This window comes from Lactuca sativa, chromosome 5, assembly GCF_002870075.4.
Source record: "Lactuca sativa cultivar Salinas chromosome 5, Lsat_Salinas_v11, whole genome shotgun sequence".
Taxonomy (NCBI): domain Eukaryota; kingdom Viridiplantae; phylum Streptophyta; class Magnoliopsida; order Asterales; family Asteraceae; genus Lactuca; species Lactuca sativa.
Window position 1 is genome coordinate 37,054,141 of NC_056627.2, and position 72,089 is coordinate 37,126,229.

At 36.9% G+C, this 72,089-nt stretch overlaps 3 protein-coding genes across 3 annotated transcripts; 1 reads left to right on the top strand and 2 right to left on the bottom strand.

Annotated features, from left to right (window-relative positions):
- The first annotated feature begins 31,588 nt into the window (after positions 1 to 31,588).
- Positions 31,589 to 34,460, top strand: LOC111900690 (triose phosphate/phosphate translocator, non-green plastid, chloroplastic). Its single transcript, XM_023896569.3, has 9 exons — positions 31,589 to 32,067; positions 32,671 to 32,793; positions 32,894 to 33,046; positions 33,175 to 33,260; positions 33,425 to 33,509; positions 33,573 to 33,692; positions 33,780 to 33,848; positions 33,944 to 34,073; positions 34,172 to 34,460. The coding sequence occupies exons 1-9, from the start codon at positions 31,684 to 31,686 to the stop codon at positions 34,246 to 34,248; spliced, it is 1,227 nt and encodes a 408-aa protein (XP_023752337.1). The 5' UTR covers positions 31,589 to 31,683; the 3' UTR covers positions 34,249 to 34,460.
- LOC111900724 (transcription factor MYB98) lies at positions 34,300 to 36,408 on the bottom strand. The gene is made up of 3 exons (XM_023896603.3): positions 35,957 to 36,408; positions 35,318 to 35,444; positions 34,300 to 34,972 (listed from the first exon to the last, which is right to left on the bottom strand). The coding sequence occupies exons 1-3, from the start codon at positions 36,406 to 36,408 to the stop codon at positions 34,514 to 34,516; spliced, it is 1,038 nt and encodes a 345-aa protein (XP_023752371.1). The 3' UTR covers positions 34,300 to 34,513.
- An 8,850-nt stretch (positions 36,409 to 45,258) lies between these two features.
- LOC111900692 (probable boron transporter 2) lies at positions 45,259 to 50,637 on the bottom strand. Its single transcript, XM_023896570.3, has 12 exons — positions 49,241 to 50,637; positions 49,037 to 49,119; positions 48,762 to 48,954; positions 48,546 to 48,684; positions 48,303 to 48,468; positions 48,064 to 48,230; positions 47,810 to 47,983; positions 47,630 to 47,725; positions 46,652 to 46,789; positions 46,254 to 46,573; positions 45,854 to 46,124; positions 45,259 to 45,754 (listed from the first exon to the last, which is right to left on the bottom strand). Exons 1-12 carry the CDS (start codon positions 49,342 to 49,344, stop codon positions 45,422 to 45,424), a joined length of 2,184 nt encoding a protein of 727 aa, XP_023752338.1. The 5' UTR covers positions 49,345 to 50,637; the 3' UTR covers positions 45,259 to 45,421.
- Between the last annotated feature and the right edge of the window lie 21,452 nt (positions 50,638 to 72,089).

Genomic DNA, 72,089 nt, shown 5'->3' on the forward strand with positions numbered 1-72,089 from the left:
ATCATCCGAACCTACAAGGAGTTTCGTCACTCTGATCCTAGAGAGCTCACTCCTGAGATGATCAAATCCATCCACGAAGCTAACAAGCCTGCTCCAAGGGGAAAGAAGAATGAAAAAGGCAAAGACAAGCAGGTTGGCAAGGGAGCGAAAGGCCCTTCTCCCAAGAAACGTAAAACCACCAAGGCTGCTCAATCCCCTCCAATGAAGAAGAGAAAAACCCAACCCAGGCGAAAGCTGATACTCGCTTCCTCCTCAAGCGAATCTGAGGAAGACAATTCAGACTCTGACGAGTCTCCTCGTGGTAACACTCCTCCACGATCGCCTACCCCAGAAGTACATTTTTCCAGTTCACCTATCTCTTCTCCACCAATCACCATTCCTATTTCCATTCCCCCCATAACCTCCACCACTCAAATACCACCTACCTCTATCCCAGTACCCCCTCCTATTTTTACAGAAGCTACCATAACAATAGCTGAAGTAAGAACCAACGTATCTGATACGGGGGCTCCTACTTCACAACCCGAACCCACTCCCACTACCGAACATACTTCACAACCCGAACCTACTTTCACTACCGAGCCTCCCCCTCTCCTCCCCCCTCATCTCCTGCTCAGGCAGTAGAGGACGAAGAACCATTTCTTGCTGGGGAGGACATGCCATTTGATTCGGTCTATTACAGTCCATATCAGGTGCAGAGTGACGACGATGATGATGCTCCCGTCACCAAGAAGCATCTCAAGGAGCTTCACGAGAAGATCGATTCACTCATTGCCTCCTCTTCTTCATCACAGTCTACCGTTTCTGAAGCTGCCATTCAGAAGATTGTTGATGCTTTTTCCAAGGCTCATGAAGTTTCTCTAAGCTCAGCTACTGCCGCAATTGATGCATCCACCAAAGCCTATGCTGCTGCGACCGAAAAAGTCGAAAAACTATTTACTGATGCTTCCTCTCTGTTGCAGTCTTTACAGGATACTGTCGAAGCCTCTAAAATGAAGCTTGACCCCATCATCAACAAGCTGGCTACCTCAGTTGCCTCTGAACTGACGTCCTTCGCCACTCTCCGTCAAACTCTCACCGACGACAACTCCACTTTTAAGACGACCATTGAGGAGCGCCTCACCAAGCTTCATGAAGATCTAGTTGCTGAGAACTCCCTCATGGATGCTCTTGCTAGAAAGACCACTGCTCTTAAGGTCAAGAGTCTTCAACTCTCCAATTCTCAAAAGGAGATTGAGTCTCTTCGATCTGAAAGAGAGGTGATTTCATCATGTGTTTCGGATGTCCACGCAGCCATTTCAAACATCCTGGAAGCACATGATCCGATACTAAACTACTCTGTGAGGCGAACTCTCGCAGAAAAGCTTGCTCCTGCTCTTTCTCTCCTGAGCAAACTTGAAGGGCTCCTTGACTTCGTGTCCATTCCGAAACAAGGGGGATAGAATGTATCTCAACCGCCTCCTACTTCTACAGCAACCAATACAACCGAACCTCCTCCAATAGGCCAAGCCTCAGGTTCGGGTGTAAAAGACAAAGGGAAACAAATTGCTGAAGATAGTGACGACGACAAAGAGACGATTGCTGATCTCTTGAAAAAGCAAGGTTGAGACAAGGATGCTGATATCAATGCTCGGGTTGCTAGAGAGGCTGAAGAAGCTGAAAGAAAGATGAAAGAAGCTCACGACCTTGTTGAGAGTAGGAAAACTCTTTTTCCTCCGTGGACTCTTGAGAAGTTGCTGAAAGAAGCAATTGAAACACCAAGCATCTTGTGGCTCGAACCAGTGATCTCTCTAGATCGCGTCAATTCTGTCGATTCTCAGTTCGACATGCCACTAACCCGAAAGGCCTTCATCTTCCATGCCTTTGACAACGTTGCAGATATCCCTCATCCTCATCCTAAGGTTGACAGGGATCTTGTCGATTTCTATCTGAGAGCTGCCCAACCACAATATCAAACATGGAGCGCTCAGAAGATTATCAACGTTCGGGTCCTCAAGCCGTATCGGGAAGGAAACTTCACCAACGTTCGGTTTAAGGTGCTGAGAGGTTCTGCCAAGACCGAACATGCAATTTCGCTTGCCGATCTTCCCAACTTGAATCCACACAACTGGATAATTTTGCACAACATCCTTCTTACAAATGAAGCAGAATATGGTCCGATCATTGACCACTTCAAGAGGATGCTTGTCTGCTACATCATGGAAGTTGCCAAGATGGATCAGGAGATAGCTAGTGTCTTCAAGAAAAAGCCTACTATTTCTCCTGTTGGCTCAGCAAGTGATCTGAACATGATGCAGATGGGGAAGATAGACCCGAAGAGAAATTATGTTATGTTTACCAGAAACGAAGGCCAAAAATGCCTGTTCGCTTTGGCAGACAAACATCTCTACACCACTGCATGGCTGGAACATGTCTTAGGGATTATTCATCGTTGCAAGCAAAACTCAGCAGATGACAAGAAGTACTTTGATGATATGATCCAGTGGTACATTTGCTTTAGACAGACAATCCTCGCTCTTATCCCTCGTCTGTTTGATACCACCAAGAAGGTTCCGGCAGCTGGACCCAGCAAGAAGAAGTGATAGTCTCGCTCTAATTGACGCAAAGGGGGAGATTGTTAGGTCCAATTAGTGTTGCGTCTTTGGGCTCGTTAGCTTGTCCACTTTTGTCTCCGGTATGGGACTGTCCATCCGTGAGTTCTTTGTAGGGTTATTATATATAGATGCTTGCATGCATTCTTTAACGTAAGATTTGATAGAGATTTTTATAAGCATTTACGTTCTTATCTTTTATAAACCTAGAATCCTCTACAACGGAAGTTCTTCATCGAGCTCTGCTAAGGATTGAGTTAATAGAATCATTCGGCTCATTCAGATCCATTCTTGTGTTTTTGTTATACTGTTATTACTTTCTTGATTTGTCTGTTAAAAGATCTAATCGATCAAGAGTTTTATAAACTCATCATCATTGATTTTGCTCTTCTTTTCCTCTTTCTTCCTCAACATGCAATCAGCTGCGAAATGATTCACACAATTGCAGTAATGACAATCAATTCCAGAGTCACCTTTTAGTTTCTTCTCTGCTTTCGCATCTTTCTGCTTTTCTTCAACCTTCTTAAATTTCTTCTTCTCCTCACCTCTAGCTTTTATGAAACCACTCTTCGCATCAGTTTGCTTTCCTTTTGGATTGAAAGACTTTTTGAAAATTTTCTTAACTCTGTTGTTCGAATAAAATGCAACACCTTCATCATCTGAATTCATTAAGAAACCTTCATTGTCTGATTCTTCCTTCTCACCAGCATCAATTTCAGTAACCTTCGAGACTAAAGCCAATGGACCTCCTAGACTCTGTTTCGATTCTTCAAACATTTATGTAACTTCGCTTTCATGCGTTTTCAGCTGATTGTAGAGATAATTCAAGGTGGAAGTATCAAAACTTTGTTGATTCTTTATCATCATACTCACACTACGCCATTCCTTGCAAAGACCCATGATGAATGTCAGATTGAATTTCATGAGAGATCTTGTGATTCCATACCTGCTGCAACGATAAACAAGCTCATTCAGACGATCATAGTAGTTTTCAATTGTTTCCGCATCCTTTTGTCTGAATTCCTTAAGCTCAACAAGACACTGCTTAACAGAATTGATCTTTGTCTTCTCACTGCCTTGATACTTCTCTTTCAGTGTGAACCAAATCTCCTTGGCTGTTTTACAACTACGAATGTAATTGTAAACCACAGGAGGCAGAGCACCTCTTAGCTCCCTCATACATCTTTTCGCATTCTTCTTCAGGAGATTCTATTATTCAGTAACATCGATTGAAGAAGTAGATGCTCCAATTGATTGAACATTTACAGGAGGTAGAGTTGTTCCATTGATACAATTCCAGAGCTCTTCATCAATTCCATTTAAGTAATCCTCCATCCTATCAGCCCACTGATCATAGTACTCAGGGATTAACATTGGAATTTTGGTTGAAGAACCAAGCAAGTGAGAGAAAGAAGTCATGGTATTCATGTTGAAGTTCGCCATTGATGAACACGAGATTTTTTCAGAAAAACTTGATGAATTTGTGAATTGATCAAATGAATTGATCACCGATTGCAAATCGATCACTCGACTAAAAAATTCAAATGCAGAATCGATTCAAATCTGAAGATCAAGAGAGATTTTCAGAACCAAAATGCACGGAAATTTTTTGAGTAAAATCACTACTCAAAAAGCAAATGATTCTAAAACGAAAATCGGATCAATGCAGTTTGAATCCTGCTCTGATACCAATTGATATGAATTATAATCGAGATTTAGAAAGCAATCATGATTATATGAATGAAAAGTAAGAACACAAGGAGTAAATATTAATCAGATCTTATATTGATGAAGAAACTGATTACAAACTTAAGCAAAGTAATATGTGAATGACTAGTGAATCACTCATTGAATTATTCGTCCTCTATACTTCTAACCTTGGTCCCTATTTATAGGAAACATGAGTGTACAAAAAAATACTAAGTCCTTAACAATATGCTTCGCACAAATGATGACTTAGTAAAATAATTAACATGCGAAACAAACAACAGACACTTCGACTTTTACAATTTCTAGACTCTACATGTATAACACTCTAAAAATCGGCTTGCCCTCACTTATACTTAGTGTAACCGATTTTGGTGTGTATCATGATCCTTATATAGTGTGTTACATCTAGGGTTACTCCATGTAAACCCTAATGTGACATGACTCTTCATTTCCATGACCCATGGGTTTGTAACTCCCATGGACTATCCATGGAGCATCCTATGGGTTTAACCAAACTTGATAATCCATGGAGCCTTTTAGCCAACTATACAAGTTATGGATGATTTACATAATCAACCCATATATTTAATTAGTCATCTTTTTGATCACTTAATTAATTCCAAATTAATTCTTGATCAATACTAGTTAAATAATACTATTAATATATTAGAACTTATAATATATTAATAAACCACAAGTGTTATTTCTCTCATTAAGTCTACCAAATGCATGATGCCATGCAACCCAAATGGACCATGTCGGGTCGGGTCAAGTATATACCAAATATAGTTATGGACTTAGACACCTTATCTGTCACACCCCCAAATCAAGGATGGCGGAAACGTCCGGGGGGTGGAGGACTTCATGTATAGTATTACAACAATGTGTATAACAGTGCTCAAAGTAAATACAACCTTCATAAATATAATTGAAAAAGTTACACCAAAGTATATGTTTACATGATTCAAATCAATTACATTATGATACAAAATGAACTGTTTGACGATTTATCGTCCCATCCTCAAAACGTTGTTGATTTCCTGATACACCGAATTCTTGAGAATACAAGTAGTTTTGAAAAGTGTCAACACAAAGGTTGGTGAGTTCATAAGCTTTTGACAGTAAGAGTTTGAAAATCGATCTTTGTAAAGAGATGTATGTTACCAAGAAAAATCCAATATTTTCCTTATAAAAGTTATGTGGTCCTAAATACCATGACCGAAAATGAACAAGTATTCGTCATACTTAAAGATAAAAAATTGGTTTCAAATTGTCATAAAACCCTTTCTGATTTGAGAAAACTCCCGTAATGAATGGTGTGTAGTCTTAAATGCCAAGACTGAAAATATACAGCAATATCTGTAATTATTGATATAAAAAGTGATTTTAAATCGACATAAAACCTTTTTTAATATGAAGGCGTACAAGTATTTTTCCATAATTAAAGTAATTTCAGTGAGCTAAATCGACATAACTCGCTAATTTAAAGTTAGAACCCATAAATCTTATGTTTTGTTAATACCACATGTGAACTATCATAACCATACTTGACTTAGACGGCCTCGTAATGCGACGTTCTTCAGGCGTCGCCGTTAAATGACACTTGTCACCACAGACCTGCCGGTCTAGCTGTTGCAAGCAGCTTAGGTGTGGGTTTGTCAAACCCAATATAGATCTATACACAACTATCACGTTCTTCCTACAAGAGACTCTGGTTACAATTTACAGGACTTTTTGAATTGGTTACTTTGGAAGTAACCCGAAGCGAATGACTCACAAATTTATTCATTAACAGATTTACGTGAACTAAACTGAAAACCTTTGGTAAATAAGTTTGAGAAGTAAATGATACATAAACTATACCTATTATAGTTTATCCAAAACGTTTGTAATGTATAATAACTCTTTTATGAAAATGCATTAGTGTTATAAACCCATAATTTATGCTTATTATATGCATTAGTGTTATAAACCCATATTTAGAACTTATTGTTATACACTTTGCTCAACATAATACAAAGTGTTATGAAAGTTATAAGTTGTTAACAAGTTTTTAACCTTTCTACATCGTTTTAGAAAAGTAATAGAAAAATCATACGAAGTCGAAAACTAAATCCGTAAAGTCTGAGAGTTCCTAGAATGTGTCTAGTTTACTCATAATTTTTATCATGATTTTTAATGATCTCCAACTTGGGTGAAAAAGTCCATAATCACAGACTAGTCCGAATTGGTGTTTGAAATGATAGGCAGTTTTGTAAAAATCACCATAAATTGTAGAAAAATCGTATAGAGATGTGCAAGTAGTCATTTTAACGCTAAGAACTGGAACTACTTGCACTTAAAACAGTTTTGAAAACTAAAATGTTAAAGTTGTCCAAAATAGTCCGTGAATGGAGTCCAACGTTTCTGATGAAAGCTGTTAGAAAAGTTTAGTTATATTCTTGGTGTTTTCACTTGTATTCCCCCCCTAAAAAACTTAAGAAAACCTGAAAATGTAGGGGTATGAACTCACCTTATATGATTTTAGTGAGTGAATGTTGAAGAAGTGAAGTGTTCAACTCAAGAACACTTGAAGAATTGCTTTGAAGATTCAAGAATCTAACACAATAATGATGGAGTTAATGTAAGGAATCAATAATTTGAATAAAAGGAATGTAATAATCATAAGGAGAGTGATGATACTTACTAAATGAAGATGGAAAGCTTGAAAAATGACTTTGAAATCTCGAAATTGTATGAGAGAAAAAGAGAGAAAAGATGTGTTTGATCTTTGGATGAAAATGAAGAAATATGAGTGAAGTGAGGGAAATGAAGAGAGATAAGAGTGTTCTCCAGCTCCTTTGGACGTGAGTTTGCTGGGAAAAATGAGTGGGGTAAGGCCTTGAGGTGACTAGGAGTAGGGAGGAGTACAAGGATTGGTCAAATGAATGGGCATGGGGTGGTGGTTTGTGTCAAATATTATGGCAAGATTCACACTCCACCTCAAGATCTCACTTAAAAGATTTTATTCTCAAATAAATATTTCCATAAAATATGCCCAAATTATGAATATGTAGGGTATTATATTGTTAAAATATGATTTCTGGAGAAAATATCGCATTAAAATGATTAAAAACGGACTTAAAATGGAGAATTAGTCAAAAACTGGGTGAAATGTGTGAAAATCCGAAGTTCTGGGCGAGGTCTCGGCTCAACAGTCAAGAACCGAAGTGGCTTAGTCGCCTGGGTGCGGTCCGAGGAGGAGGGAAGCTTAGCCGCGGATGAAGAAAGGAGGCGCTCCGGTCCGAAGTCAGGAGAACCAGAAGCGAACCTCGGATACGGGCTGCTCCATGCGGCTGCGGTCGGTGGCTGCGGCTTGCTGGCTGCGGCTGCGGCTAGGTGACCGCGGATCCTCAAGAAGACTCCGGTTCAAGGAGGGTTTTGGCCCCTATAGAGAGGCTTCGGCCCTAAGAGGCTAATTTCCAAGGATTTTCCCTTCTTTGAGTGATTCCTTATCAAGCCAAGTATCGGGATGCCCCAAGTGATTATAAAAATTTCAAGAGAGGTTTCAGAAGAGATTTTACAATCTTGGAGAGATTTCTCATACAAAGAGAGATTTGGGAGAGATTTCACATTCTTGGAGAGATTTCACATACTTGGAGAGATTTCTCATACAAAGAGAGATGTGGGAGAGATTTCACATTCTTGGAGAGATTTCTCATACAAAGAGAGATTTGGGAGAGATTTCGCATTCTTGGAGAGATTTGGGAGAGATTTCACATACTTGGAGAGATTTCTCATACAAAGAGAGATTTGGGAGAGATTTGACATACGTGGAGAGATTTGGGAGAGATTCTCGATAAAGAGAGATAGAGTGAAAACAATTGAGGGAGGTTTCGTGTGACATTTGTGAGTGTTTGGCTCCGCAACGCAAGGTCCATAAGCCCCATTAGGTCATGTTTAAGGATCTTACACACTCCCAATAAGTATGCAACATTGTTTTATCGGTTTGGTTTGGTACTTTCCACAATTTTAGGTTAAGGAAATCTAGATGTACGAACTTTCGATTTATGGTCTCTCATTAGAATAGCGGGTTGTTTAGTAATTACATAACGTAAACCCTAGTACCCATGGGCTAATTGAGTCGACCGGTTTGACTTGTGGACTTTAGTTGACTTTGACTTGACCAGAAATTGACGGTTTTCACATTATCCAACACCTCTTTAGCCTAATATTTTACATCCGATTTTGACACATTCTCTCTGGAGTTTTGAAGCACTTTGAAGGCCAAGAACCATCAAGAACATCCTCTTTTCATCTCTTGATTCTTTTCAAATGTTGGGTACAATCTTCACTAACTTTGTTTTCTTGAGTTTAGCCATGATTGGCTAGACTAATTGTGGTTGACTTTGGTGGAATCCTTTGACTAATTGTTGAATGTTGAAGATTCCATGAACTTGTGTTTGAATCTTTATGAAAATGTTTTGTGTTTTAACATCTTATCACTACTTGTATGTTTTTATTCACGAGTTTAAATGTGTTTGTGGTGATTAGTTGGCTAATTTCTTGATTAAGTAAATGATCTTCAAATTAGCAAGCAACAAGTGATTTTTGTGTTAGCTTTACTTCACACAATCATAAAAACATTTTCTCCAACATGGTAGGGGAAGCTTTTGACTCCTCTTGGATTTGGTGACTTTTTGGTTCTTAATGCTAGTTGACTTTCACTAATTACATGCTTAATGGAAATTGTGACTTTGAATAAGGAAATTGTTATGAGCTTCTCTAACCATTTTAACAACTAAGAAAAGTCCAGGTAATCTCAATCTTCTTGGATTACTATAGCCAAATTAAGGATTTTAAATAATTATTGCACCATTGGATTCTAATGATATGTTCATCAAAATTCAAAGTGAGGAAACTTTAAGTCAACCATCTTTCCTTTATTGATTTTACATCAAACTCTTGTTTTTTTTATTGAAATTGTCTATTTAAATCTTAGTTTAGTTTTAGTTTATTTCAAGTATTTCAAAAGACCAAACCCCTATTTTTATTTTTATTATTATTTAACAAGTATTTTTACAAATAGATTTTCATTGAGTAACAAATTGAGCCAGTCTCCATGGATTCGACCCATTTACCACTATATACTATTTTAGTGTGAAAGATTTAGGGTTATTAATTTTATTGGCCTCGACAACCACCAATCATGCATAACAATACTTGGGTATTGTCAGATTTACCTCCTGGTTGCAAGGCATTGGGAAGTAAGTGGATCCTCAAAAGAAAAATGAATGTGGATGACACAACTGATAAGTATAAAGCCAGATTGGTTATTCAAGGCTTTAGGCAAAAAGAAGGCATTAACTTCTTTGATACTTATGCTCCTATTTCTAGAATTTCCACTATTCGATTATTATTAGCTCTTGCAGCTTTACATAATCTTGTGATTCACCAAATGGAGGTGAAAACTGCATTCTTGAATGGTGACTTAAGATGAGGAAATTTACATGAAACAACCTAAAGGGTTTGTTATGCCGGGAAATGAAGACAAAGTGTGCAAGTTGAAGAAATCATTATATGGTTTGAAACAAGCACCAAAACAATGGCATCAAAAGTTTGATGATGCTGTCTTGTCTAATGGTTTTGCGTTAAACCAAGTTGACAAGTGTGTATATAGCAAATTTGATACTTCTGGTAAAGGAGTCATGATTTGTTTATATGTAGATGATATGTTGATTTTTGGTACTAATTTAAAAGAAGTTGATAAAACCATTAAATTCTTATCATCAAGTTTTGATATGAAAGATATGGGGGATGTTGATGTAATTCTTGGTGTAAGAATTAGAAACAATGGTATTTCAATTTCTCAATCTCATTATATTGAGAAGATATTGAAAAAGTTTAACTTTGAGAATTGTTCTCCTGTTAGCACTCCTATAGATCCTAGTCTTAAGCTTCTACCTAATAAAGGATCTCCGGTGTCTCAACTTGATTACTCAAGGGCTATTGGTTGTCTAATGTATGCCATGATTAGTACTAGGCCTGATATAGCATATGTCGTGGGAAGGCTCAGTAGATATACTAGTAATCCTAGTTCACATCATTGGCAAGCAGCGAGTAGAGTATTCAAGTACTTGAAAGGGACTTAAATTATGGTTTAACTTATAGTGGATATCAGTGACAATCCGAAATTTTCCATCCAATTCAGTCTAACACTTCATTAAAAGTCAAACTCATTGTTGTTATCTTTTAGCACAATTAGGAGTTTATTTGAGTGTTATGAGCCTTGTGCACTTAAGGAATAAGTGTCGAGGTTTATCTGCTGAAGCTATAGCTCAAAGAACAAGTCTGGAACATCTTGACCAGGAGTTCATGGCCACCACATGGGAGTTTACGGTCGTAAACTCCATGTGGGCCGAAAACTCGTCCTATAAGGTCAAGTTCTGGCCATTTTGTTCATTCCTTTCCTCCTCTTGGCCCAAATCCTCTCAACTATCATCCCGATATTCGCCCCCAATCTTCAAATCTCGTAAGTTTATTGTCTTAACTAGTTGATATCTTACATGAACTAGTAATCTTACATGATTTCATCCGTGAAATCATTCCATTTTGTAGATCTTCAAGTTTCACCAAGAACACCAAGAACACACACTAATGTTCTTGGCCAAAACCGACCATTCAAGCTCCTAGATTGTTAGGTCCATTTTAGTGTTGTGTCCTTTGGGCTCGTTAGCTAGTCCAAGTTTTGTCTCCGGTATGGGCCTGTCCATCCGTGAGTTTTGTTTAGGGTTTATTATATATAGATGCTTGCATGCATTCTTAACATAAGATTGATAGAGATTTGATAGCGTACAAGTTCTTATCTTTTGTAACCCTAGAATCCTCTACAACGGAAGTTCTTCATCGAGCTCTACTGAGGATTGAGTTAATCAAATCATTCGACACATTCAGATCCATATTTGTGTTTATTACGTTACTGTTTCTGTTTTATTTATTTACCTGTTACAAAGATCTAATCGATCAAAGAGTTTTCCAACTCAACAATTGGTATCAGAGCAGGAGGCTGTGTAATTCATACACATCTCTTCTATGAAAGAAGCGATTAGGGTTATTCCGCATTAACTGATATTTATTGAGCCGTCACTCCATTATTGACGTATCTCAGCATTTATTCGTTTTGCCCTAATATTAAATATTACAAGTCTGATCTTTCAAATAGGTTAAAATGATCAAGCATTGATGATTCTCAATCTAATCCTATCAACATCTCAAACAGTATTGGATCAACAAAGAAGATTCCTATTCTATACACCCAGGATTACGAAGTTTGGGCTCATCATTTTGAAGACTATGTCATCGGATCTGAAGATAATGGGTATCTTATTTGAGAAGCCATTGTGTCTGGACCCTTTGCTCACTCAGGAACATCAAAGATCATTAAAACTCAGAAAGAATATAATGATCTGTTAAAAGATGTTAAATACGTTGCTTAAGATGAAAAGGAGAAGTTTCAGTGCAGCATCAAAGCATTGAGACTGATCCGATTCGCTCTTCAATCTGACACGTTTAGATTGGTGAGTTCCTGCAGTACCCCTAAAGAAATCTGGGATAAGTTGCGAGAGCTGTATTCCACAGATGAAGATTTAGAGCATTCTATTCAGACGTTGCTTTTGTCTGAGTTTGGTGAATTTAAGCAGAATTCTGATGAAACTGTCACTCAGACGTTTGATCGCTTCAATCATCTTCTTAGCAAGATGATCAAACATGATATAGAAAGGAAGTTGATTGAAAGAAGGTCACCTTTTTGAATGGCCTAAGATCTGAATGGAGAGCTGTCATTTCTACAGTTAAAGCTCATGAGCAATTCAAGTCATATTCATTGGCAAAGCTGGTGGGAATTCTGAAATCCCAAGAAAAGATTGTCATGCAAGAAAAGAATGTGGTCTCAAGTTTGGGGTCCTTGGCCCTCCTATCAAAAGGCAAGAATGCAGTGGAAGACGAAGATCTGAACCTAGAGGACTATGATCTTACGTCAGAAGATTATGTTATGATGGTATCCAATCCCAAGAGGTTCATCAAGAAGAGGTTTCCTACCAATAAAAACAGAAATTGGCAGGGAAGCTATAGTTCTGAAAAGGTAGGGAGGAGCCGGAGACAGAGGAACCAAAGAAAGAGGCAAAAGTTGAAGGAGATTCTGGCGTTAGTTGCTATTACTATGGAGGAAAGAACCATTATGCTAAAGATTGTGTTCTGATGAAAATGGCAGAGAAAGATGAGGAAAAAGATGAAGAGGCTGTCTTGATGAAAAAGCTGGAAGAGATCAAGAGGAAGAAAGCTGCTACTAACCCTTCTATGAATGCTCTTATTGTACAGGGTTCGGCAGGGGATGACGAGTTCGGTGGCGTGCAGGTATGGTCAACCGACTCAGAGGATGATGAAGTGAGAAAGCCTTCACATGGTGTCACACCCCAAAACCAAGAACAGCGGAAACGTTCTGGGGCGGAGGACGTCATGTATAATATCACAACAATGAAAAGTAGTAAACAAGCAACAACATCATCCATTGCATTAATAATAGAATTATTATACAAGTATGTTCTATCAAATTTTGATAAACACTAAAGCATAAATCAAAATGAAAGATGAGTCTTGAACAAGCTCCATCTTCCTTTCTCCTTGCATCGGTACCTGTCTATGATGACCTGAGGATACAAGTAATTTTGAAAGCGAGTATCAGCTTTGAAGCTGGTGAGATCATAAGTATTTTAGTGTCTTAATTTGTATGTAAGAATTTGTAAGTAATTGAATTGTAAGTATTGAAAATGTATATGAACTGTAAGTATGAAAATGTTTGTAAAACAACTGTAAACGTTTGAAAAACCCTAGAAATCCCTATGATTCCTACTATTATAACAGGGAGTCTTCTACCAAGACTTGACTGATCTCTATGTAGTCTTCTACCAAGACTTAATTGTTCTATATGTTCGTCTCTTGTAAAAGTGTGTAATTTTCCCAAGTGTAACTATCATTATCAAAATATAGTTTTTACATTTATAGTTTAAGTGAAAAGATCACTAAATATGTGTACAGGGAAAATTAATGTAGTACTAAATCGTAGCGCTATAAGAACTACTGCTGTACTAATTACCTTAAACCGGATTTATATTAAGGCATCATGTGATTAATTGCACCATACTATCGACTGGTAACAACGACATACGAATGGTCGTAATAACGGAATGACGTTTGGCACCCGCAGACCTGCAGGTCCGGCTGTAGCTAGCAGCAAGGTGTAGGATAGTCAATCCAGTATAGATCTATACGCAAACTCACGCTCTCCCTCCAAGAGAATTTTGGCTACAACTCGGGCCATGACATTTAAGGCATGCTCCGATACAGTGGATCACAATTTTTAACGTATTCATGTAAGTGTAATGTAATGAACTGTTCTAGCTGTAATGTACGTGCTCTCTACCTAGCAAGTATAGTAATGTAATCCTTCTAGTATCGTTGTATATGTTCTATTCCTAGTATCGTAGTATATGTAATGTACTGTAATGTTCTAGAAAGTATTGACTCATGAATGAACCGACTCATTTTATGATATCGCGTTCTAGTAATTGTTCTAGTATCTTCCTAAACTACCCATATGGTAGTTTACTAGTAATCTAACTGGTACGTATGGTCATGGATGTATACCCTTGCTACCCAAGGGCATGGGATGAACTGGAAGGACCTTTTATGACTATATATGTACACATGATATAGAACTAATATTTAAACGACCTTCGGACGAGTACCCGATATCCCACCAGACCACATCTCAAGCGCGAAAAGGAAATAGGGTGGATAGCCTTCCTAAGTCTTTTAAACATTTCTTATATAACTATACATATAGAGGCATGAAATTTATAATGTAAAAGCATAAAATAAGATTTGTAAAACCTTTGAACATAAATATTTTCTAAGAAAAGACCGACTTGATGTCAATCTATAAAACAATTTGAAGGCATGGGTTTGATAAAACAGTTTAGTATGAAGAAACATTTGTTTGAAACACAATTGTAAATAAGTTTGGAATGTGATATACAGAGTAAAATATACAGTGTAATAAGGAGTTTAAAACATATAAAATGTTTATAAAAATCATTTGAAGGAAACTGTTTGGTAAAACGGCTAATGAGTAGCCAAATCTTTTGAATGTTGTATATTAATCACATGTGATTGATGATATAACTAGCATGATTCTACTTGTATCCCCCCACCATAAAACATTTATAAATAGTTTAAAACATTAGTTAAGGGGTATGAACTCACCTGCAGTAAGTGACTGGATTTGAACGGACTGTTATCGAAAGGAAGGATCGAGCAAGTGCTTGGTGTCAAGTGAAGACTTTAGACACACACAATGATCCTAATTACATATGAAGACATATGTATATAAATAATTAGTGATTAAAACACTAATTATACAAGTATAAACATTTAAACGCGAGGAAAACACCTTTGGTCAAGTGCTAGGAGGCTAATGGGTTGCAACAAAGGAGTGCAATACCTCAAATGGGAGTTTAAGGTCTAATGGCCATATTCTTTGGAGTTTACGGCCCAGGGGAGTAAACTCCTAGCCGTAAACTCTACATTGAGTCATTAATTGAGGCTTAAGGTTGTTACAACTCAAGTGGTAATTGGTTCTAAGGTTTAAACAAGTGTTTGGGTGCCATATTAACTCCTTTAAGGAGTTTACGGCCCAGGGACCGTATACCCTTGGAGTTTACGGCCGTAAACTCCCTTGGGAGGGTGTTTATGGTGTTTTCAAGTCTCTAAATTAACTAGGAACCAAACTAGGCTTTTGTACTTGGCTTTAGAAGAGTTTATGGCACCATTTGGCACCATTTTATGGAGTTCACGGCCCTAGAACCTTTTGGGCCGTAAACTCCCTTACTCTTGGTGTTCTAAGTGTGTTAGCTAGTCCAAAACTCATTTAGGTACATGCCCAAATTGGTCTCTTGGCTTAAGGAAGGAGTTAGGGTGTCATTTGACCCCTTTATAGGTGTTTACGGCCCAAGAACTTGTCTTGGCCGTAAACTCCTCAATACTAGTGATTTCTTATGTTTTCTAGGCTTTAAACACTTTAGGGTACTTGTCTAAAATAAAGTCTAAGCCTTAGGTGCCTTAAAAGCACCATTTGAGCATGTTACAAGGGAGTTTACGGCCTAAGCTACTCTTGGGCCGTGAACTCCTAAACTTGGGTGGTTCTTGATTGATTTCATGTCCCTAACACACTCCTATACAAGTCCAAGGTAGTTACTAATCACGGGGGACAATCTAGGCTTGGTTTCGGGAGTTTACCGCCCAAGAACACCTTGGGGAGTAAACTCCTAAATCGGATGATTTAGCTATGTAATCTATGTTATGAACACATTTAAAGCTTTCTAACACTACTAGAAAGAGTTACTCACAATTTGGATAAAAACCCGAAGATCCGTGAGAGAGAATTTTGACTTTTCTCTAAATGGAATTCAACAAATGAACCAATTTGGTTCAGAATTCTATTTATAGTCTTGAGATATTTTTGGCAGAAAATATTTTTATTCCTGGAACGAACTCTAATCTCCTAGAGTCTTGGAATAACAGTGTTGCACAAAACCCTAGTGCATCCACTCTCCTAATATCTCCTTAAGTGTAAAATCCTGAAAATTGCCAAACTTATACTCGAAGTCTGAATTTTCACTGTAACTGCTCTACTTCTATTGGCTTGATATGGTTTGTTCAGAATGGAAATTTCGGGTTGTCACACATGGAAAGGCATATGTTGCAAGGGGTGACGAAAGCAGTGGAAAGTGTTTTGTGGTGACTGATGTATCTCACATAAGGGGATACAATACTGATGGTGGAAACAAGGACACCAAGGAGCGAGAGGACTCATGCTTCACAGCAAAATCTCTCAGTGTGAAGATCAATGAGCTTGATGAATTGATCAAGAAGTTACAATCTCTCTTTATTTCATTTAAAGTCCCACAGAAATCATATGAAAAAGAATTAAATAGCTTAAATTCAAGAATCTCAAATCTGGATAGTTGTTTAACTCAAACACGGGTCACCAATTCTAACCTAACTGACCAAATAAGCAGGGTGTCTTCCAAGAGTGAGGAGCGAAGGATGTGGATAGAGCAAAAAGAGTCGGAGCTGATAAAGTCTAAGGATGAAAACATTTATTTACAAAGAGACAATTTAAAACTTTGAAACAGAGAAATGTTTTTTGTTTGATTGCTAAACGACTTTATGCTAACATCACTCAACTACATCTGAATTGTGAAATAGGGCAGAAAATTCATCGCATGATTTTGCCCTTCCTTGAGTTTAAGGAGGATGAAATCGATGTTGAAGCATATAACTGCGAAAGTGTTGTATCGTCTGATGATGTGAATCCCACTTACATGTATGGTCTGGACAAAATAGAATCTTTCATAAAGTCCAAGGACCATAAGGACATGCTGAAAAACCTTTTGGATGAAAACGATAAGCTGAAACTAAGGACTGAAACTATACAAAAATTTGACTCGTTGAGTGCCAGTTTAAGTTCAGAAAATAAAATTGATGTTGAAAACGCATCTTAACTTAATGAGGACGATGATATGAGTGAAATCTCTGTAGAGGATGTAGTCGACTGTTCTGAGTTTGTCAAGAGCGAACCCGAAAACCACAAAAATCTTATTTCTGAAAATTCTGTGGAGTTCGCTCGTTTGTCCCAAAATAAGTCCCCGATTCTTGAAGAAAAGGCTGTTGTGTACCAAAAGGTGAGAACAACACCAAATCAGGTGTACAAGGTCACAGGAGTAACCGAGCATCAAACAGCCGAACTCATTGCCATAGTGAATGAAGATAACACAGATGGTTGTGATGAGTTTTTCTGGTCTGCTCCTATAGATAATGCCAACGAAACTATTGGTCTGTCAGAGCGGACGTCCTGGAAAACCAAAGGCAGATATGTACCAGAGCCACTGAACAATCCTGACAACTTCGACGTGCCAAGCTCTAGTGGTACAAAAGAAGTTCCTATAGAAGAAGTCACTTCCACAAGCGAAACATCATCTGTGAAAAATGAACCGACTGACAAAAAAGAGAAACAAAAGGCTAACATCCACAAACAGCCAAAACAAGTGAAAGATCAAAAGCAGCAGAGGAATCTGAGATGCAAAAAGAACCTCTCTGAGCGAAAGCAGTTTTGGCGATCTCAAAACGCCCATTTCTCCTATCACGATAAGAATTCAAAGCAAGAGAAAAAGGATTTCAGGCCACATGAGGAACATAACCGAAAGGACAGGTTCGGTTCAGAGAGCAACAACAACCGAAAGGACAGGTTCGGTCCCGAAAGCAATAGCTACCGAACGTCCAGGTTCGATCCTTGCAATGACCAAAAACAAAAGGGTCATATCGAACCGCAAGTCAGAAGAAATTCCCATTCTAATTTTTCTAGTTCTCAATTCTCTTCTAAACCTAATTCTGTTCCTGCTCAACATTCTAAATCATCAACGAACCTGAAAGGAAAATCGAAGATTTCCTCTGTCCAGGAAGACCGAAAGAAGTCTAAAGCCCAAACACCAAAACCTGAAACCAAACCTATTGTAGCTAATCCTAACAAAATCAAAGTGTTTACCATTAAAAGAAAAGATGAAACAACATTAATAAAAAGAACATATCTTGTTGATGTTTCTCTTACTATTCATGTTCCTATGAAAGGCTCACGTGGACCCAAGAAACTTTGGGTTCCTAAATCTGCTTAATTTTTGCAGGTTATAAGTGACGAGCAGTTCGACGAAGAATGGTACATTGACAGTGGCTGCTCACGTCACATGACAGGGAGGAAGGAAGAGCTAAGAGAGTTTCGATCTCTTCAGAATGGTGGAAATGTCAAGTTCGGCAACAATTCTTATGGAACGATAAAGGGTTATGGGATGATAACCAATGGAGACTTCACAATAAGAAAGGTGGCATATGTTGAAGGTCTACAACATAATCTCATCAGTGTGTCTCAACCGGTAGGAGGCACCGGTCTCAAAGTTTCATTTGATGATGAAGGTTCAGAAATCATAGAGAAGAAATCAAAAAGGGTAATTCTCAAATCAGAACGCAAAGGCGAAATGTTTCCTCTCAATCTCAAACCAATCAAAGGAAATCCAACTATATGCCTATTATCTAAAGCTCATTCTGATGAAAGCTGGTTGTGGCACCGAAGGCTCTCACATCTCAACTTCAAGGACATCAACAAGCTTGTCACAGGAGGTCATGTTCGGGGTCTCCCATTGCTCAAGTTTGATCGAGAACATTTGTGTGCTGCGTGTGAAATGGGGAAGCAGAGTCGTCAAAGTCACCCATCCATTATAAACACAAAAGTTGTTGAATCACTTGAGTTGCTTCACATTGACTTGTGTGGTCCATCATTTATCGAAAGCATTGGCGGTAGCAAGTATATTCTTGTTATTGTTGATGATTTCTCACGTTTTACATGGGTGTTCTTTCTGAAGCACAAATCTGAGGCTACTCCTAAGCTAAAGATGTTTATTAAGCAGGTTGAAGTGCAACTGAGAAAAGTCGTTCGCAACATCAGGAGCGATTCAAGAAAAAAGAATTTGAAGACTTTTTGGCAGAAAAAGGAACCATTCACAACTTCTCAGCTCCCTATACGCCTCAACAGAACGGAATTGTCGAAAGACGAAACCGATCCTTGTGTGAGGCGGCCCGAACGATGCTAAGTTTCGCTTCTCTTCCTTTATATTTCTGGGCTGACGCTATTGCTGCAGCATGTTTCACGCAGAATAGGTCTTATCTCAACAAGCGCTTTTCTCTTACTCCCTATGAGATCATTAATAACAGAAAGCCGAACGTAAAATTCTTCCATGTGTTCGGCTCACGATGCTTCATCTTCAACTCCAAAGAACATCGTAACAAGTTTGACGTTAAAGCTGATGAAGGAATTTTTCTGGGATATTCTCTTACTTCAAAAGCTTACCGGGTCGTAAATAAGCGCTCTAGGAAGATCGAAGAAACAAATTATGTGACTTTCGATGATAACTACGTTAAAAAGCTAAAGGCTACTGAAGAAGCAATTGGAGAGATTTTTACTCAAACTGGTCAAGTTACGGCTTCGATTGCTAATATGTTCGATCAGTTTGTGGAATTATTTGATGAACCTGAAAAAGCTACTCTCTCGGAGGCCAAGTCAGCAGATAACAGGGTCGACCATCTGAAGCAAATTGTCGAAGAAGCAGCCAAACGAATGGGTGAAGGAGAACAAGTTTCAAATGAACCTCCTAAGCATGGTGCTTCAGTTGAGGGGGAGAATCCATCTTCATCAAAACAACCGAGCTCACAAGTTGAGGGGGAGAATTCTATTCCAGTTCCACCCGAAAGCTCAACTGCACCCGAAAGCCCTTCAGCTCCCGAAAGCTCGACAATACCAGAAAGTCCTGTAGCACCAGAAAGTCCAGCTACACCTAAAAGTTCATCAGTCGAGGGGGAGAATGCCGATATGTTCTACGACAACGATAGTCAATCTGAATCGGAAGAAATGGTGAATGCTGAATTGGATCCATCTTATGATCCAAATTACCCTCCTCTTGTTAAGTGGACCAGAGATCATCCTGTATCCCAGGTAGTGGGTAATGTCTCTGAAAAGGTCCTGACCCGATCTCAACTGAAGGCAAAGCGAACATCTCTATTCTCCAAAGTAGAGTTCTGCATGTATAATTCTTTCGTCTCAAAAGTTGAACCGAAGACAGTAAATACTGCTCTTGATCACTCTGACTGGGTTCAAGCTATGCAAGATGAACTCAACGAGTTCGAAAGAAATAAGGTTCGGCGCCTCATTCCAACTCCTAAAGATGCCTCAGTTGTTGGTCTCAAATGGGTATTCAGAAATAAAATGGACAAGGAGGGCAGTGTGATTCGAAACAAGGCTCGTCTCGTGGTGAAAGGATACTGCCAGGAGGAAGGAATTGATTATGAAGAAACTTTTGCTCCGGTAGCGAGGCTAGCATCTGTTCGAATATTTCTGGCCTATGCTGCACACAAGAACTTTGAGGTCTACCAAATGGACGTGAAATGCGCCTTTCTGAATGGAGAACTTGAAGAAACGGTTTACGTGGAGCAACCTCCTGGATTTTTTAATGAAAAGTACCCCAATCACTGTTATATTCTGGACAAAGCGGTTTACGATCTGAAACAAGCACCTAGGGCATGGTATGAAACACTAACCAAGTTTTTAAAGATGTCAAAATTCAAACAAGGTTCGGTTGACCCAACCTTCTTTCGTAAGAAGGAAGGTAACCACCTTATGATTGTTCAAATCTATGTCGATGATATCATCGTTGGCTCAACGAATCCTAGCTTAACAGCTGAATTCAGAAAACTAATGGAGACTAAATTTGAAATGAGCTCAATGGGTCCGATTAACTTTTTCCTTGGTTTAAATATTAGACAGGGGCCCGAAGGCATCTTTATCAACCAGGAAGCTTACACCAAGACTCTTCTTGCTAAATTTGGCATGATGGGAGACTCAAAGGTTAAAGTTCCAATGGCATTCGGCACCAAGCTCACACCATCCTTGGAAAAACCGGCAGTCGATATTACGTTATATCGCCAGATGATTGGTTCTTTGATGTACCTCACTGCTAACAGGCCTGATATAATGTTTTCTGTGTGTTACTGTGCTAGATTTCAGGCGAATCCTCGTGAACCACATATGCTTGCAGTGAAAAACATACTCCGGTATCTGAAACGAACCACCTCTCTCGGTTTATGGTATCCATCAAACTCAGGTTTCTTCGTTCAAGCCTACTCAGATGCAGACCTTGGAGGTTGTGGTTTAGACAGGAAAAGCACCACTGGAGGCTGCCAATTCCTAGACGGGAAGTTGGTTATTTGGCAATCAAAGAAACAAACATGTGTGTCTCTGTCTACAGCCGAAGCAGAGTACATCGCAGTTGCCTCCTGTACATCTCAAGTGATTTGGATCCAAAGCCAGCTCCGGGACTATGAACTCAATATGAAAAAGATCCCACTATATTGTGATTCAGAAAGTGCAATTAGGATATGTCATAACCCAGTGCAACATTCCAAGACCAAGCATATAGCACTGAGGTATCACTTTATTAAGGATCATGTGGAAGATGGGAACGTCGAAATTCACTTTGTTCGAACCACTGATCAACTGGCTGACATCTTCACGAAAGCTCTTCCTAAAGCATCTTTCAATAACATTCTACAAGGGCTAGGTATGATGGAATCAGAGTCAGTACCAAAGACTACTTCTCAAAATTAAAAGTTAGAAGCGAAATGAACCGAACGCTCGGGTTCGGGTCTTGTTCTGGTATACCGAAATGAACCGAACGCTCGGGTTCGGTCTTATCATTTGATCTTCACTTATCAATTTAAGGTAGTTTCTTTGGTTGTAAACCTTTTGTATCATTTTCTTTATTCATTTCACTTATTTTCAAAGTTCTTTTCTTTTTCAAACTTATTTTTTTTGCAACCGAAATAGACCGAACGCTCGGGTTCGGTTCCAAATTTTTTTTAGCTGAAATAGACCGAACGCTCGGGTTCAGTTCCAAATTTTTTTTGTGTCTCATTTTTATTTATTTATTTATTTTTTCTTTAAATCAAAAATTCCAAAAATATTTTTTTTCTCTTATTTTCTTTTCGTGAATTCAAAAACTCCAAAAATATTTTATTATTATTATTTTTTCTATTATTTTGTTTTGTTTTGTGTCTTATCTTTTTGTGTGTCTATTTGTGGAAAATCATTTCACTAGTTATGTGTCCCTAGAAGCATGTTGCTGTATGTGTCCAAAGCCTCACCTGATTTTGAATAATAGCCTTACTGACTTGGTACATACAAACCTTGTCTTCCCAATTAGGCTTTCATATTTATTCTAATCACGAGCTACCTGACTCTCTTCTCACATGAGATAAGAGTTTTCTGCTAGGTCCTTACTTTAACAGTAGAGGTACTTTGGTTTCTTTACACCATCTACACTACTTTTCTCCATCTCATTCGCTTCACAAACGTAACCCTTGAGACTCTCAGAAATTACCACTGAGGTTTATGGTTACACAATTTATGTGTTTATGATCTTAGCTTCGTGTCACTACGTACTAAGTGAAACCCACAATTCAATACCTACTATGCTTTGACGGTGAACAAACAACTTTGTTCTAGCAATCATTAACGAATTGACGGATTTATCAATGAAAATGGAAAGTCAAATCTCTAATTTTCTTTTAAGTGATTCCTATGAAATTGTTAAGTCCTATAATATTTCTTCCTTGGAATCCAGTTTTAAATTTTTTTTTAGATTTTACATAAACTATTTTATCTAGCCACTTAAATTGTTTCAAATCTACTTGTCCAACAGACTGCATTGGTCTCACAAGTACTTCGTTCGATTTCTGTCTTATATCAAGATCAGGAATTCTGAATTGAAGCGACAGCCACCCAAATTAGCCTGATTAAAAGAAGCCTTTCAACACTTCTCAATAAGTGTCTGATCGTTATTCAATGGGAAACCACACAAACACTTTAAAGTCTCTCTTGACTTCGAAGGAAGAGATTCGTGCCCGGGATCCTTTCTTTCGTTTCTTTACTGACATCACAAAATCCCTCATATGTGTTGCTTTTTTTTTTACACACTAAGCACGAAAATCTTTTTGACTTTCCAAAATTCTGGTTTCATTAGTTACAAGGCATAATTTCAAATGGGATTTGCAGTTATAAGGGAGTTGTGGTTAATATTGATCCACATGGTCAATTTTGCTTAAGGATGACGTTTAATCTAAAATGATAATATGCTAACTCAGGCGGGAGTCCAATCGATTTGATTTTCAAACAGCGCTTGACAGCCAGGTGTGCGAAGAGGAACCGTTTCGTTTAAAAATGGCGCCTGATGGGAAGGCGTGTGAATCGGGACTGATACTCTCTCTCTTGCGTAATCATCGGTGCTACCAACTGTCACGCATCCATCACTTCCGAAAAACCCTTCATATTTCCCTCGAAGATTTGGGACAAATTCTTCTCTCTCCTTTACCCACAATATAAAAGGTAACGTAAACCATTGTTTACCTCTTTACTGCACCCATATTTTCAGAGAGCAAGAAAACCTTCAAGTATTCTACTGTTCATCATTTCTCCCATCTTCTTCACAATAATGGCAGATTCATCATCAGTTCATGCTACTTCCCACATCCTCCCAAATCGTCCCCAGCAGAGTTTGATCATCGATCTTACTCCTCAGGTCTATGATGCTTTCATGTTCCCGATAATCGAATGCCTCAAGTACTCGCCAGTTGCTCCTGCTCTCACCAAAGTTGAAGCAGTTCCTATGGAGTTCTTATCTCAAATTTTCGCCACTGCTCATTATGACAAGGCAGTCGACAGGATCTTCTTTGACGTGCTTGATCACAAGGCGTCCATCTCCAAGCAGAGGTTTTGCTCAATTTTAGGGTTTAAACCTGATTCAACTAGGTTTAACCCTGAATCGATTCCGGTGGGTCACATGTTCTCTATGTTCTACAACATGGGGTATACTGAGGTGCTGACAACAGTTACAAAGTTCAAGAAATCGTGCCTGCCTCCTCAGTGGAATGGGTTGTTTACAGTGTTGTTCAAGGGGCTGTCCGAACGCAGTGCTAGATCAGACGGAGCAAGTCGTCTGTTCATCACGATTCTGTACGGGATCTACAACGGTATCAACTTGGACTATGGGTCGGTCCTATGGCAACAACTCATTCAGAGTTTGTCTTCTACATCTCGGCATTTTGAGATTTCCTATGCTCAATTTTGGACTCTCATTACAAAATGGGTGATGGACAAGTACCAAGTCCCCATTGTTGTTGGTTCTCCAATGTCTTCGATTGGTACTTTCCATACCACGAAGATCATTGTCTCTGATGCCTCAAAATTTCAATTCATTGGCTCTATTCCTGAGACGATGTATGGAGATGTTCCTGCCGGCAGCCGGATCATTCGAACCTACAAGGAGTTTCGACGCTCTGGTCCGAGAGAGCTTACTCCTGAAATGCTCAAGTCCATCCATGAAGCTGACAAGCCTGCGCCAAGGGGAAAGAAAACTGACAAAGGCAAAGACAAGCAAGTTGGTAAGGGAGCGAAAGGCCCTTCTCCCAAGAAGCGTAAAACTACACAGACTGTTCAGTCTCCTCCGCTGAAGAAGAGAAAAATTCAACCAAGGCGAAAGCTGATAATCGCTTCCTCCTCAAGCGAATCTGAGGAAGAGAATTATGCCTCTGACGGATATCCTCGTGGTAACACTCCACCACGATCGCCTTCTCCTGAAGTTCACTTTTCCATTTCTCCAATCTCTTATCCACCTATTACCATTCCCCCCATAACCTCCACCACTCAAATACCATCCACCTCCATCCCAGTACCCCCTTCCATCTTTACCGAAGCAACCACCACCACCGCAGAAGTAAGAACCAATGTATCTGATACAGGGGTTCCTACTGACGCACCCAAACCCCTACCAACTACCGAACATACAACCCAACCCGAAACTACTACAACTACCGAGCCTCCACCCTCACCATCACCATCATCTCCTGCTCAGGCAGCAGAGGACGAAGAACCATTCCTCGGTGGGGAGAATATGACATTTGATTCGGTTTATTACAGTCCGTTTCAGGTACAGAGTGACGATGATGATGATGCTCCCGTTACCAAGAGGCATCTCAAGGAGCTTCACGATAAAATTGATTCGCTCATCGCCTCCTCTTCTTCATCTCAGTTTACCATCTCTGAAGCTTCCATTCAGAAAATTGTTGATGCTTTTTCCAAAGCTCATCAAGTCTCTCTAGACTCAGCCACTGCAGCCATTGATGCCTCAACCAAAGCCTATGAGGCAGCGACCGAAAAAGTCGATAAACTATTCACTGATGCTTCTTCTCTGTTACAATCTTTACAGGAATCTGTTGAGGCCGCCAAAACGAAGTTGGAACCCATTGTCAACCAGCTGGCTACCTCAGTTGCATCAGAACTGAAGTCTTTTGCTTCTCTTCGTCAGACTCTCTGAGACGACAATTCAACGTTTAAGGCGACGGTTGACGAACGATTGACTAAGCTCCATGAGGACCTTGCTGCTGAAAACTCACTCATGGACGCTCTTGCAAGAAAAACCACCACTCTGAAGGTCAAGAGTCTTCAACTCTCCAATTCTCAAAAGGAGATTGAGTCTCTTCGATCTGAAAGAGAGGTGATTTCATCATGTGTTTCGGATGTCCACGCATCCATTTCAAACATCCTGGACGCACATGACCCGATACTCAACTATTCTGTGAGGCGTACTCTTGCAGAAAAACTTGCTCCTGCCCTCTCTCTCCTGAGCAATATTGAAGGGCTCCTTGATTTCGTGTCCATTCCGAAACAAGGGGGAGAAAAAGAAAATGTGTCTCAACCGCCTCCTACTTCAACAGCAACCAAAACAACCGAACCTCCTCCTACAGGCCAAGCCTCAGGTTCGGGTGTTAAAGACAAGGGCAAGCAAATTGCTGATGAGAGCGATGATGAAGATAAGGAGACCATTGCCGAACTTCTGAAGAAGCAAGGTTAAGATAAAGATCCTGACATCAGCGCTCGTGTGGCTAGAAAGGCTAAAGAAGCCGAAAGAAGACAGAAAGAAGCTCACGACCTTCTCGAGAGCAGGAAAACTCTTTTTCCTCCTTGGACTCTTGATAAGTTGTTGAAAGAAGCCATAGAAACTCCAAGCATCTTGTGGCTAGAACCGGTGATCTCTCTTGATCGTGATAATAATGTCGATTCTCAGTTCGACATGCCACTGACCCGAAAGGCATTCGTATTCCATGCCTTTGACAACATCGTTGAGTTCCCTCATCCTCATCCAAAGGTTGACAGGGACTTAGTCGATTTCTATCTGAGGGCCGCTCAACCACAGTACCAAACATGGAGCGCTCAGAAGATTGTCAATGTTCGGGTTCTAAAGCCGTATAAGGAAGGAAACTTTACCAACGTTCGGTTTAAGGTGCTGAGAGGATCTTCCAAGACTGAACATGCCATCTCGCTTGCTGATCTTCCCAACTTGAATCCACACGACTGGATCATCTTGCACAACATCCTTCTTACTAATGAAGCAGAATATGGTCCGATCATCGACCATTTCAAGAGGATGCTTGTTTGTTACATTATGGAAGTCGCCAAGATGGATCAGGAGATAGCTAATGTATTCAAGAAAAAGCCTACCATATCTCCTGTTGGCTCAGCAAGTGACCTAAACATGATGTAGATGGGAAAGATAGACCCGAAGAGAAACTTCGTTATGTTTACCAGAAACGAAGGCCAAAAATGCATGTTCGCTTTGGCAGACAAACATCTCTATACCACTGCATGTCTGGAACATGTCTTAGGGATCATTCATCGATGCAAGCAGAATTCGGCGGATGACAAGCAGTACTTTGATGATATGATTCAATGGTACATTCGCTTCAGACAGACTATTCTCGCACTTATCTCTCGTCTGTTTGATACAACCAAGAAGGTTCCAGCAGCTGGTCCAAGCAAGAAGAAATGATAGTCTCGCTCCAAATTGACACAAAGGGGGAGATTGTTAGGTCCAGTTTAGTGTTGCGTCCTTTGGGCTCGTTATCTAGTCCAAGTTTTGTCTCCGATATGGGCCTGTCCATCTGTGAGTTTTGTTTAGGGTTTATTATATATAGATGCTTGCATGCATTCTTAACATAAGATTGATAGAGATTTGATAGCATACAAGTTCTTATCTTTTGTAACCCTAGAATCCTCTATAGCGGAATTTCTTCATCGAGCTCTGCTGAGGATTGAGTTAATCAAATCATTCGACACATGCAGATCCATATTTGTGTTTATTACGTTACTGTTTCTGTTTTATTTATTTACCTGTTACAAAGATCTAATCGATCAAAGAGTTTTCGAACTCATCATAGATCGTAAGTACTCTTGTTATAACTCATTTTACACTAGGTTTATCATGTTTAGGGCTTAGAAAACATAAGGAATCACAGGATTCAAGGAGTTACGACCAAGACATGTTCTTGGGCCGTAAACCCCTTTTAAGGGTGCAAATGACACCTTAACACCTTAGTAAGCCTTGGATATTAGCATAGAACCTTACACCATTGAACTAAGGACTTCATTACACGAAATGGTACTTCATACCATGAGTTTACGGCCGTAAACTCATGGGGAAGCGGTCCCCAGGCCGTAAACACCATACAAGGTAATTCTTGGACCTTAAACCCACCCAGCCTCTTGTTTAAGCCTTGGAACACTTAACCACTTAAGTCATTATAGCTTTGAGCATCATTTGGTGACCCAAATGAGAGTTTACGGCCAGGAGTAAACTCCCCTGGGCCGTAAACTCCTAAAGGTATGGTCCATTGACCATAAACTCCCTTATAAGGCTTTGCATATATACATATGTCTTCATATGTTATTAGGATCATTGTGTGTGTTTAAGTCTTCACTTGACACCGAACACGTGTCCGACACTTCCATCCGATCCACTCACTGCAGGTGAGTTCATACCCCTTAATCAACCTTTTAAATGTTTTGTAAATGTTTATAAATGCTTTATGGGGGGGATACAAGTTGAATCATGCTAATTATTATGTCAATCACATGTGATTAATAACTAGCATGCAAATGGATTTACTATACGTTAATTCTTTTACCAAACAAATTTCTTCAAATGACTTTCTTAAACGTTTTTACATGTTTAAAACTCTTTATCAAACTGCTTTACATACTGTATGTTTCCTTTCAAACTCAGTTACAAATGTGTTTCAAACAAAGGTTTTCCTTATACTTAAACTGTCTTATCAAACAAAATACTTTCAATCGTTTTATAAACTGACATCAAGTCATCGTTTCTCAGTATTAAACTTTCATAGGTTTTACAAAACTCCTTTTTATGCTTTTATATTGTTAAATGCATGCCTAGATATGTATAGTTATATAAATAATGTTTAAAGGACTTAGGACAATTAGCTCGCTTTAATTCCTTTTCCTCATTGGGATGTGGCCTTAGGGCATTGGTTGCTCGTCCGAATGTCGTCTAAATATTAGTTATATATCATGTATACATATATAGACATAAAAGTTCCAGTAGTCAGTTCAGTACCTTTGGGTAGCAAAGGTATACTTTCGGTTATACACGTACATTACTAGTAACTATAATAGGTGTAGTTAGGAGATACTACTTACCATTCCAAGTACAAGGAATCACACAAGAGTCGGTTCATTCATGAGTCTATACTAATACATTACATGTTACCTGAATACGTTTACATAGATACGCTTACATGAATAAGTTTACATAGATACACTTACATGAATACGTTTACATAGATACGCTTATATAAATACGTTTACAATACACGATAACAGAACGGACATAACAAGGTGCTATAGCATGGAACAAGTTCAGAATCTAACTATACCAATGAATAACTAATACTTTGTGATAGTTATATTGAGTATACATGATCATAGTAATGTGGATGTTCACGACTTGCAATCATGCAGGGGTCGCGTTTGGTTCCCAAAATCTCTTGACAGGGAGCGTTTAGTATGGGATCTAGCCATCACATTATGCCTTAACCCTCAATTAAGGCAAATTAGTACGAAAGTAGTCACTTATTACAAATACTACAGTACTTACACTATATATACGACAATTACAAAAGGATAAAACTCCAGTTAATAAATTATTAATACCTTTACCATGTGTCATATTCACATAATCGATGAGGTAGATTAGAGAATAATAATAAATGTCGTACAATCAGGTCTTGGTAGAAGGCTACTTTCAAAACAGTCGGGTCTTGGTAGAAGACTACTTTCAAAACGGTTAGGTCTTGGTAGAAGACTACTTTTTATACTAGTAGGAATCATAGGGATTTTCTAGGGTTTTCAAACGTTACAATTACTTACAAACATTTTCATACTTATACAAACTTTTCTCCAAATGTTTACAAGTCTTTAGTTCACAGTTTTACAAATCAAAGACACATTAATACTTATGAATTCACCAGCTTTATTGCTGATATTCGCTTTCAAAATAACTTGTATTCTCAGGTTACAAATAGACAGGTACGACGACCAGGTTTTGTGAAGACGGAGCAGTCAAGACTCCTCTTTTATTTTGATTATTCATTATGTTGTCTTATACTATAAAAGAACACACTTGTAATTAAAATTATACTATTAATGCAATGGATGATGTTGTTGCTTGTTTACTACTTTACATTGTTGTGATACACTACATGACGTCCTCCACCCATAACGTTTTCGTCGTTCTCGGTTTTGGGGTGTGACAATATCCTTCGGTTTTGGAAGGTTATTCAGATGCCAGTTGGATTAACAACTTAGAGGATCACTCATCTACTAGTGGTTGGGTGTTTCTTCTTGGAGGAGGTGCCATTTCTTGGGCATCCAAGAAACAAACTTGTATTACTAACTCAACCATGAAACATGAGTTTGTTGCATTGTCTGCTGCTGGTAAAGAAGCTGAGTAGCTAAGGGATTTGATTTATAAAATTCCATTCTGGCATCAATCCTTATAGAAAATCTGGATTTATGACAATTTTTTTGACTGCTGCTAAACTGTTTTATGACAGTTTTCAGATAAATGAGGTATTTAACCAATTTTGGTCAGTTTTTCTGGTACTTATGAAACTCATATATCTCATTCTCTGTTCTTTTCTCTTCTGAGTCTTATCCAATCAAAGATTAGGGAGTACCACCCAATACTTTGATTTGATAGTGAAATCACAATTCTCAGAATATCCAAGTGCCTTTATCACCCTGAAATTCTAACACTTGGTCCCTGTATTTAGTTGTTCTTTTTGGTTTAGGTCTAAAAATGATTATCTTTTTGCAATTTTAAGAAAGTGTCATATTCATCCTTATGGTGAAATTTTAAATCAAACAAGTTCACGATGATGCATTTTGCATATGGTCCATACTCCGTGTGTAATAGTAGAACATCAAAGAAACTGATATGATATCTATGTTTATATTTCTTTCTATATATAGTGCACAAAAGCATCATATTTTTTTAAAGTGTATCACAACACTCTATCAAAAATTAAAATACACACTAAGATCATGTTTGGGAAAAATAAACTAGTTTATTGTAGATTATGTTTGATAAACCATAAAAGTAGCTTATTTTAGTTTATAAAGTAACTTATAAATTAGCTTATTAATAATCTAGTTCGAGATAGTTTATTGATAATCTAGTTTGAGATAGTTTATTGATAAACTACTTTATAAGTTAGTTTGTCAAACATGACCTAAGAACATATCGGTCATTTCAAGTGAATCCACAACCAAAAATGAAAGATAAACAAATCACGTGAATGTTCGAGTAAGAAAAAGATATGAACTAAACACATAGATTGACCTAAACAGTATAGGGGATTTGCATAAATTTCTTAATATTTTTTGAACGATAAATCTAATATATTCCTAAACTACTCATAAATCCACATATGTATCAGACGAGACTTGAACCTTCTATCTCAAAAAGGGATGACAATACCTGATGTCCCTTAGTTAGAAGCCTTTTGATAACTTTCTCAAAATATATATTTATCAATATAAAAGGCTGGTGAATAATATACATGACAATATATTACGAGGAGCGTAATCTACAAATTTTCTATTTGGTAGGAATTGTTTTTGTTATTTTAAACACATAGACTGTTTATGTAAAAAAATTATACAATGACATTTTTAGTAAATTACGTGGACAAATTTTATAATTTATTTTATACATAGGGTCAAACTTGTCAACATACAAAAAACTTAAACATATAGACTATTTTATAAAAAAAGAAACTTCACATGAGCCTTTTCTATAAATTATAAAATTATAGGGATTAAATCTATCAAAATCTAAAACTTTTGTGGTAAAACTCCAAAATTTAAAACCTTAGTGACCAAACACCAAAACCAAAAAACGTTACTGTTCCTAATATAACAGGAAAAGATAAATATCATCTTTTAGTTTTCGTCATTAGATAAATATTATAATATCTAAATTTGAATTTAAACACTTCATTCAAGCACAAAGAAATTCATTTTTTATAAAATTATAGTCTAGGCATTGCTCAACAACCGATTGGTTGTGTCCAAGTTATAACAAATCTGATATCCCAAGAAAATCCCCAATAAAAAAAACACATAAAAAGACAAAAGAAAAAAAATAGCCCAACAAAAATTCGGCTTCAAAAACCCCTCCCACCCTCCCCTCAACAAATCTCCCTCCACTACATCGGCGGAGCCTCCAATACTCCCTCACCAACCCCCCCGCTCACACATCTGAGATCTGGCAAAATGCAGAGCAGTTCGTTCACTCTCTCCAATTCGATTTCAAATCTCAAGTCTCGTAATCACCGATTGAGTACTGGTTATGTTCCGTTGCCCTTGAAATCATCGATTACTTTTGGCTCCATCAATGGTTCATCCACTCGTAGATTGCCTTCAATTCGCTGTTCCTCTTCACCTAGGAAGCTAGGTGATTGGATTTCAACTCCCTCGCCGGTTCCGGAGCGTGAATCTGATGGTTTCGAGGTTAAAGCTGCGTCGGTTCCTGAAAGTGCCGACGGCGCTGAGGCGGCGGCTGCGAGGAAGTCGAAGTTGGCTGAAACAATTGTGCTAGGATCATTGTTTGGGCTTTGGTACCTTTTCAATATCTACTTTAATATCTATAACAAGCAGGTTTGTAATTCGTTCCGTTTTTCATATTCTTTCTATTTAAAGTCTATTGTATTCTATACGTCATGTTCCTTAAGAGATTGTGGCTTGGATTACACATGGTGTATCAAACGGCAGGTTTCTGATTCAATCGATGCATATAATATCCCTGCATGTTTTTAGATACATGTGAAATGCTTTATAAATAGTCGATTTATAGGCCGGAGTTTTCTATATGTGTGATAGAATAATACATACGTTTGTTTTCTTAATCGCGTTCTTTTACAGTTTTAGTAACTAAGTAGCATCTGTTCATGCAAGGTTTAATTATTTTGAAAGATCCATCACAGGAAAACTTAGCTCAATTCGGTAATTTTTGGTGATTTAAACTTGTTGTGTAATACTAATATTAGAACTTCTCCTATCTAGCATTGTTCATATGCATTTTAATTATTTCTTAGCAAGGTTTAATTATAGGTGCATTTTTTTTTATTCCAATTGTAGCAGTAGGATATGACCAAATGAAGCAATACCATACATGAAAGAAAAAGATGCACTGAGATTTGATTTCTTTTCAATCTTTAACTGGCTTGTGTACTTGAAAAGTAATAACATTTCTCAATGCAGGTTTTGAAAGTCTTCCCCAATCCTATAACTGTCACCACAGTTCAGTTTGCTGTTGGAAGTGTCATTGTATTTTTGATGTGGACATTAAATCTTCACAAACGACCAAAAATCAGTGGTGCACAGGTACATCATCATCATCATCAATTCATCATCATTATGAATGAACATATTTGTCTCTTAACATCATCTTTTCTGATACTTATTATTACCTGCTAACTTTCAGCTTCTAGCAATCCTTCCACTGGCTATGGTACACACCTTAGGCAATCTTTTCACAAACATGAGTCTTGGAAAAGTTGCTGTTTCATTTACTCACACAATCAAAGCCATGGAGCCATTTTTCTCAGTTGTGTTGTCTGCTATGTTTCTAGGAGAGGTATGCTTCTATCAATCATCAAACATCTTTTGTATTCCAATCTTCTAATCTCTACACATTAAATGCTGTATTCTTTATTAAAAAATTTGATCTTTTAATTCTAAGTAATTATCTATCCTACACCACAGATGCCAACACCATGGGTGGTTACTTCCCTTTTACCTATTGCTGGTGGAGTTGCTCTTGCCTCAATGACTGAGGCCTCATTCAATTGGTGAGAACAGAAAATATATATTTGATATTTTTCTTTGTCTTCCTAAAATATATATATATATATATATATATATATATATATATATATATATATATATATATATATATATATATTTTATTTCATGCATTATTTCTATAAATCTGATCATTGCGTTTGGTAAACAGGGCTGGATTTTGGAGTGCAATGGCATCCAATTTGTCAAATCAATCACGTAATGTCCTGAGCAAGAAATTTATGGTTAAGAAAGAGGTACTTTCTGCAAATACTTTTATTTTGTTCATTATGTGTATTCACTTGTTTATCTTTTCACAGGAATCATTGGACAATATTACCCTCTTCTCAGTTATAACAGTCATGTCACTTTTCTTGTTGGCTCCTGTTACTTTCTTCACTGAAGGAGTTAGGGTTACTCCTGCATATCTGCAGGCTGCTGTGAGTATTTATAAAAAGTAGACATTGTTTTTTAATTTGTTATTTCTGGCTTATCTTTTTAAGCTTATTTCCCTTTGATCTTTTTAGGGCTTGAACGTGAAACAAGTGTACATTAGGTCTCTTCTTGCTGCAATCTGCTTCCATGCATATCAGCAGGTAACTAACTAGTATTCCTTTTAGTATAAAAAAAAAAGGAATCATCACTTTGTTAATTTAAGATACTTAAAAAGACAATTTTACCCTTGATGCAGGTTTCCTATATGATTTTACAAAGGGTATCTCCAGTGACACACTCTGTTGGCAACTGTGTGAAACGTGTGGTGGTGATTGTGACATCTGTTCTTTTCTTCCGAACACCTGTCTCACCTATCAACTCCATTGGTAAAACTAACTTCCGTGTTAAATTACGATAAAGCCCCTTTTTGTATTTTTCCGATTTATACCCAAAATGCACAATTGTCATTAATTTTAACTTTCAGGGACCGGAGTTGCTCTTGCTGGAGTCTTCCTATACTCGCAGGTGAAGCGCTTAAAGCCCAAAACCAAAACTGCTTGAACTTAAATCCGAATAAAAAAGAAAAAAGAAATGAGATTTTTGGGTAATAGCTTATGTGTATTTTAGATGACATTGTGTTTCGGGACATATATCCTATCTTTAAAACCCTGAGTGCATGTTTTCTTACATTATTGGTTTAGTACTGTTTTCAAAGCACAATGTACAACCTTTTATTGCATTGAAATTTGAAAATCCCCCCCATCCATTATTCATTCATTAGTTATTAACTTATTATAACTATATAAGTATATATGTATATCGCTACTTAAAGATTCACCTGAGAAATCATCTCCATCAAATCCATCTCCTTCACATCACCTTGCAAATACGAATCCACCTCCTCACCACCATTGTTACAGTTGGAAGGTAAATCATCAAGCAATGAGTCGATATCATTATCCCATTCAAGCAACTTCTCATCCATGGCGAATTCCGGGACCTCGTTGTAATCAAAATCATCCCCGAGATTACTGTGATTTGAATTCATTCTTCCCCTTGGTAAATTCAAGCTCTTTATGTAGTTTTGCAAAATAGGACTTGGTCTTGGCCATTTTGATCGACATTTACGCCTTGTGTATTGCCTTCTCTTTGTTGCGTTCCAATGGTTTTTAGTTGAGTTTTCAGTTCTTCCTGGAAGTTTCTTTGCTATTTCTGACCATTTGTTTCCCACCTCTGCGTGTGCTGCTATCAGTATTCGATCTTCTTCCTCTGTCCAAAAATCCTTCTGCGAATAATAATATATCATATTCAGACATTTATTTTTAACTAAGTTGATAAACATTTTTAGAGAAAAAAATTTGATCTAAGAAAAGCAATTCCAAACACCCCTTAAAATGATTTACATGTGCAAAGCTTAACTTGACAAGGCAATTTACATGTGAATGACTATCATGATATCAATTGTTTTGATCCAAAGATTGTCATGTGTTTCTACGTTCTTAAAATCTTTTAGGGTCTATTTATTGTGGAAAACTGTATTTAGTTTGGAAAAGTGTTATGGAAAAAAGTTTTTTTTTTTCGAAAATTAAAAAAAAGTAATATTAAACTCAACCACGTATATTTAACAAACCTTGATGTCAGGTCTAAGATGATTGTGCCATCGCTCCCTGCATTGTTTTCCAATCCTTCCTTTCAACTTCTGAGCGATATATGACCATTTTCTCACCCCATATTTCTCCACCATTTCCTTTAAAATCCTGCATATTTCCTCAACCAACCATGCAAATATTAGCATTTACTATGTTTTCTCCATTAATAATTCATTATAGGGCAAAAACATGTGCCTGAATATTAACATTGACTGATCTAGATAAATATTCCAATCGGGATTCAATGTTCAAATGAAATTAGCTTAAACTCAAGCTTTATAATTTCATAGGTATACATCAATAAACTTAATATGTCAAATGAAATCAGTTAAAACCCAAGTTTGACAAATTAAGTTTAATTCCTCATATTTACATATTTTACAACATGCATTTTGAGATAATATTTCATGCCAAGTGGGGGTCATTCACCTCGGGATCATGGTAGTTTTATGAATTAACTGTGAAAAAATAGTTAACATGTTATCTTTTTTAAAGGGAAACGGAAAACCACACACAAAAATATCAAAATTTTAACTTCTACGTCTTAATGTAAAATTCATTCGACAATAGCAAGGATTCTGTTTATATTCAAACTTTAGGTAATCTTTGGAGTACATTACCTGTCTTCTTCTCTAGTCCATTGTCCTTTGGATGAATTTGTCATATTTTTCCCTTTATACGTCTTTTTGTTACCTTTCTCGATTCCATTGTCAGCAATGACACATGATCCTTCATCCGGCACAAAGAATCTCATGGGTTTCGGATCTTGAATCGGGCATTCCAAACGGTTCGAAAAATCCCAACCCGTGAAGCTTTTGTCACCATTATTTAAATTCATCACCATTTCAACATCATTTACATGTTCAAGAGGTTTAAACTGATACACTTCAAGATCATTTGAACCTAACCCATATGACAATGGCCCAAACGGGTCATAACCCTCAACATGGGTTGCATAATCCGGATGAAAAGATGAACCCGCTAGACAAAGATTGTCGAGTTGGTGTAAATCTTGAAAGACTCCTTTTGTGTCCACATGAAAATCATCTTCATTTTGGGAAAGAAGATCCATGGGAGAGATTAGAGCATTGAGAAAATTATGAACACAAAGGTTAGAGAGAGTGATAGTCCAGTCTTGTCCCTTTATGTTAAACTCCGATTTGTTTAATTTTGTTGGTATTTAATAGGTAAGGAATTAATTAAGAGCAAACATTAAATGATGTTTGTGTTGATCCAATGGCTAGGATTAGCTTATGACCAAAATTAAATTGGTCAAATTATACAATAAACCTTTTCTTTATAACCATATTCGAGATATTAAACTTTTGTCTCGTCTATTGACTCAAACCTAAAGCAATTTACTGTACACTATTAAGTGTATTAATTAAGTCTAAGACCGAATGAAATGTAATTATTTTAACAACCTCATAATCATGTACTATTTAGCAAGTGACTTTTGGCCTAATGGGAATGACCGAGGCTTTACAACTTTAGAACAAAAAATTTCAATTACATTAATTTGTAGTTTAAAAAAAACTTAAACAAATTATTTTGCAATGGTAAATCATAACGGAATATTTCTCTAGATATTATTAAACTTATTAATCATATTTTATACCCTCTTTAGTTATATAAAATATAAGTTGCTCTGTCGTTTATTAATCCCATTTTTTTATCATACATGTTTGTTAATTTCATGAAAATCAGACATAAGTGATAATTGATAAAATTATGAGAATATAAACATATGATTAAGAAATATTCATATTCGCACATATAATAACAAATATAAAAACAAAATTATGTTTTCCTGTATTTTTTTTCCCAAAATGGAGCATTCTTCCTATTTATGGACAATAAAATCCTGAATTTATATCAACACTTAAATACCATTAGGATGTTTGTATTTTCATGAACACCATTGTACTTTCTTAGTTGACTCATGAACATGTCAATTATTTAAATTGACAAACATACCCTTTAGTCCATAAAAATGATAGAGAAAGCTTATAATAGTAGCCAATTAAAAAATAGCGAATTGATTGTCTTTAATTAACAAGAATTGAATGAGGTGAGAGTTACATTCGGCAGTTAATTTGAATTAATTATGGACATCAAATTTTCTTTATTACATCCGTAGTTAATCGTATTTTAATTCTCAATTCTTTCCACATAAAACATAATGAAAAAAAAAACATGAAGAAACCTGGCCCTACTTTCCAAAACTAGACTGTGTTTTTAAAAGATAAAAATACAATTACCAAAATGGAAATATGGTGATTAAATAATTGATTAAAAAAATCAATATCCTCCTCCAACTAATTTTTTTAACCATGTGTCAAAATCAAGAACAAAGATTAAAAGAAAGAATTAATGGATTTCATATATCATTGTATGACATGTGTCAAAATCAAGAACAAAGATTAAAAGAAAGAATTAATGGATTTCATATATCATTGTATGACATGTGTGTTTCACAATAAGGGAAAGATAAGTAAGAACAAAATATAAGAAAATATTTAATTTTTCTAAAAGAATGTATTATATATGTATTGTACGATTAAAAAAGGTAATGCATTTTTTAGTAATTATATTTGTAAAATTATTACAAACTAATTCTAGTTCTCGCCAAAAGACAAAAGGAGCATTAGAAATATGCCATTTCAAGAGATTTACATATTTTACCAATAAAAAAGGTTATCCAAAATTATTCCTTTTGAACTTTTGTAGTTGATAAAAATGTCTAAGGTGTCCTTTGTTTTTTTTGGAAAAATGTCAGCAATTATATGTCTGCGAGTGGAAAGACATCTACGTTTGCGGAGCTTTGAAGTGCGTTTATTTTTAACAATCTGTAGACGTCAAAACGTCTCTGTGTTAAAAGACTTGGACCAATGTCTTCGAACGGGAAGACCTTTTGTCACAACTAGGAATTCTATACCATGTAACAACAACAATGATAACATTTGTGAACCAAAAATGTGAAAGCATGTATGATGCTTATTCAATAACAACAAATTTTTCATCAAACGCTCTATGCAAGCACTTCAAATAGTCAACAAAGAATTGGAAACCCTAGAAATCCCGGTTTAAGTCCATTATGTACTAGGATTTCCTTATTGGATCTAATGGGCCAATAAGCTTCCAATTTGATTATTTTGGGCTTAGAACTCTTAAATGGGCTCTAATGGGATCCACTTCCATTTATTTTAACAATTTGGGCCATATTGGGCCTAGAATGAAATAAAATACCTTAATGGGCCTTATTGGGCCATAACTAACCTAATTAGCCCTAATGAGCCATAAAAATCATTCCTTGATTTATTTTGGGCCGTGAACCCTCTCCAAAGACCAATTGGGCCAAAAATCATCTAATTGGATCATAATATGGGCTTAAGCACAAAAAGGCTCAATCTTTTTTCTTTCTTCTCCCTCTCTCGGCCCAAACCACAAAACATGGGGAGGAAGAGTTGACTTTCCTACATGCCACCTCACAATTGTACATGGGGTATCCATGCACTCTTCTCATACTTCTAAGCAATCCATCACTTCACTCTCCCTCTCTTCTCCTCTCTTTTTCTTCTTCGATCGAGAACACAAAGGGAAGGACACACACACAATTCACTCAAACACTCTCAAAGAACACTCTTGCTTCTTCATAAAAAATTTCGAGATTTAAGAGCTTTCAACAAGGATTTTCCATAAGAGTCATCATCTTAGGTAAGTTGATGCTTGGATCCATAGTCTAGACTCTTTGTTTTATCAAAAATCTCTCCTTAACTCATACAAAATTCGTGATCTTGCATCTTAGAACACATCTAAGCCAAAGATCCTCCAAGAAGGTTGCTAGGCCGAGAATAACATCAAACTTCTTCCATTCTTCTTCAAAACCAAACCCACAAACTCAAGGTGAGTTCATACCCCTCTATTTTCGGTTTTCATGTGTTTTATGGGGGAGAATACAAGTAAAATGTGTAGATCTATGTGTATGTGTATGTTATGTGTGATTTCATGTGTTTATGTGATAAATGTGTAACAAAAAGAATAGAAATTCGAGATCTATGGCTCTAAGAGGAAGATAAACATGATCTAATAAGTATTACACTAAAACAAGTAAAAAAAATTACCCTCTAAGATTAAAATATACATATTGCAACATAAAACCCATTTTTGGGCTAAAATTGTCAAACAAACAAAAGTTGGGTTGAAAAATTGCCATTCATGGTTTTCTTAAGGGCTAAAAGAGTCAAATCAGTAAAAATAAATGTTTTTATGGATATCATACTCTTTTAAGGGCTAGAAGTGTAAATTGTAGTTTAACGGGCCAAATTTTGGGCTTTTCGGCCCATTAAGCCTAATTTGCGAGAATCCTAATTTTTAAGGGGGTGAAATGATAAACTTCTCAAACAAGGGGTAAAAAGGGTAAATGAAACTAATTCAGGGGTCAAAATGATGTATTTTCCAAACAAAGATAAAAAATGTAAACTTTTTGGATTTTGGACCAAAAGTGTAAAAGTTACAAAAAATTTGGGCTTAAACCGAAAAACACTTTTCTGGAAGGGCTGAAACTGATAAAAGTAAATTTGAGCTAAAACCACCACTTAAACAAAGTCTATGGGTCAATAATGACAAGAAAATGGTTTTTAGGGCCTAAAATGTCTTTTTATATATATAAGGGACTAAAATTGTCATTTTTATTAAAGAATGGATGAAAAGGTCAGCCTAATATTTTGAGTCAATTATTTTATTATTAAGATATTTGGGTCAAATTTTCCAAACCACAACTTATGAAAAATGACAAGATGATTATACATAAATTTTCAAATATCGTTATAAACGACCGTCCGGTCTTGTATCGATACAAATTTAACAATTGTTCAACTAAACATATCTGACATCTATACTATACCTAAAACAAGTAAACATTAAATCCTTCGGGCTTAAAAGTTCCAAACATACTTATTGGGCCTTTGTGACCCATCAACATGATTTTTGGGCCCAAGGGATATTTATAAATGTTATTGGGCCTTCTATGACCCAATTTCATATTTAAGGGACCCTCAATGGCTTTTAAGTGCTATTGGGCCTTAGTGGCTCATTAGCATTTCTAGTAAGGTCCAAGTAAATCAAATGCGAAATGAGCCAGCGTGTCCTTCGTATAATCAATAGCCATAAATAATACGCGGGAATAGTAGGATCTTGTAATCCTCTTTTCCTCTTTTATTAGGCCTATCGTCAATCTAAGTAAACAAATACGGGTCGATAATCAATAGTAATCAAAGTCAATTGGGTTTTAGTGAGTAATAACGGGTGGCACCAACGTGTATCGGTCGTAGTCTGTAGTTATAATCAAAGTCTCCTGGAAGGAGAGCGAGAGTTTGTGTATATATCTATACGGGTGTGACTCCCCCACACCTCAGCTGTTCGCTACAGTTAGACTCGGCCAGTCTAGGGTGACAAAATCTTAAGATTAATTCTGACGTTCACCAGAGTGCCAAGACAAACGAACTAGTCATTATCATGCATGGTTATAACGACTCATATAAATAAATCCAATACTAATCAAGTAATCAAGATAAATCAAAATCATTCAAGGTCGGGATAACAATACGAACGGTTATATGATATTTTGTTTATTTTCGGAAAACATCGGGTTTTCCGGGGAAGTTCAACATTTTTCACTGGTACTTTTAATATGAAGTTTTTCAACTATACACGTTTTGAAATCATCATGCATATATTTACGGATCTTCACACTTTTATACAAACAATGGTCTTTTCAGAAAATATCGGATTTTCTGGGTTGTTTTCTTACAAACTACACAAAACATTTTCATATCAAAACCTGCTTATGAAGTCACCAACATTCCATATGTTGACTGTTTTCAAAATAACTTGTATTCTCAGGTAACAGGTAAGCTGAGGAGTAGTACCAAGTTATGTTAGAGTATTATGCTTTTGAAAACTATCAAACAATTTATGTTATGGATTTGAAATGTTAAAACAATGTACTTGATGTGAACAAAGTTAGTTGTAATATATTGATGCATGGTGATGCTTATGTTATGATTTAATGTATATTCATTGTGATGATATTCAAATTTAGTCACGTGAACCCTCGGACGTTTCCGCCGTTTGGTTCGGGGGTGTGACACCTTTTCCGCAGACCTCTATAAAAAAACTTAAACCTAAATTAGGTCGACACTTTATCCTACAAAAAAAAGAATGGCGCATTTCCAACAATCTGTTTTGAGACGTCTTCTCCATGCGATCGCTTCTTATCCGAGTACCACCATCATCGTTCCTGTTCCTGCTCCAATCGCCGCTAGGGATGAGTGTGGGACGGAACCGGTACCGACCCATACCGTTCCCGATTTACCGAAAACCAAATTTGGTCGAAAGTTAATCCCGAGTACCGGACCGAATTAACATCACCAGTACCGGTACCGAGAATGGTACCGGTTTTCGGTACTAGTACCGGTACCGGCGGTACCGATTCCCGAATTTCATGTATTTGGAGTACCAAGTACCGTCCCATATTTTTAAATTCGGTATAGTTCGGTACCGGTTCCGGTACGGTACCCACCGGTACGGGATCGAGATTTGGGACAGACTACTCATCCCTAATCGCCGCTGACTGTAGTCTACTCCCATCATTGTTCCTCTCTCTTCCAACAGCGCATCTGCCTTCGTCGAAGGTTCTATCAGGTAATCATAGATTCTTTTCTTTGGCATTGCTGCAAGTTCTTTGAATGTGTATGTGTATGATGTCTGCATTTGTATGAGCTACCTTTCACCACATCTACCTTCTTCCTTTGGCATTGTTGCAAGTTCAAATGTTTCCTTCCTTTGGTTGAAATCTAATTGTAAAAAAACAGATGAAAATTTCTTAAACTATGTGGATTTTAGTTGAAATCTGAAGTTTCTATCGATGTGTATTATGTTTATTACTTACAACATGCTTGTATCAATGTTTATACTATTTTATGAACTTAAAATATGTTTTTATGAACTTGATGTAGATTACCATGATAGTTGCTACATGATAGATGTTTATAAGAATCTTAATACATGATAATTGTTTAAGTTGTTTATATGAAGTTTGATATGTGTTTATAATTAATATGTAGCTTGTGTAAATGGGTGAGAAAATTCAATGGTCCTATGAACAATTAAAGTGTTTACTCGATACGTGCATCGAAGAAGTTAACAAGGTTGGTAGAAAAGGTTTAAGCATGCACAAAGAATCATGGATTAAATTAGGAAGCGTTCTTAAAGAAAAATTTGGTATGGAATTGTCCAAAAGCAAATGAAAAATACTTGTGACAATCTATTGGACGAGCTTATTTGAAAAACAAAACTATAAATTGTATAACCCTAAACAAACATGTTCAACTTAATGTCCAAACACTGGGATGAATTTAAGAAGGTATTTTTTTTCATATTCGGAGTGTGTGTGTGTGTGTGTAAAAATATAATATTTTTATATTATTTATAACAATTTTGGTTTAGGGTCACCCGAAGGCTGCAATACTGAAAACACATCCATTAGCTTATCCAGAGATTTGTGCATCTTTGTACGATGGAAGTAGTGTCACCGGTAATTTGAAGTGGGCCTCAAGCCAAACAAGTAAAACAAGCCAAACAACCCAAACTATATCAGGGGATGGATCATCTTCTTGTCATGTCCAACCATTTCAGCTTACGAGCGCCTTTTTTTTACATTAGATGATGATGATGATGCCACCTCCCATTATACTAGTGAGCCTTTTCCCGAGCCACCTTTTGTTGCTTCTCCAAATAATAATAAGCCCAACAAGAGGGCTAAACCCTCAACTCCTAGAGCTACTAGTGGCTCGCCTTCTGCTCCTTCTGATTCATCTCCTAAAACTTCTATCACTGCTGATGATTTAGCATTTTATATGCAAAAAGCTCTACATCATTTGATGAAAGTATTGATATGGCAACAATTCCTGAATGTTTAGATGGTTATGTTTTTTATGATGATTGTTCATAACCAACGTTATGTGATTATCAAAGGTAGTTTTCAACACTCAAAGAAAACAATTCGTAAACTTTTTTATGAAGTGTTGGATAAAATGATGTTTTCGACAAAAGATATGATAGTACTAACTATGTTTAATCCGAATCCAAACATTCCAGGACATAACAAGAGGCTACGACTGATTTTTAAAGGAGCAGTTGGTGCATTTGATGACACTTTGATACATGTTATTTTCCCTACTACGAAACAATATTTATATAGAGGTAGGGGAAAAAGTGATTGTTACCAAAACGTATTGGCAGTTTGTGACTTCAGCATGATTTTTATATTTATTGTGGCCGGATGGGAAGAGATAGCACATGATTCTAGAATACTATCAGAAACATTAGCAAATCGACATGCACCATTCTCATTTACACCACCAGGTAAGTTTAAGGGTTTTAAATTTTTTATATCTTACTTTAAAAACTGATTATTTATATGCATTTTTTATAGAAAAATATTATCTTTGTGATGCTGTATATGTACAGAATCGAGGATTTATGGCCCTCTATCGTAATGTGAGGTATTGGCTTGGAGATTTTCGTCAGAGACGTGCATTAACTAGTAAAGAAAAATTTAACCATGCACATGCAAAACTTCAGAATGTTATTGTACGTGTTTTTGGTGTCTTGAAAGCATGATTCCCTATATTGAAGAGGATGACATCATTTCCGTTGGTTACACAAAGAAACATTACCATTGCATGTTTTGCGCTTCATTATTTTATAAGAAAAAAGGGATTGAATGATGAATATTTTGTTAGAAATGTTGAAACCGATGTCCCATTTCTAAATAACAATGTGCCCGTTAATGATAATAAATGCGAGGTTCCAACACATGGTACTACAATGGATTGTGAATATATGACTAAGTTACGGGATAAATTTGTTGAACAGTTAATGTGAAATATGGAATGAATTATTTTAAATATAATTGTTATTTTAAGACTAAAATTGTTATTGTAAGACTACAGTTATTGCGATTTTTATTTTAGTTCAATGTTTTAATACTTGAATTAGAGGTGGATCCAAGGGGATCCCGGGATACCCCTTAAATTGTTTTCGGTAGTGTAATTTTTGTTTATGAATCCTTCAATTTTTTTTCGATATAATATATATATATATATATACGCATCCCTTTAATTATAACCACAAACAAATAGTAGAGCTAATGGTTAAGGTGCTGACTTATTGAAGTAAAACTCTCAGGTTTAATTCTTGCTCCTTACATATCCTTTGTTTATTTTTTTTCCAACTATTTTATCCCACATCGCCAAACATATGTAAACTTAATAATTTTGTTTATTATATAAGCCTGTTATCCTCATACTTCATTTGATATCTATTTTGAATCCCACGTCGATTCAAGTATCAATATATACTTCAACTTCATGTTTATATAACAAGACTTGAGGTTAACTAATGATTTGATTAAGGTTTGGGTTTAAAACTAAAACCAAATCGAGGAAACCAAGTACCTCGAAAAAAAATTGTGTTACCCTAAATATAAAATTGGGATACCTCTTTGCTTTGATCCTGACTCCGCCATTGACTTGAATTATTTAAATTTTGGTGTTGAAAAATCTAAGACTTGAATTATTTAAATCTCGATGTTGAAAAATCTAATTTATGTTTGTAAAACTAGTTTATTTCAACAGATTGCTGACGTTAAAAAACAAACATTATTCTTCTTGCATACTGTAAATATTTTGTCCACCTCTTCTTCTGCAAAGGCATTCAGATGTGGTACGCTGCAGACGTTTTGGCTTTGAAAAAACAAAACAATACCTAAAACTTTCACTATTCAATGACATACAATTTTCCACCCCTCAAAAATCAATTTATAATTTTTCTTAGCTTCAAACACAAAACATAACAATAAAAAAAAAGTTTATTTCATTATAAAACTGATGACTTGTTTTCTGCCCAAAGACCACACACATACATTAAATTAAAAAGAAACACTCACAACATTCTACATCTTATATCACAATAACAATTAGTTCACTCAAATAAGATACCTCTCAAGCATTCACACGTTTTCACAAAGAAGAAGAGCCCCTACTGCTTTCACCAAGATTTGATGGACCAGGACTCGGTGTTTGCTTGATTTCTATACCTTTTCCAACCGATCCCGGGCTCCTTACACGTGGACTGTAACTCTGCTGACGTGGACTATAAATATGCTGACTTGGACTGTCGTAAGTCTGCTGACGTGGACTATAAGCAGGCTGCATTTGTCGAGGAGTTTGAGTTGAACTTGTTATTTTTGGACTGTTGGAATGACGGATCTCTCCTCTGCTTCTTGTTATAATTCCATCAAGAACCTCTGCACTATCCATTTGGGATGTTCTTGATTGAGCATCATCATCATCCTGTAAAACAAATTATATAATAAACAAAAGCAATTAGTAGGTGACTAGGTGTCTGTCTTTTCTTTATGCAAAATGCAAGAAGAAAGTTGAGTTAATTACACGAAATGCCATATTGTAGGTGGTGGGAGGGGCTTCTTCATATTCAGCAGCATCCAAATCTTGAAGATGTGCGCTTTTGAAAAGTTTTGGAAGCAAATATTGTCTTGCAGGAACAAGCAGCATGATGAGGAGTGGGAAAAGAACACTCGCAATTGGAATCCATGTTATGCCAAAACAAGCCAATAAGTAAAACGTTTGAAACAATGTAAACCAAGCAACTGTTTTGAATGGGACGCTTTCAACAAAACTCGCATGATTTTCTTCCAACACCCTGATATATAATAAATCAAATAGCAACAGAATTAAATAAAGATCTCAACTGAAACTATATGTATAACTATAGGGACTAAAGTTGTAATTTACTCAAAGTAAGTAAATATACAGGAACTACAAAACTTACTTGTATCTTCGACTTGGAGCAGTGAAAAGTAATAAGATTCGTTCCCAAAATTGATTACCAGGCAAGCTTTCAATCGCCATGAAAGCAAAGTAACCCCAAAGAACCGAAGTCGGAATCTTTTTAAGAACCGGCATCGCAGCCAGACAACCACCAACCATCACCGCTTGTAGCAGATTGCTCAGGCGTTGCTCCTTCACTTCAACGTGCAATAAATCATCGACATCTTTATTCACATCAAACACAGTTTCATCAACAGCTGCGTCGATGTAACCACCACTAGACGCTTGTTGTATTGTCGATTCTTTTAGCTCTTTCAACCCCTGTTGTTTCAAACCCTAATTGAATTATTACACCCGATCGAATAATGCAATCTCAGATAATATTCTAATTTCATTTACCAGAGTTGATGGATTCTGATAGACCAGTGGGGTTTGCATTTCGTTGTATGCTTGTTGCATATTTCGGTATAATTCACCCAAGTTTGTATTTTGGCGTATGCTTCTTCGAGCTGTGGATACAAGTTTATTTCGTAGAAGCTGTTTCAACAAAGACCAAAGCATAAAGTAAACTACCATTAACAACAGGGTAAATTTTATGCATGAAATAGCAAGATATTTTCATTTTTTTTCCTTTTACAACATTGTACTTTGAAAAATCAACCCAATTATTATTATAATTATGTCATTCAAATACAAAAACAATTTTCACTGCTATGATTGGGTAATAAGAAAAATGTTGTAATAGAAAGAAATAAGAGTAAACAAATAAATAAAAGTACATTGCTATTTTTTAATTTCAAAGTACCAAACATGATAATATAAACTACTTCCGCCACAAAGAAAGTACGGACAATTGACTTTTGAGTGTCTAATAAGTTATTATTAATTTGAAAGTTACATAAATATATATATATATATATATATATATATATATATATATATATATATATATATATATATATATATATATTGTGTAAAAAAAATCAATAAACAACTGAACTAAGTAAAGAATATAACTATAAAAAAGAAAAGAATTGAAGTCTATACTTATGCTTGAATCATAATGTCAGGAGTTGACTCTTTTAGCGGGGGGACAAAGGTGGACCTAGTTTTTAATATATATAAGTTTTTTTTAATTTTTTTTTTTTTGAAAAAAATAATGATCACATGTAAGTGTTTAAAGAAAGAAGAATGGCATAGAGGTGGACAATATAATTTAACATATATTACAGATACATGCATGCGTATTCACATTCATACATCATCGATAGTTTGACCAATTAGTTTAATTTGAACTGCATCGTCCTTTAATGATATAATAATAAGAGGAAAAAGATATCTTATTTTTTTAGTTGAAAATGAAATAAATAATATTACCTGATGTTTTAGTGTGGCTAAGCTCTTTGTGTGCATCGGAGATTGTGGAATAACTCCATTGGCAGGAGGAATGCCAATTAGCCCACATAATAATGTCTGATACAAACAAATTATACATTAAAACCATTTTTTTTTTTTTTTTTGATAGAAGTGAGTAAAATAGCATTAAGGGTATGTTACCAAAAAGCCTAAAAGAAGAAGGTCATAATGATATGAAGGTGGCTTCTTTAGATTAAACTCATTTTGTTGTGCAAGTTGAGATGCAACACTGTGATCAAAATAGTAGAGAACTGCAATCATGGTGGCTGGAACAACAGCTCCAATTATATAAACAAGAGGAACATTCAACATATCCTGCAAACAGATTACAAATATCAAAAAAACAAAAATTAAAATCTGTTTTTGTTCATGTAAAAAAAAAAAAAGAGAGGCACCTTTGCAACAGTCCAATTTGTATAAGCACCATGAGACCATGGATTTGGACTATAAAGTCGCCTTGGTATTCCTTCCGGAACATTCTTAGTTGGTATGTATGAGACACCTGTCCAAATAACCACCATAAGAGGGACTCCATAATCCGCAATGAATCCCCTTAGCCATCCTTCAAACACAAAGTCAACAAAAGTCAAAACAAGTGCAAGACAGTATTACGTGAAATACCAAAAACGCCCACCCGTCCCGTAGCGCCATGACCTTGCTTTACGGCTTTTTAAAGAAGTTAAAAGAAGGCCAAAAGACAAAACCAACGCAAACATTCCGTTTCCAAAACGCCATGAAGGTTGAAATGCGGGTTGACTTGGATTTTGACTTTTTGGTATGCCAAATTCCTCCACAACTCCCTACAAAATCACACTTAGGTTATTATGGTTTGATTGGAAAAAATAAAGTATTAGTGGTTTAAAGGTATTATACTCACTTTAATAGCTTGTTGCATAAAAAGCATTGCAATTAGAAGACCAAACAGTTCACCAGCTATTCTTGTGAATCTATTGATAATAGAACATGCACCAAGAATCGACAGCAAAACCAACAGAAAAGCCGTCCACACACACACCCTGTTTTCAAAATAAAAAAGAAAAATATTTTTTATTTTTTATTTTTGTGCCAAAAAACAAAATGTTGTGAAAATTACCATGCAGTCCATGCTAAGAAAAGAGGCTTTCCAAGGTCTTTTTGGTCTTTAGCAAACTTGAACATAAAAGTGTACATTAACACAGTTGGCTCAGCAACACCTAATATAAGAAGTGGTTGCCCTCCAACTATCGAGTGAATGATGCCACATACTGCTGTTGATGCTAAAGTTTGCACTGCTGTTAGGCTTCCCTCTGTATCACATCAATATTATAAATTCAACTTTTTACACAAACTCACAATATCAAAAATCAAAATCACAAAACAGATTCCAACCAGTATCCCTTTCTAGCTGCTCCCCAAAAGATATAACTGGAATTGCTGAAGCAAAGAATATATATGTTGTTGGAGCCAAAATCCTAATTACCAAAAAAAAAACATTATGTCTAAAAGCATAATGACACAATATATGTCATAAATATAATAAACCCATAAGAAAATTCCATGGTTATGAGTAAAATTACTAAGAGAATCACGAACCTGATACCAGCCCGGATGCCACCTGTCCAGTCTTGTTTGTAGCACAGCAATCGTCCTTTGAGATCGTTACTGATTCCACGGAAAGGAACAAATGTTTCTTCCATAAAGTTACAATATTTTGGTTTTATATAGTTTCTCTTTTAATATATGTGATGGTTTTTCTTCTTTATCGAAGAAAGAAAAGGCTTGAGAGGCTAAGAACACACCGATTCAAACGTGCATACAGAAGATATGTGTATAAATGGGCAGAAATACAAGGGATTTTACTTCGTCACTAAAAGTGTGATGATCGAAATATTTATATTTAGTCATCTGTGTGTTGTTATGTGATGAGTGATGACCCCCATGTAATCGATGAAAGTTGTAATATGTGCAATTGCTGATTACTATTACATCTTAGGGGGGTCAGTAAAGAATCAATGAGTATATATTGTTTGGATAATCAAAGAATCAAGTTATGAATGTGAAATAGAATAAGTGTTACAAATATTAACGGAGTGAATTCATTGGTAGTCAATGAGTTGATAGATTAACGAAATAGCAAAGCACTCCCCATCTATAGAGATCGCTCGACTAACGGTTGACTTGATCAAAAAGTAGATCCATCATCTTAATATACTTGTTTGATCAAGCGAAAAGAAAGGAATTTCATCAAACAGTTGGAATGCAGTGGAAATAACAAGAACAGTTACATGTTATGAACGTTGAAGAAAGAGACAAGTTTCAAGGTGAAAAAATGGAAGCCAGAGAAAAGATCAAAACTCTAACGAATCCCCATTTACTGAAACAAGAATTTATATTGATTCAAGCGAATGGGTATCTCCAAAAACAGAGAAAGTTTGATTCTTGTGTGAAACTAACGAGAATTCATGGCTAAAATATGAAAACTAAGATTCAGACGAGAGTAGAGCAAATGGGCATTAGCTAAACAGAGAGAACGATCCGAAAGAGTAGTAATCAATTTGCTGTTACATTATAATCACAAAAGAGAATCAAACCCGAAATTTCAGCGAAGATCATGCGCTTACGTAATCTTCAATTTACATGAAATTGGAAATGTAGCCAAATCGATTCAAAGAACAACACGAAGAGAAGAAGGCAGAGGGGATTGGGAGAGAAAAAGGAAGTCGTTTAGGCAATAAACTATGTGAATATTAATGAGAGAGATAATTTGTGGTCAATGGCGAGTGAGCATATAAATAAACACTTCGTCCTGCTTCTGTTCAAGAGAAAACAAACCCAACACGCATAATTTAGGAGATAGAAAGAGAAAGTATAAGAATTCAAGGGGGAAAGTTACGGATTTCGGTTAAAATTAGTAGCATAGTGTAACACTGTGATTGGAGCGACATCATACCAATGGCAGAAGAGAAATTGATGGGGGGAGGGAGTGCAAGGGGTCAAAATCATGATGCAACCGAAAGGTTTCAGTTATAACCATAGAAAAGGATACGTAAGCCATATAGCTTAGCCTAATTCCAATTCAATCAATGGGCTGTTTGATGGTGGTTTTTGGAAATAATTATTTAATGTCAAATAATTTATTGATAAAATATTTACAAATTTACATAAATGGTTACCGTGATTTTTTTTGACAAAACTTCAAAAATGGTCCCTGTGGTTTTCAAAAATATCAAGTTTAGTCCCCAAGTTCAAAAACCTCGCAGATGGTCCCTGTGGTTTCAAAACTTTTAACAAATGGTCATTTTCGCTAACTCCGTTAGTTTTTTGCTGTTAAGTGAAGGGCAATTCCGTCATTTCACTATTACAGGGACCATTTATGAGTTTTTGTTATTTAAAAAAAAAAAGAAAAAGAATATAATTATTTAATTAAAGGGCCCCACCTCTCTCTCTCTCTCTCTCTCTCTCTCTCTCTCTCTCGTTTAAGTAGTTAAAACATGGAATGGCTGTATCTTGCAGCTTTTTAGTCAAAATACATTTCGTAAGTTAAAGCAGGGAGAAGCGGCTACAATTGCAGCAATATCGGCATTTGAAAGACCTAATGAATTCAAAGTCTGGAAACTAGGCAAAAGGGTCGTTTCCAGGATCGGATAATAGGATTTTGGGGCGCGTATAAATCACCTTTGAAACTTGCGATTTGGTGAACCCGTAGTTGTCGAGAAAGGCCAGAACAGAGTATGCCGTGTTTGGGGATTTCGAAAGATCTAGATGTTTGGAGACTAGAATTGCAGATTCGGGAGAAATCCCACATGAACTGATGAGGTAAGTGACTGTAAATGAATGTTGATTTAAGGAACCTGATGTTTTTGTTGTAAATGGGGACGACTTGGACGAGGAAGAGGATAAGAAGCCATAGCAGCGCAGTTTGTGGTTGATATGAGGCCTGGCATGGACTAAAAATTTTCTACGTACGAAATTAAACACCATTGCAACTCAGGATTAAGAATTTCAAAATAGCACCTTATATGATTGATCTTTGGTGTACCAGGATGCGATGATATACGAACCTTGAGCACTAAACCCTATTCTTTCTTCCAGAGAGAGCTCCTGAGGCTATGCTCTGTGAGAGAGAGAGAGAGAGAGAGAGAGAGAGAGAGAGAGAGAGAGAGGTGGGGCCTTTTAATTAAATAATTATATTCTTTATTTTTTAAATAACAAAAACTCATAAATGGTCCCTGTAATAATGAAATGACGAAATTGCCCTTCACTTAACAGCAAAAAACTAATGGAGTTAGCGAAAAGGACCATTTGTTAAAAGTTTTGAAACCACAGGGACCATCTGCGAGGTTTTTTGAACTTGGGGACTAAAGTTGATATTTTCGGAAACCACAGGGACCATTTTTGAAGTTTTGTCTTTTTTTTTTAAAGTCATAGATTAAATCGTAGCGTTTTTTTGGTTAAAGATGGTTCATATGGTTTTAATTTCATGCCACCCATATAAAATGATTTTTAACAAACTCACCCCACCGAACCAATCTTCTCACAGGAAAAAATAAATAAAAATAAAAAAATAAAATGCATCAACTCCATGAACAAAGCTTCAAACTTAACTCTTATCCTCTTCAAATCAAGCCTTAGGGTGATGGGTACGGGCAACGGGTGGTGAGGCCACCTAAGCATCAAAAGTTTTCTCAATCTCCACTTTTTTTTTTGTTGGGGGTGGTGCTCAATTTCCTCAACGCCGTTAGGTGAAGAAATGCAGAAAAAGAGAAAGCCTAATTGGTGGAACGGTTCTTTTTTTTTTCCCGTTTCAATTCGTTTATGTGGCCATGAGATTCAACCGACGAGATGCAATGAGCTGGGGGGGGGTGTGTTCCCCTCGTTAAGACGGCATTGAGCCGTGCCACCTCACCCTCGTTTCTTCTCGTTGAGACCCATACCAGGTGCTCTAGAAATCTAAAACTAAAAACAACTTGCGGATTGCAAAAGTGTTCGAGAACTCCATAAGGAGGAAAATCATGTTTATATCTATCCTTGTGGGTCTGATGTGTTGGTTTGTTTCCATCTCTTATCCTCTCCTAGGAAGTTGATTTGCATATTCAAATGAGCAAAAAGTGATAGCTTATTACTATTGGCTTTATTTCACTAAACACTTAGGGTGTGTTTGGTACAGATAAATAGAACTGCAGTAAAAAAATGGAAATATAGAGAAAAATAATTAAGCTGGAGAAAGAGAATTAACTCTTCTATTTGGTAGAATTGAGAATCCATTAGAGAACTGATTTTGACAATCATTTCTTTTGTTTGGTTTCATTAAACAATTAAATGGAAACGAGTTTTTCTATTTTGTTTATTGATTTTCAAACAACATTTTTTTTATAGAAATGCATTATGATATACATCTTAATTAGTTAAAATATGTATATTTTATATTTTAAAATTTTCATTTTAACATTAATTGTTACCAAATAATATATTTTCTAATCAATTAATATTATTTTATATACATCTTTTATTGGAAAACATATTTCTAATATAAACGAATAACTTATAAATAGATTTTAAAGAAATATGGAAAACATAATATGCAAAAAGTAAAATTCAATATTTCTAACAACCAAAAAAATTGTAGTGACAAAGAACATGGTTTGGCATGCGGAATTAAAGTTTGCACAATTGAACATGGTGATTTGGGTGTTTAAGAGATATATTGAATGTATATGGTGTTACACAAAAAGGATCTAGATCTAGACTACATAAATAACACACACTTACACACTCACTTCTACATCTCTCAAGCACACCTCTACAAGTGGTATGAACCCACTATTTATAGAGGTGTTTACATGTCTCTCTCTCACTCTCTAACAAATGGGTCTAAAGGCTAATACTCCACATGCAAGTGGGTTTTACAAAAGTCAAACATTTACAAAGTCATGAATGAATAACTTTTCACCCCAACATTCCCCCCTCAAAGTTAGGAATGAATGACCCACTTCAAATCTTCCAAAATCAAGCACTACGCGGTTCGAGCCTCAAAGGTGACACATGTCGAAATGATCTTCAATCTTCAATTCTTCCACGACTCTTCAATTTGGGCTCTAGGATGTGAGACCATACAAACCAAGCAGCAACGAATGATTAATTCCAAATAATCACCCCAAAGTTGCGCATAAAAACACACCCCAAAAATCTTCAATAATTCCAAACCCATTTCGAATACACCACTTCAGAACTTCCAATTGCATCATCTCGTGAGCTTTAAAACTTCAAGATCACTTCGGTCTTCAAATCCGCGTAATATGAAAAATTCAAGTTCGAATTTCCATATAAAACTTCTCCCCCTTTTTATAATCGAAATTTGATTATAAAACTCCATGGAAAAAGAACGTGCTCTATTCGGAATTTTTCATGTCAAAACTCCCCCTTAACATGTGGCATAAACATTGTGCTTCAATCCGAAAAATCCAAAAAAAATGAATTTTTAGCTTCGTTCACGGATTGCCTTTGACAAAGTTTCTCAAAAATGGGTAGAAATCGTCAATTTCAAAATTCTGCAGTGACCCGTTGCGCCAAAAACAGCCAAATATGCGAAACACACACCCATTTGCGAAACTGGGTAAAATGTGTAAATTCGCACAAACTGCAAGGACCAGATTTGAAAATTCTGCAATTTCAGCATTTTATGACACCATTTGCGAAGTTGGGTATAAACTGTCAAAAATGCGAAACTACAGGTATTCGTTTTGACAATTTCTGCATATTCTTCAAACTTGCGAAGTTGGATTATTTTTGTCATTTCTTGAAAAGAGCAGGGACCAAAATGCGAAATAAGTGTGTTTCTTCCCCAATTCGCGTTTTACTGTAAAAGACTTCGCATGTTTCAATTACTTCGCATTATCTACAAATGTTTCGCATCTTCACCAAATGCGAATAAAACACTTCCCAGTCATCAAATGCGAACCATGTTTTGACACACCCAAATGCGAATACTTTTGCTTTTACAAGTGAACTGCTCCAAATGCGAACTAAATTTTGGTCTCTGTAACCAAATGTGAAGTGAGTTGGATCATTTAAAATTTGGATATACCACAGTGTTGGTTTCCAAATAATGTGCGCCTTTATCATTTAAAATTTTATCAAATTCTTTTGTATTTTCAAACACTTGATCAACTACAATCCTTTGAGGTGTTTCAGTTGAAACTTTCTTTTCTTCTTTATTTACATATGTGTCATCAGATTTCCAGCTTTCAACTTCCACATTATCAAACATACAATGTTGCGAAGTTGAAGGTTTATCAATTTCTTCCTCTACTATTGAATCAACTATTATTTCTTTACCTTTGATCTTAGATGTGATATTAATGATTGACAATTGAGAACAATCAACCTCTTCTTCCTCTTCTATCTCACTGTATTCACTCACATTATCAGAATTTTCATCAATATCAACATAATTCAATTGTGAGGCAAGCGTTGAATTTTCAGTGTTCTTTATGATTTTCACTTGTTCACTCTTTGTCAAACTTTCATTGACAATTTTAACCAACTCATCAGCATTTAGAAATTCATCAATTTTGACAATACCATATGCATATCTATCATCAGGTATTTTGTCAAATTGAGCAATTGTGCTTTCGCAATCATAAGAAACAACATCAACTTTTTCACGTTCATACTCAAGAAAAGGTAAAAGTTTTCTATGTTGTTCTTTGCTAATATCAGAAGAGTGATGTAAAGCTGTTGATTTTGCATACAAACGTTTTGCAGAATTACAATATATGTTTCTCTGTGCTAGTAATAACCTAACATCATTAGTAAGATTATTCCTATCACAGTCTATATTTTTGATTTGTAATTCCAATTTTTCAACTCTGCTCTTCTTTATTTCTAAATCTCTTCGTGTCTCACTAAGTTGCACATTTAATTTCTTAGCTTCATTACTAGCAGACACAATAACAGAATCAAAATAAGCCACTGTATCATCAAATGAAACAATTTCATCATCATAAGCAGATAAAGGAATATTAAAAGATTCAAGAATTGCACGTACCTTGGTTGTCATGGGTGACTTGTCAGTGGATTTCGACACAAAACATCTCCCTGAAATGTTTCCTTCGCATTCCTCAAAACTTGCGAACATGGCTCCATGAGTAGGATGCCTCATTTCTTCATCATCAGATCCTGAAGACCAGATCTGATAAGTTCCACTCTCTTCTTCAGTAGTTTCTCCCTTCGCAACCAATGATACTCGTTTGGTCTTAGCACGTAACTCTTCAATCTTCTCTGAATAGTATGCTTCATCTTTGACTTTTTCTTTCTTCTCTTCTCTCTTTCGCAACATGCAGTCAGCTGCGAAGTGATTCGCACCATTGCAATAATGACAATAGATTCCTGAATCACCTTTCAATTTTTTCTCTTCATTCGCATTTTTCTGTTTTTCATCAATTTTCTCCATCTTCTTCCTCTCATCCCCTCCAGTCCTTGTGGTAACATTCTTCGCATCATTCATCTTTCCTTTTGGATTAAAAGGCTTTTTGAAAAACTTTTTAACTCTGTTGTTTGAATAGAATGCTACAGCTTCATCATCGGAATTCATCAAAAATCCTTCATCATCTGATCCATCTTTTTCATCATTTTCTGATACTTTTGAAACTAGAGCCAAAGGACCACCAATAACTAGTTTTGATTCTTCATACATTTCTGAGACCTCAGATTCATGTGTTTTCAGTTGATTGTAGAGATCATTCAATTTGGTTGTATCAAAACTTTGTTGATTCTTAATCATCATGCTCACACTTCGCCACTCCTTGCGAAGTCCCATAATGAAAGTTAAATTGAATTCCATGATAGATCTAGTGATACCATACCTATTGCAGCGAAATACAAGTTCATTCAGACGATCATAGTAACTTTCGAGAGTTTCTGCATCCTTTTGTCTGAATTCCTTCAGTTCAATCAGACATTGCTTCACAGAATTGATCTTCGTCTTTTCGCTACCTTGATACTTCTCTTTTAGAGTATTCCAGATGTCTTTTGCTGTTTTACAACTACGAATGTAATTGTAAACCACAGGAGGAAGAGCACCTCTTAGTTCCCTCATGCACCTCTTTTCATTATCCTTCAGTCGTTTTCGTTGATCTTCAACATCAGGAGATCCAGTGGATGAACCAATTTGTTGAACATTTACAGGAGCTTGAACTGTTCCATCGATACAATTCCAAAGTTCTTCATCAATTCCGTTTAAGTAATCTTCCATTCTATCAGCCCACTGATCATAGTATTCTGGAATTAACATCGGAGTTTTGGTTGAAGAACCAAGCAAATGAGAGAATGAAGTCATTGTGTTCATGTTGAAGTTCGTCATTGAAGAACAAAAAAAAATTTCTGAAAACTTGAGAACTTAATGAATTTCAGAAATTGATCAAACAAATTGATCAAAAATTGCTAATCGAATACTCGACTTAACAATTCAAATGCAGAATCAATTCAAATCTGAAGATCAAAAGTGATTTTCAAAACCAAAATTGCGCGGAAAATTTTGAGTAAATTTTGTAACTCAAAAAGCAAATGATTCTTATACGAAAATCAGATCTAAGCAGTTTGAATCCTGCTCTGATACCAATTGTAGTGACAAAGAACATGGTTTGGCATGCGGAATTAAAGCTTGCACAATTGAACATGGCGATTTGGGTGTTTAAGAGATATATTGAATGTATATGGTGTTACACAAAAAGGATCTAGATCTAGACTACATAAATAACACACACTTACACACTCACTTCTACATCTCTCAAGCACACCTCTACAAGTGGTATGAACCCACTATTTATAGAGGTGTTTACATGTCTCTCTCTCACTCTCTAACAAATGGGTCTAAAGGCTAATACTCCACATGCAAGTGGGTTTTACAAAAATCAAACATTTACAAAGTCATGAATGAATAACTTTGCACCCCATCAAAAATATAACTATGTCTAATATAGAATATGCAAAGAGTCAACTTCAATATTCGTAAAAACTAAAAAAAACTTAAAATAGCCTAATCATAATATTGAGCCATCCGCAATCATTGTCATATAACAAATCTTTTCTTCTTCCTTCATCTTAGAAAACGATTAAGCGCAGAATTGATCTTTGCTAAATATGTCAATCGCGTTAATTCGCTGTTTGACATTGATATTTTGCATGTGCTGTATATATTCGATAACTTTATCTATCATATCACACGTTTCCTTGTTTTCTTGCCTTCATATATTGTATATTGGTTCGGTAAGTTTCTCATCAACCTCCTTGAAAGCCTATTTCATTTCTTTCGTTGCTTCCTTATAAAGATTTCAGTGTCATCAGTTGGAGGCCTTTTGCGTTTACTGTTGACACGAGCAGTTTGTTGTGTCACTTCAACAATATCTTTCAACCCTTCCACATCAACAAGTGAGTTTCTTTGTGTTTCTTCAATCATATCTTCTTCTCTAAGACCAGTAGCTCCTTTACCCGTACCTCTATCCTTACCGAAGATTTTACACAAGTTATCGAAATGGGGAAATGGTTTATCGCGAAAACATGTAGCACTTTGAGTGGTCAATATACTTCTATATGTTGTCATTTAACCCCTTATATTTCATTTTATCTTTTAAATATATTTTAGTTTGAAATATTTATTATTTATTTACTAATTAATTATTTCTATTAAATATTTCATGACATTTCATTTAAAAACTATAAAGTTATAATGATTATAGGGGTGTTCGCGGTGCGGTTTGGTGCGGTTTAGAGTTGAAATAGCAAACCGCACCACACATGCGGTTTGAGTTTTTTGGAAACCGCAAACCGCCCCACAAAAGCTCTAAACCGCATTATGCAGTGTGGTTTCATGTGGGCGGTTTGTGCGGTTTATGCGGTTTGATAAGCTGTTTCAATTTATAACTTTGGTTGTTATTCATTACATTTAAACACTTTCAAATTTTAATAAGTATATTGCATACCCTTTTAAAGGCATAGATATTGCAAACAAAAAAAACACATAATGTTTTGCTAAGTTGTTATGACTTATGAAATTTGATGTCATAGTCTTTTAAGTCTTTAGTTACCATATTTAACCATCATGATATAGAAAAAAGTTATTGGACAGTATGAATTATTTGGTGATTGGAAACTTTGATATATATATATATATATATATATATATATATATATATATATATATATATATATATATATATATATATATATATATATATATATATATATATATATATATATATATATATATATACGACGCGATACGGTTTGAACCGCGGTTTGGTAACTATAAACCGCAAACCGCACCGCGAAATTCTAAACCGCATTATGCGGTGCAGTTTGGTGCAGTGTGGGTGGTTTGTGCGGTTTATGCGGTTTTTTGCACACCCCTAGATTATATAAGTTTTTTCAATCTTTTTATGATTATTCTGTAATATTTTTTCTGAATGATATCTTGTAATATATTCCTTTTCAAAAAATCTAATGTAATATTTTTAATAAATTAAAATATCATGCGTGTTTAAAAAATGAATAATTAAATAAGGGTGTTTTATAGAACATTTTAGATAGATATGGATTAATTAGTTAATTTTTTATAAAAAAAAAGTTATTAAAAAAAATTATTTATTTAGAGATTAAAGTTATTAGAATATTGATTTGACAATAGATTTATTTTATAATTGGAATCGGAGATACTCTAATATCAAACACATTAACTATGATTGATAAAGTGGATAAAATGATTTTCTACTTTTTTTTTTATTTTTTTTTATTTTTTTTTATTAAGTATATCAATACTTACAAAATTCTTAAGGAGACGTAGAAAAAAATATAAAATCTTGTGGTAGCTTGAAAGTATAGGGTCTACGTAGAAAAAAAAACAACTCGTAAAGAAAGTAGTTGGTCATTTTTATATGTATTTTGTTGGTTAAACTATTCTTCTTTCAAATACTAAGTTAATTAAATATAATTTGTATGGATTTTCTTAGAAAAATCTTCAATAAAGTCATAATATTTTAGACAAATTTACGGGTTAATCCTAAATTAAATTTTATTTATAAAAAAAGGACAAGATATCGGTTAAAACTTCAGAATAACCCTCCGTGACCGGTTTAGCGGATTTAGCCGGTATTCCGGTTTTTTTCGTTAATTCGTCAAAATATTGAGACTTTTTCGTTAATTTGGCTAAAACTTCGGAATAGCCATTTTATCAATCTATTAAAAATGGTTTATTTTTTCAATGAATTTATTTTTTTCATTTTTCTATACAACGTTATATATCTAGTTTTAAAGTCACGAAATTTAGAAAAAATCTATCTATACAATCCAAAAAATTAACAAACTGTAACATCCCAAAAATACAACCCAAAAATTTTTTGTTTGAAAACATTACTAAACCATAATATCAAATATCACAATAGAAAAACTATGAATCATGTGTGTCAGAATGTCATAATAAATTTATCAAATCAAACTAGTGTCAAGATCATATCAAAATATCAGAGTCGAACTCCCAGGCCAAACTGCGGTGTGTGCCATGCCGTCATCCCGAACCATTCCCTTTTGCTAGCTGAAGTACCTGAAACCAAAATTGAAACTGTAAGCACGAAACTTAGTGAGCTCCCCCAAACTACCACATACCATACAATAACATATAAACACATATTGGGCCTTGCCCACTGCATCGAACCGAAGTCCGGAACTAACCACGACCTTACCCTCTGCATCAGACCGTAGTCCGGAAACTGCATCGAACCGAAGTCCGGAACTAACCAGGGACTTGCCCTCTGCATCGGACCGTAGTCCGAAAACTACATCGGACCGAAGTCCGGAACTAACCAGGGCCTCGCCATCTGCATCAGACCGAAGTCCGAAAACTGACTGAACATAACATAGCATAATCATAACTACTAGCATAAACACATATACTACATACTGCATCGAACCGAAGTTCGGAATACATAACACAAAGACATGCTTGAATCACAAAGACATCAAGCACACTGAACTACTGCTAACTAAACGGATCGACTTTGTGGCCATAGACCCGTTCCTACTGGAAGGAAACTCACCTTACAGTGCTAAAGTCCCGCTGACAGAACCATAGCTGCTCGATGACATATTCCCGATATGTCAATATCAAAATAACACCCAATTAATAATTGGGTTCTAACACATATTCATAAATCCATGCTTGGGGTAAAAGACTACTTTACCCCGTAACTTAGCTTGACTCAAGCCCAAGGCCCAATCCAAAGGCCTAAAAGTCTAATAATGGACCAAGTCCCAACTATGGCTCAATTTTCCAAATTGGGCCCAAACCTCTACATGGACTTCCCTTAAGGCCCAATTGTTTAGTCCAGTCCAACATGTCTCCTTCTAAGGGCCCAATATCATACAACCATCTAAGCCCAAATTATGGCCCAGTTTTCCAAATTGGGCCTAATCCTTTATATGGGCCTTACCCTAAAGCCCAACTAATTACTCTAGTCCATTTGATTATTCTTGGATGGCCCATTAATAAACCAATTACCAAAGCCCAAACGAAAGGCCCAACTTAAGGCCCAAGTGAAACTAGGGTTAACCGTTTCACATAAAATGGCGATTAGGGTTAAGTGTTTCTTACTTAACCCATTAAGGACTTAATCCATCAAGTCCTTTACTCTATTAGATAAGTAATATGTGATATTTGGGCTTAATAAACAATCCAATCCCAATGGCTCAAAAGTGGGTCCAAATAAGTCCAAGGCCCAAATACTCACAATTAGGGTTTTCCACCCAAACACGGCCCAATAGGCCCAAAATTAATCTTTAAGCCCATTAGGGTTTTGGCTAGGTCCATTAGGGTTTTGCTTGTGGGGCACCACCGACTACCACCTCGGGTAGTGGTGGTCAACGGCGGCACAAGGCGGCGGCCACCACCTTACGGTGGTGGTTACTATTATTATTTTCATTATTCCATTCTAATTACAATTACAAGGCTTTTATCCAAAATACACACACACACAGCCACACCATGGTGGCCGACGGTGGCTTATGGCGGCAGCCACCACCTCACAGTGGTGATGGTGGCTGTTCTCATTTTTCGGCGAAACAAGCCACACCAAACATCACTTAGCTGCAATAACCACACACTAAGATAGACACCCACCGAGCAGCTCTTCATCGATCTTGAAGGGGGATTGATGGCGGCAACAGCCACCATGGCCGGCTGCCATGGTGGTTTGTCACAGCCCAACTCGACAGAAGGTAAACCCACGCGAACACGACAGCCTCTTCGGGGTGGCGACGACGGGAGGTAATAGAAATGACGGCTGGCGGTGATTTGTATCGACAGTTACCACCTCACGGTGGTGGCAAGTCTCCTTGAGTCTCGGCCTATCAACACGCACCACCCGATCAAGATCGTCGCACACCCAATACCAAAATGCACCCCGACCTCAGCCACCTTTGTGGTGGCGCAAGGTAGTTGAAGAAGAGCTCCAGTCGCAACAACCGTTTGGAGTGGCTGCTACAGTGACATGGCGGCGGCAGAAGAAGAAGGAAACACGAAGAGGCGATGAAACAGTGGCGGCAGTCGACTTTGAGCTCCGATCTTCCTTACTCGCACGACGGACCACAGTTGCTGCCTTGGTTGGCAGTGGAAACAGCAGCACGGTGGTCTTGGGTTTCAACGGCGGCGGCTGGGGAGATGAGAAGGAGGTGGCGCCGGAGATGGGAGGCGTAAGGTGAAGATGGCGGCTGCATAAATGGTTTGTAGGGTTAGGGTTTCCAGCGAAATGAGGATTCATATATACCCGCCCATATGACATCTTTACCATAATTACAATTAAGGTCCCTCCCCATGGGATCTTTTCATTTTTAATCCATTATTTACCCTTTTACCCCCGATTCTATGATTTCCTTTCATAATAAATCCCTAAATTACCAATAAACCCTTAAGCCTTCAAATGTTTTCAATTTAAGTCATTTAATTACCAAACGCACCCTGACTTCTGTAATTATGACTTTTAAATCCTCGAAACTAAGGCCTATCTCAATTATTATTCATTTTAGGGCTTCTATACATTTATTTATTTATTTATAAACGGGGTGTTACAACTCTCCCCCACTTAAATTAGATTTCATCCTCGAAATCATTCCTTATCATACGTTACACGCTAACTACTCTAGTAACATGGCCATAATCCTGGGTACACCTTAGCCTTCTGTCACACCCCCGAACCAAAATGGCGGAAACATTCAGGGGTGGATGACTTCACGTAGTATCATAACAATTGAATATTGTAAAGAAAGTAACACAACCATCATATATATAATAAAAACGTACTTTGTTGCGTTATACATGTTTCCAAAAGAATATTACAATATGATGATGTAAATTGTTTAATAATAACCGCCTTTAGCGTTCCTTCTTCAAAAGCTGGTAGTTACCTGTATTACTGATTCCCTGAGAAATACAAGTGGTTTCGAAAAAGTGTCAACAATAAAGTTGGTGAGTTCATAAGTGTTTTGTATTGAAAAGTATGTCTTTTTGGTAGAAAATAGATGAACGTGGTTTTCGGAAAATCCAATATTTTCTGTATATAGTTTGAAAAGTTCCCAAAGTTGGAGTGCGTTAGTATTTTTCGTACTTGAATGATAAAGATAAACTTTGTGCTCAAAATAATGTATGAATTATCGTGTCTTATGGGCTTCGTTCATGACGACTTCTCTGAATCCACCAAACTTCGGTGTCCAGATTCGATCCATGAAATAAAGAGCTCCATCGCTCTTGGCTTCGAGATTCTTATCCATTCCCCTTAGGGCTTCTTTTGTCACATTTTCGGATTTCAAGGCTTCTATTTGGGCTTCCTTGATTTGTGTGGACAGGTGTGAACGGATTGTCATAGTTAGAGACTTCACTCGGCGGCCCGAGTATTCCTTCCGACTGAGCGCATCAGCCACTACATTAGCCTTCCCGGGATGATATCGAATTTCGCATTCGTAATCACTTAGTAATTCTACCCATCGTCTGTCTCATGTTAAGCTCTTTCTGGTTGAGGATATGCTGGAGGCTTTTATGATCAGTGAAGATTGTACATTTCGTGCCGTAGAGATAGTGCCTCCATATCTTTAGAGCGAAGACGACTGCTCCTAGCTCAAGATCGTGCGTCGTGTAGTTTACTTCGTGCGTCTTTAGTTGCCTTGAGGCGTAGGCGATTACCTTCCCTCGTTGCATCAGGACACACCCAAGTCCTTGGTTTGATGCATCGCAATAGACCACGAAGTCCTCTGTTCCTTCTGGCAAGGTTAGGATGGGCGCACTACATAAGGCTCGCTTTAGTGTCTGAAATGCGATGTCTTGTTTTTCTCCCCAATCAAAGGTCACACTCTTCTGAGTTAGGGTGGTGAGTGGCTTGGCAATCTTTGAAAAGTTCTGTATGAACCTTCGGTAATACCCGGCGAGTCCCAAAAATTGTCGGATTTCTGTAGGGGTTCTTGGAGTCGTCCAACTCTCTATTGCCTTGATCTTGGAAGGATCCACGTGTATTCCTTCTTTGCTTACAACGTGTCCTAGGAAGTCTACTTCCCGAATCCAAAACTCGCATTTTGAAAATTTTGCGTATAGCTTCTCTGTCCTCAATGTTTCCAAAACTTGGCGGAGGTGTTGACTGTGTTCTTCCTGGTTTCTTGAATAGATGAGTATATCATCTATGAACACGATCACGAATCTATCCAGGAAGGGACGACATACTCGGTTCATCAGTCCATGAACACCGCTGGTGCATTTGTCAATCCAAAGGGCATCACTACAAACTCGTAGTGACCATAGCGTGTTCGAAATGGGGTTTTGGGGATGTCTCCTTCCAGCACTCGCAGTTGGTGATAACCAGATCTTAGATCGATCTTTGAGAAGTAGCTTGCTCCCTGTAATTGGTCGAACAGATCGTCTATGCGTGGTAGGGGATATCGGTTCTTGATCGTGAGTTTGTTCAGCTCCCGGTAATCGATGCACATGCGAAAAGATCCGTCCTTCTTCTTCACGAATAGGACCGGTGCTCCCCATGGTGAGAAGCTCGGTCTGATGAAGCCCTTGCTTAGCAGCTCGTTTAGTTGACTGGATAGTTCCTGCATCTCGGTTGGGGCTAGACGGTAAGGCGACTTTGCTACTGGAGTAGCTCCGGGGATTAAGTCAATTCTGAACTCGACTTGGCGTTCTGGTGGGATTCCTGGGAGATCTTCTGGGAAGATGTTTGGGAAGTTGCAGACTTCCGGAATGTCTTTAATGTTCTTCGGTTCTTGTTTCTGGTCTACTACGTGAGCTAGAAAGGCATGATATTCCTTGCGAAGATATTTTTGTGCTTTAATATAGGAGATGATTTGTAAATTTGTACTAGGTTTGTCACCATAAATGACAAGAGTTTCGCCGTTTGGCAGATTGAGGCGAACGGCCCTTTCGTGACAAAGTATATTGGCATGGTGAAGACTTAACCAGTCCATACCGATGATGACATCAAAACTTCTTACCGAAATGGGCATAAGGTCGATTTGAAATAAGTGCTCGTTTAAATTTAATGTGCACTCTACGTACATATCGCTTGTGCTTTCCGTTTTACCGTTTGCCATTTCTACAGTGAATATTTTATTGAGTGGTTGGGGTTTTTGATTAAGTAGGTGTTTGAATTTATGACTCACAAAATTTCTCTCCGCACCACAGTCAAAGAGTATGCATGCATAAATGTTGTCTAGGAGAAACGTACCCGTAACCACCGTGGGGTCAGCTGTTGCTTCATTTAGACCTATCACCAGCACTCTCCCAACACCGCCAAAATTCTTTGCCTTGGGGCAGTCCCTCTTGAAGTGCCCAGTTTCTCCATACCCATAACATGCCTGGCTTATCCCAGTACCAGGAACTTGAGTGATTGGTCGTGTCGGTGCCTTACAGAAACGGGTAGTGTGCCCTTTCCTGTCGCAGTTTTTACAGTGCATTTCGCGGCAAATACCATGGTGATGGTAGTTGCATTTGCTGCACTTTGGCAGGTTCCCAACATATTGTTTTGTTGGCGCCGGGGTAGCAGGAGTTGTAGTGGGAGCAGTAGCGGCATGAACCGCCACCATTTGTTTCTTTGAAGGTTCTTGTGAAGTTTTCCCCTTTCTCTTGTTCCAGAATTTCTTCTTGATGTTGTTGTTGGCATTGTTATCGTTGTTGTTGTTCACTTTGGTTGGTTCAGCGACGATAGCCGTGACGCCTTGACAGACACCATGATCAACGACTGATTGCGCCAATTCCTTGGCGCTGTCGAAGGTCATGGGTTTGGAAGCTAACACACTCCCTCGAAGTTGGGGTGATAGTCCCTAGATGTACCTCTCCACCTTTTGGCTTTCCAGGATCAACATCCCTGGGTAAAGTATTATCAAGTCACTGAATCTGTTGGTATAGCCTGCGATGTCCGAGCCTACCATCGTACGGCCCTACAGTTCCTGTTCGAGCTTCTGAATCTCGCCTCTTGGGCAGTACTCTCGTAGGAGCATTCGTTTCAGGTTTTCCCAACCCATGGAGTTCGCCACCACTAGGGTTAGTGCCTTGACGTGGCCGTTCCACCATGTCAGGGCTCGTTCAGAGAAAGTAAAGGCAACAAATTTTACTTTGCTTTCTTCAGGGCATGCGCAAATCTCGAATACAACTTCCGTTTTCTCTATCCATTGGGATAGAGCCATCACTCCCCTAGTCCCATAAAAGGGAATAGGTTTTCCGTTGGTGAAGTCCTTGTAAGTATATACCCCGGAACGGCCTTGGCTTTGGCCATTTGTAAAGCTGTTTATTCCTCCTCCTGACCCGTTGTTGCTCATTTGAGCCATCGCTGCGGTTACAACGGCTGTTACAACAGTCTGGAACATAGCTTCATCCATAGTTGGAGGGGGCGGTGGAGGTGGTGTTGGAGCTGAGTTTCTGCGTGCTGATCTACGAGGAGGCATGTTCTGGTAGAGAAGTAATAATGAACACTATAAGTTTCTAATGATTTGACAATCGTGTATTAGAGGGTTAGTTGTATCTTGTAATTTGTTTTGACTTTAGTTTATGGTTTCAAAGTAGATATAACAATTTAGATAATCCCATAAGTTTCGAGAGGTATGTAAAGAAGTACTTCATATTTATATATATGTCACACATACGGTGCGTTACATTATGCTTCGTGTTTAGGAAAATTTGACCTAACTAGAGGTCTTCGATTACAAGTACAAAGGAAATAAGAAAAACTTTATCCGGGGTCCTATTCTATATCAAAATTGTTGGAGTTGAGTAAGTTCTACTTGCGGCGTGTTGTGCGTTTGGAGCTAGACTCGGCATCCGACTGATTGACTCCCATTAGGCGCCTTTCAAGAACTGCTTGTTGTTCCTTCATCTCTTTTATTTCTGTCAGTGCTGTCACCATTTGGTTCTGAAGCGTCCCTGTGTGGAGTTGGGTACTTTCGTGTAGTCCTTCCAGACGACGGATGTCTGCGGCGTTACCCTGTGTAGCAGCATTGATCTCACGAACTCTGGCCGCTTGCTTGTCTGCATGGTAGTTCTGGGTAGCTATAGTGTTCATAATAACGGGAAGCGCTTGATCAGCTGAGCCTCCCCCACTGACATGGTAGTTCTGGGTAGCTATAGTGTTCATATAGGTGCAGCTCGGTACTAGGATGTCTCCATAAAAGCTCCTAGGATGTACCTTGATGGGTTTTGAGCATTCTAACACTTCCTAAGTGTACATGCAACCCTAATAAACCTTGGATCTATGTTTGTCTAAGATACATGCAAATAATTATTTTTCCAAGGCTTATATCCTAACTAGCATGGCATGGGGAACTTGAATCAAATAAAGCTAGTAGAAACACTTACCTTGTAGTTGTAGTTGATTCCTTGGAGTTTTAGAGCCTAGCACCAATAATGTGGATGCCTCAAATGAAAGTCACAAATCACCACAAACTTGGAACTTTGAGAGAATAGTCACACTTCTCTTGAAATCGGCCCTCACCTCAACATGTGTCAACTAGTGTGATTTCAAGAGCCAAAGCCTCCTTTATATAGTGTGGTGGATTAGGGTTACATCCATGTAAACCCTAATACCCATGTCTCTTCATTTCCATGAGATCCATGGGTTAAAGCTCCATGGAGTATCCATGGACTTCTCCATCCAAGCCTAGCCCATTCCAAATAAGCATAAGCCCACACTATATAAATATAGAAGCCCATATTTAATTAGTAATATCTTTGATCACTAAATTAATCCTAGATTAATTATAGATCACTACTAATTAAATAATATGATCTTATATTAATATATTAGAACTTATAATATATTAATAAATCATAACTTGTACTATTCTCAAATATTATCCATAAATTGTTCGGGTGAAGTGCAACCCAAATGGACCATGCTGGGTCGGGTCAAGTACATACCAAATATAGTTATGGACTTAGACACTATATCCAACAGTCTCCCACTTGGATAAGTCTAGTAACTATATTTGCAAGTATAACTTCAGGAACCGATCAACAATCGTAGCTCTTTAAACTCTGTTGAACTAGAACGCGCCATTTAGATAAGTGATCATATAATCCTCTGTTCTAGATATCAGCCGGACAAATACATGGAACATTGTCTTGCTTATTGTCCAGCATTTGTTTCCTGATTTCCGATTTGTTTGACATAGAACTCAACTGAACACATCAATTTAGTTCTGACCGGGCCCGGTACATAGGTCAAAACAAAATCATCGAGGGGCCCAGATATCAGCTTCTAATCCAAGAAGGAACAGATAAACTTCGACTCATATGTTTGTTCTACCACTCATTGAATTACACACAAAAGCACGTTTTATAACATCGAGTTACCAATGCGTTTACATACAATCAATGCATAACCAACTCGTAAGTAACAAATCATATCTCTAGGTTTGAAGACTTATATGATATTACCGTCTCACGATCACTCGAGATAAAATTCCATGAAGTGATTCCAGTGAGCGTGGGTTGAGTCCAATGCTCAAAACTTATGAGCACTCATGATTGTTGTAGCCATGTCCAACACCTTAGACCTCTGCAACCAATCATGACAGTCTTGATTCATACCTACTTCTGACATATGACTGACTGTGGAGGTTTGAATAATATGATATACCAAACATAATTATTCTGGAAGTCAAAACATGCAAAAGAAATATAGTAAAAGATCGACAAGAGATAGCAACAATTGAATATTGTATATCTTTTGTGGTTCGATATACTTAGTTCACTATAAACAATGCTCTGATACCAATCTGTCACACCCCCAAACCAGAATGGCGGAAGCATTCGGGGGTGGATGACTTCACGTAGTATCATAACAATTGAATATTGTAGAGAAAGTAACACAACCATCATATATATAATAAAAACGTACTTTGTTGCGTTATACATGTTTCCAAAAGAATATTACAATATGATGATGTAAAACGTTTAATAATAATCGCCTTTAGTGTTCCTTCTTCAAAAGCTGGTAGTTACCTGTATTACTGATTCCCTGAGATATACAAGTGGTTTCGAAAAAGTGTCAACAATAAAGTTGGTGAGTTCATAAGTGTTTTGTATTGAAAAGTATGTCTTTTTGGTAGATAATCGATGAACGTGGTTTTCGGAAAATCCAATATTTTATGTGTATAGTTTGAAAAGTTCCCAAAGCTAGAGTGCGTTAGTATTTTTCGTACTTGAATGATAAAGATAAACTTTGTGCTCAAAATAATGTAATTACTGAATGCATATATGAGTCTCGTAAATCCATCTTGGTTTTATACTTTCGTGTGAGTTTTATAACCATACTATTGACACAGACTGCCTGTAACAACATTCTTTAGGTGTTGTAGTGTTATGACAATTGTCACCCCAGACCTGCCGGTCTAACTGTAGCTAACAGTTTAGGTGCGGGGTTGTCAATCCCGTATAGATCTATACACAAGTATCACGCTCTCCCTCCAAGTGATTATGGTTTATAATACAGGACTTGAAATGCATACATAAGAGTACGTTGAAGTTTGAATATCTCACATCACTTAGTATAAATAGATTTACGATAAGAAAGACTTTATTTCATTTGTGTTGAAAGTATTTCGTTTTTCAATATGTATACGTAAGAATGTATGGATAACTTGCTAACTATACCCATTATAGTTTTTCAGAAGTATGTTCCAATTGGTGAAAATAACTTGATGATATACTAAACTTTATACGTATAGTAAGATGTTGGTATTGATAAATAATAAGATAGATGTTGCATCTATGTTTATAAAACGATACGTTTACTTGTATGGTACTTGTATTTCCCCCCTAAAACATGAAAAGACTTGAAAAGTAGGGGATTATGAACTCACTTGTTTGGTTTGAAGAGAGTGGGACTAGAGTCGAGCAGAACTGCAACCGCAGAAAGCTGCGTCTTCAAGCTTCTCGAGGATCTCGGTAGCGTAGAACCTTCGTCGGGGGCTCGGGTGCGGAAATCGAGGGTGTCAGGACGGCTTCTGGTGCTTGTAAATGTGTGAGAGTGAGTGTGGGTTTGAGAATGTGTGCCAAAAATCCGGAGCTTATGCCTTCTATTTATAGGGCTGGAAGGACGAGTACGCTGGGCGTACCACCGGAGTACGCTGGGCGTACTTCGGTTACGCTGGGTGTAACTTTGCGTCATGGCTTACGAATCGAGTCTAGCTAGGCGTAGAGCTGCAACCGATGGGACTCGACCCTGCACCTGAGTACGCTGGGCGTACTCCTACATTACGCTGGGCGTAATCCTGGCTTCCATCTTCTAAATTCCGTAACTTTCGCGTACGGGCTCCATTTTTCGCGTTCTTTATATCCACGCGTAGGTGAGATTATGCTCTACAACTTTCATTTAGACTCCGTCGGCTAGTTTTGACTTTATTTTTAATGCTATGTTTTTAATAGGCCGGGACTGCTAAAGTCCGTTAAAAATTCATAGTTTCTTTATCCGACGTCGGTTTTCGTTTGTCTTTTTATCAACTTACCCCTATTGTGGAGACCTTGAACTTTCGTTTAGGTTGCGTTAGCTAAATCTCGCTCAATCTTCAATTAAAGTTTTTAGCCCTCTATTACTGTTACGAAACTTAGAAAATTCGTAACTTCTTCATACGAGGTCCAATTTGGGCGATCTTTTTATGTACGCTTACAGTTTAACGAACTCTACAACTTTTGTTTAGATACTTAAGGCTAAAATGCATTTTATTTTAATTTCACTTTTTACGTTAAATAGTGTTTTACCGGGTGTGTCGTAAATATTTGAGTGGTTATAGTCTCTTCAATATAACCCGGTTTCAAATGTTCTTTATGTTTTTGGAAACCTTGGCACTATATTTAACATTTGATGTATACCAATTTAGATATTTGAACACTTTATTTTTGAGGTTACTTTTGTTGATTCCAAATAGTTTTCATTGTATTTGACTTTTGAGTGTTACATTGCTTTTGGAAAAATATAGGGTTGTCACACCTTCTCAGGGTAGCTATGACCAAACATTGCAAAGCCCTAACATATGCAGGTGAACCAATTCCTCGCAACAAGATCACATCTACTTCATCTGAATTCTACTGTCTCGAGATGGTCTGAATCCCTAATACTGGGTCATTACTGTCGAATCCAGTCCTCTTGTCTCTCAGCTAGGGGTGTTCACGGGGCGGTTTGGTTCAGATAGTAATAAAATTGTAAACCGTGACCACGGGGCGGGTACCTCATGCGCACTTCCGTATTGACAAACAAACCGAACCGAACCGAACCGTATAAAAGCGGGTAACCATGGTTCGGTTCACGGGTACCCGGTAAAATATAAAAATTAAATTCAATTGAAACTACAAACTCCATTTTAATTATCTCTTTCTGAAAATTAGTAAGTCAAAAGTTTAAAAAACGTAATGAAGTTCAAATATCATATACTATAAGTTGTATAATAAATACAATAATAAAAATAACAAAAAAAATCAAATGAATTTAGAATTACAAAATTGGAGTTGTCGATATGGATTTTTGTTTAGGTTATTGGACTCGTAGATCAATCAAAACAATACTAATGAAATAATATTTTTTTTACTTTATATATATATATATATATATATATATATATATATATATATATATATATATATATATATATATATATATATATATATATATTATCAAACGGTCCGGTTCGGGTATCCGTGGATACCTAAATATGAAAACCAAAAACCGACCCGTTGATATCCGGTTTTTTCGGTTTCGGTTTTTTTTTGTTATGGTTTTTTTCGGTTTCAGATTGGCCGGTTCGGCTCGGTTTTTCGGTTTTGCGGTTTTTTGCACACCCCTACTCTCAGCTGCCTAATCTCCTCCTGATAACTCAAGGACCCCACTAGAAAAATAGAATCACAAATCTATTATCCCTG

What these genes read in the sequence shown, in the direction of transcription:
- LOC111900692 (XM_023896570.3), bottom strand. Translation starts at nt 49,344, where the DNA reads ATGGAAGAAACATTTGTTCCTTTCCGTGGAATCAGTAACGATCTCAAA. An exon ending in GTCATGGCGCTACGGGACGG is followed by an intron (nt 48,231 to 48,302) that starts GTGGGCGTTTTT and finishes TTGTGTTTGAAG; the next exon opens with GATGGCTAAGGGGATTCATT. An exon ending in CCTACAATATGGCATTTCGT is followed by an intron (nt 45,755 to 45,853) that starts GTAATTAACTCA and finishes TTTGTTTTACAG; the next exon opens with GATGATGATGATGCTCAATC.
- LOC111900690 (XM_023896569.3), top strand. Translation starts at nt 31,684, where the DNA reads ATGCAGAGCAGTTCGTTCACTCTCTCCAATTCGATTTCAAATCTCAAG. An exon ending in CAAAAATCAGTGGTGCACAG is followed by an intron (nt 32,794 to 32,893) that starts GTACATCATCAT and finishes GCTAACTTTCAG; the next exon opens with CTTCTAGCAATCCTTCCACT. An exon ending in CTCACCTATCAACTCCATTG is followed by an intron (nt 34,074 to 34,171) that starts GTAAAACTAACT and finishes TTTAACTTTCAG; the next exon opens with GGACCGGAGTTGCTCTTGCT.
- LOC111900724 (XM_023896603.3), bottom strand. Translation starts at nt 36,408, where the DNA reads ATGGATCTTCTTTCCCAAAATGAAGATGATTTTCATGTGGACACAAAA. An exon ending in TGGACTAGAGAAGAAGACAG is followed by an intron (nt 35,445 to 35,956) that starts GTAATGTACTCC and finishes GGAAATATGCAG; the next exon opens with GATTTTAAAGGAAATGGTGG. An exon ending in ATCTTAGACCTGACATCAAG is followed by an intron (nt 34,973 to 35,317) that starts GTTTGTTAAATA and finishes TATTATTCGCAG; the next exon opens with AAGGATTTTTGGACAGAGGA.